Source organism: Hordeum vulgare, chromosome 7H, assembly GCF_904849725.1.
Source record: "Hordeum vulgare subsp. vulgare chromosome 7H, MorexV3_pseudomolecules_assembly, whole genome shotgun sequence".
NCBI classification, from domain to species: domain Eukaryota; kingdom Viridiplantae; phylum Streptophyta; class Magnoliopsida; order Poales; family Poaceae; genus Hordeum; species Hordeum vulgare.
Window position 1 is genome coordinate 230,872,671 of NC_058524.1, and position 72,089 is coordinate 230,944,759.

General features: G+C 46.4%; 1 pseudogene; it reads right to left on the minus strand.

Annotated features, from left to right (window-relative positions):
* Positions 1-22,437: 22,437 nt before the first annotated feature.
* LOC123408671 lies at positions 22,438-39,277 on the minus strand (annotated as a pseudogene).
* Between the last annotated feature and the right edge of the window lie 32,812 nt (positions 39,278-72,089).

Genomic DNA, 72,089 nt, shown 5'->3' on the forward strand with positions numbered 1-72,089 from the left:
GGCCATGTTCACCTCCCTGTTCACTAGCTTCAGTCGACTCTTGCTCTCAACGTCAGCAAAAATCATCAGTGTTGCATGGACTTGGGGGAACGGATCCTCCTTGTCCTCCTCATCCTGTTCATTGTCCTTTTCACTTGGTGCCCTTCACCGAACCCCTGGATCAGGAGGCGACATTGGCGAGTGGTATGCTTCGGATATATGGCGTTGCCCTCTTCATCCATCTTCGTGTGAATTGGACATGGCTGGTCCAGGATAGGGTTCCGGAACTCCTTCTTCTTGGGGGTGAACTGAGCCTTCCCTTTGCCCTTGAACTTGGCATTGGTAACGGCTGCGGCCTCTGCCTGCGGAGTGGACGGAGCTTTCTGCTTCTGCTTCCGAGTGCCGTTCCCATCTCCATCGGCGACTGTTTTGTGCTTGCCGCTACGAATGCGGTCCTCTTCTTCGCCATTTTCATAGCGTGCCGCTATCTCCATCATCTTACTCATGGAGATGTCGCCTGTCCGACCGAACTTCAGGTACAAATCTCTGTACCGCACGCCTGCCTTGAAGACGCAGACTGCTTGGTGCTCTGTGACGTTATCCACCGTGTGGTAAAGGGTCGTCCAACGCTGAATGAAATCGCGCAGGGGCTCATTCTGCTTCTGGACACAGTGCTGGAGCTCCACGAGGCCAGCAGGGCGTTTGCACGTCCCTTCGAAGGTCCTGATGAAGACTCGGGCCAGATCTGCCCAGCTGTAGTTGCTTGAGGGAGCCAACTGGTTCAGCCACGCTCATGCCGAGCTGTCGAGCATTAGAGGGAGGTGTTTCATGGCAACGTGGTCGTCCCCTCCTCCGATCTGGACTGCCACTCGGTAGTCGTCCAGCCACGTTTCTGGCTTGGATTCTCCTGTAAACTTGTTGATCCCCGTCGCCAATCGGAAGTTGGGAGGGATGTCAGCTGAACGGATGGCTCGACTGAAACACTCGAGGCCAGAGACGATGGTCCTGCTTCCACTCGGACGGTCCATATCGTGACCATCGCAGTGGGCTCGGCCCCTGTCGACCCTCCTCTGGGCGATATGCCCTCTCGCGTCGGGCCTTGGATCATAAGTATCACCGACTGAATGCCGATCATCATGGTGTCGGGGCCCATAGGGCCCACCCCGCAGAGGGGTGCGTGATCGGCGACGATCTTCGAGATTCATGGAACGGCTGCCTCCCCTATGTCGGTGATGAGAACCGGGGCTGTGAACGGACCGATGCGTGTTCACGTGAACAGAACTATTGTGAATCCTGTTGTGTGACTGGGAGACCGCTGAATTTTGCTGCTTCGCCATGTGCAGCAAGGCACGGATTTGCTCGATCCCTCTGCCAGCCTCTGAATCAGTCGGCTGGAGAGAATCGGCTATCTTGGCGGCGGCAACCAGGTTGAGGACGGGTGTGCGGTACACCTCCACGTTGCTCCGCCGAGTGTGCCGACTGGCAGAACGGCGGGCTGACGGCGAGCGCCGGATGTTTCGCCGACCTCGTGCTCGTTCCCGCTAGTTTGGCGGGGACTTTCATGGGAGTTGGCCATATGCTCCTCAGCTGCAGGCCCGCGACCCAAGTACTCGGAAGGAAACTCAGTCGGACCTGAGTCCGAGCGCTGGGACGGCGGTGCAACCACAACCGACTCTAGGACCGCCCCTTGTGAGGACGCGTTCTTGCGCGCATGGGCGTGTTGCACCCAACGCCGGAGCCGTGAACGACGGGACCGCTTGTTGCGGCGCGCGATGGCGGCGTAGGTCAACACCGGAGCCGACTGCTGGAGAAGAAGAATACCGCGGGCGCCGGCACGGAAGTGCGTATCCCCGCAACCGGGGAGCGCCTCGATGTCGAGAGGGGCATCCCGAAGCCATGCCGAATCGTCGACGATGAAGGAGAGAGTGCCGAAGAGGATCTCGCAACCCATGCTCAGACCTCCACCGGATGACATGATGAAAAGATGTAGTTGCAAACTCGCCGGAAGTCGCTTAGACGCCTGCCCCATGGTGGGCGCCAACTGTCGTGGGTATATGCCTGACAGTAGATGTGTAGGGTACGAAAGGATGGGCAGAGCCTTAGCTACGGCGAGGTTGTATATATGAGTTCAGGCCCCTCTATGGTGGAGGTAAAAGCCCTATGTCTCAGTGCTCTTGGGAGAATGTTGTCGAGTGGAATACGGATTACAGTGAATTGCTAACCCTTGCACCAGTGGGGAAGGGCGGCTTATATAGAGTGCGCTACCCTTCACAACGGTTCGGTGCACAGGGGTGGAGTAATGGTGAATAACTGCATACGTTACAGGTAACGTGTGTCTTAAAAGCTAATAAAGGTATATGGAAACGTATGACCGTTGCCCTCCACGGGGGTTACGATGTACAGAGTGGAATCCAGTCGGTAAGCTTGATACGCTCCGAATGCTCATCTCCGACTGGATGATAGAGGAATCGTCACCGATTGGATGATGGGAAGTCCTTAATTCATTCGGAACTGACTAAGGGTCTTATCCTTTATGAAGGGTAGTCCTTGGGTAGGCCCCACTGGGCAGGCCTATGACCCTACCCTAGGACTATAACCCCATCAGTAATTCTTTTTGCCACTTAAGGGAATAACTCTACGAGTCACCCTCCCATGATGCCCCGTTGAAGGGTAGCTTAATCCTCGCAACTTTGAACCCTCGTCTCCATCTAATTTAAGCGTGGGATTGTTGCCTACCAATTGAACCTTTGTCATATGTCTCATTTCCTCATCCGTGTTATGTGTGCTGTATCTCAGCTCAAAGGACGTTTCTACGTCTCATTCTATAAGTTGATCTTGAGTCGCTCGATCTTGAGGAGATCGAATCTTGTAGAGTCCTCCTGTTGTTGTCATCGCGTTAGATGAAGATCTCAAAGACAAAGATGCCAAGATCAACCTGATGCAATGAATCAACACCTTCAAGAAGGGCAATTGGATCATGAAGATTGCTATAGTTTAGTGTTCCCTCTTCCTCTTCCCGACTACGCCTGAATTTCGAGACGAGATTCTTGTTTAGTAGGGGTGAGTTGTCACAGCCCTAGATTATAACTTGTAGTTAGTTGCATCAGTGAGCATTCATGCATGCATTCAAATAAATTTGATTCAAATGTGGATGATCTACAAATGGGGATGACCAAACCCTAGCACCAAATAACATCCAAATAGGTTCAATAAGGATTATTTTTATTGAACTCAATTGGTCTTCAAAAATGTTCACCCTTTTTGGTAAATGTTGGAAGCAACATACCAGAGGTGATAAACTTTTTAACAACTCATTTGTCATCTTAACTTAATCTTAATGCCTCTGAAATTGATAACTAAATTGCTATAAATATTTTTTAGTCTTTTGAAAAATAATGATTCTTTTTGTGGAGCCAGGAAATAACCTAAAACAAACCCTAAAAATGATTTCAATGTTTTGACTTAGGCCTGAAGCCAAAACAAAATAAAAGAAATGTCAAAAAACAAATAAAAGCAGAAAATAAATAAAAAAAGGGAAAATAGCTAACATGCGCTCTCGTGGTCGGCCCAGCCCACCACGGGCACGGCTGTCTTCTTCCTCCTGTCAGGAGGAGAAGCAGTTGCATGCCGATGCGCCGGCGAGCGAGGCCACGCCCCGCGACCACCTCCTGCTTGCCCGAGCCACGGAGATGATGGGGATGAGTACCCCGTGCACGTCTCCTTGTCCGTCCCCGATCTCATCCTCCCCCTCGCTCTCTTCTCGCCGTGCCGAAGCCGCCGCCGTCCATGTAGCCTCGAGCCTCCCCTCGCCTCTCCAACAAGCCCAGAAGGACTGCATCGACGCCCTGCTTCTCGTCGCCGACGGAATCAAGCCCGGAGGCCCCCTATCGCCGCCACCGCCGCCGTTTTCTTCTCCGACCGCCGGAGCTTCCCGGCATCGATTCGCCGGCTAGAGGACGACCCCAACCTCCCCTTTGCTGCAAATGGGTTCTCCGTGAGCTCCTACTCCCTCCCTCATGTTTTCCCCCTCTGTTCCTGCCCCCTAGCGCCAACCCCCACCATGGCCGACTCTGACCACCGCCCGAGGTCATCGCCGACCTTGTTCCGGCCACCTCCTGGCCCGTGGCTCAGTCGAAACGGGTGCGGCGCACTTCCAGCTTCCTGTAGAGCCTCTCCGCGCGCCGTTTGGTCAACGGAAGAAGTTTTCCGGTGAGCTCCGCCGTGCCTGGCAGCGCCGGTGGCTCAACGCCGTTGAGGCCGACCCCTTTGACCATGGGTTGACACCCCTGGGTCACCTATAGGTGGGCCCTAGCCCATGTTAAGTTTTAGTTAATCACAAAAATTAAATAAATAGATTAACTAACCTAATGACTCAGTGACAGTGGGCCCATACCCTAATTAGGAATAAAAGATGAAAATTAAACTCTTTTTAACACTTGTGTCACTGACTGGTGGGCCTTCGCTGTCAGGTTTGACCTGGCCGGCCAGTTGACCTGCTGACGTTAGTGCTGATGCAATAATAGTATTTTCTGATTATAAAATAATTCCAGAAAATGCCTAAAACTTCGAAAAATATTATAAAATAAAATATAACTCAGATGAAAATAATTTATATATGAAAATGATCAGAAAAATCCAAAGAATCTGATTATGGAATTTTAATGCATGTTTGAGAAAGTTAACATCACCAAATAGGCAAAATGATGATTAGGATAAATTTAATAAATAGTTTGGAGTTGGAATTTGATACCTATTTCAATTCCACTTCAACTAACAAGACCAAACATTAAGCTAGGAAAACTAGTACCTCAAAATGCCATCTTCATGCATGCTAAAACAAGTTATACCTGAGCATCATGTCGAATCAATTAAAAGGGTATCCGGAAAATACCTTGCTTGAAGTGATATTTGAATTCTAACTCAAATCCAGCTTCAACCTAAGAAATGGTAGCTATATTGGCCCTGCCACTTCTCATCTTCATTTCATGATCATGCATCATAGTGTTGCATTTCTATGAAGTAATTATTGTTCATTCTTGTTTGCCGGTATTGTTCCCTCTCGGTAGACGATGGTTCTGACGATGTGATCGTTGACATTGATGAAGACACATTGCTATCTTCACACGGGTCAGGCAAGCAAAACCCCTTGAGCATACTGATATAAATCCACTTTCTCGCTCCTGATCTCTTTTATTGCATTAGGACAAACACGATTCAACTGTTACATGTTCTCGGTATTTGAACCCATTCCTCTACATGACCTAATTTTGCCATAGTAAATAGTTGAAACCACTTAGCATGAGTAGCAACTGCTTGAGCCTTCTTGTGCTTACTCATCCATGCTTGTTTACTGTGCCTGCTATGCTTAGAGTTGTGTCGGGTCTGATCCATCTGGGTGATCAATCGTAATGGTGGTGTTCATGTTCTACCGTGTGAGAGTAAAGGTGTGAATCCGATTTGGTAAAGGTAGCGATGAGAGCCATGTAGGAGTACATGGTGGGTTGTCTCATTGAGACCGTCCTTAAGAACTGAGTTATGTGTATGTTATCCAAGACCATATACTACCACACATTGGGATACTTAATTGACCTTCTTGGCTTATTAATCGCCTAGATCTCTGTCCAGGAGTTGCAATTAGTTTCTGGTGTTTGTAGGAAAAGTGTTGGCGGACGTCTTTAGCTCTACCCGATGGGGTAGGCTTCTCTGCGGTAGATACACAGTGGCACGGTGTACCAAGTGGCACCCGGATGGCGGTCTTGGGAACCCTGCGCACATCGTTTGGGGCCGTAGAGGAAACCTCAGCCGGTCTTCCTTGCTGGTTCAGTCTCAAATAGGCGATAAACCTGTACTAGGGTCTTGTGTGGTTAATGGTCGTGGCCGACACCCACGCCAGTGCTTCCGCTTGAAGGTTGCCGAGATGCATGACGTGCACATGGTGATAAGTGGTGGGAGCGTGTGTGAAGAAGTATACCCCTGCAGGGTGATTTAATCTGTTCGAATAGCCGCGTCCTCGGATATGGACTACTTGGAAACATTACGTGGTACATAGACAATTTAAATGGATACTCTAAAACATGCAAGATAAGTGTGAGTTCTATGGATGGCCTTCTCGTAGGGAGACGAGAGTAGATCCATGGTGGTGTATTGATTGGTGTACATGTGGACTCGTGTGCGCTATCCCACCTGAAAGAAATAACTTGTAGTCGTAGTACAGGTTAGCCAAGAGTCAAAGCTGGCTTGCTGCAATCAAACCCCACAATCCTTTCATTGAAACATGATGCATACGTAGATAGTTCTGATGTAGGTATTGCTAAGTACCTTTGTACTCACGGTTGCTTTATTTATGTTTTGTAGAGAAGTTTTAGTCTCTTTAAAAGGTTCTATGTGACGTGTTCGATGTGGACCAGACTAGCTTGGGAATCCCAGACAGAGGTCTGGCTCCTTTGGTAGGGTCGTGGTAGTTTTTCAGGCTCCTCCAGCCATTTTTAGTAGATGTATGTACCCAGACATGTTTGTCTTCCGCTTGATGTTTGTATGACTTTTGTGACGGGTCACGAGACCCCTGTTTGTAATATCATACTATGTTGACTTTTATGAGTCTTTAATAAAAGCTTGAGTCGTAGAGTTATGTTGTGATGCCATGTTGTATCTACACATATAGTGCATATTGTGTGTATGTTATGAAATACATTATATGTGTGGGATTCGACACCTAGTTGTGTGCCTTTAGTAGTACTCTTTACGGGGAAATGCCTCTTTGTGCTTCCACCAAGCCTTGGTAGCTTCCTACTGCTCCGGACACATTGATTGACCGACATGTATCCTTCTTTGCTGCTATGTCCGTCCCTTCGGGGAAATGTCACGCGGTGTAATGGTGTCCTTGTAGCCTGCAATGACTCGTCTACACACGCTAATGACCGACACCTGCCTTGCTGGGTTATGTATGCCTGTCCCTATACGGATGTACCACTTGGGTTTATAACTATCCATGTCGACCCGGGTTCTTTGTTGTTTGAATGCTAGCGAAACATTCATATACCTGATCCAAAATATGCAAACGGTCCCGGCCAAGGTAAGGTGGCAGCCGTGGGGGTTACCGTGCGTGAGGTCGCAAAGTGATGTGATGTGTTACAGGCTGGGTTCTTATGATTCAGGATTGGGGTCCCGACATTGGTAGTTTTGGAACCTGAAGCGATCACCCTTGATTTCTCTTCCCTAGTGACTTGCCAACCTCCAAACCATCCCAAGACCTTGTCATTTCCATCTTGAACCTATCCCAATAATCTTTTCCCTCGGAATATTCATTTTTCTATTAAAGGAATAACCCTGTTGCTGTGGGTTGTGAAGCAACCCACATTTCTATCATTCCAAAAATTCCCAAATAAATCTTATAAATTTCTTGGGCCATATCTTCCTCAGATATGACAAAATCCTTCCTTTCCATGTTCAAAAATATTCCTCAAATATTCCTTTTCTGATTCTGCCCTAGCTGTTAAGTTGTGAAGCAAGTACCCTTTATATCTGCTTGCTTGCTCTCAAACTTTTTGGGCACTCTTTCCTGTCCATACCATTTCCTCATGACAAAATTCAACTCAATTTGGCTAGTAAATATTTCTTGGCAAGTTTCCAAAGTTTCTGATCCACAGGAAGCTTTGTGAAGCAAGTTCTAGCTAAGAGTATTCAAATGAGTTGAAATTTTGCCATCATCTCAATATGCTCAAATAATGACTCTCCAACAAATTTGAGCATCACCCCATCAACTATGTTAGCACAACATCAAATCTTTGTCTCTGGTCATTATTTTGGATTGTGAAGCAACTGTACTTTATGTTGCTCCGTAATTTCTGAAATGTTTCCAGGACATTCTCCTGTCAATAAAACATCTTTCCACCAAATTTGAGCTCATTTATCTAGCCAGTTCTCCTTAGTAATTTTCCTAAGATTCTGATCAATAGGATGTTGTGTGAAGGAAGTACGACTTTGGTTTATCCAGATGGTATGAAATTTATACAGTATCTTCATATGCCTAAATAATTCATCTCCTCCAAATTTCAGCTCCATCTCAGTTGTTAGGTGAGTGCCATATCAACATTTGTATTCTGGACCAGATTGGTCAGTTGCAAAGCAACCCTATTAAATCTTGGTCCTTTTCTTCTCAAACTTCATAGGATAATAGTCCTTCTTACCCCAAACCTTCCAGACATCATAATTGGTTCTTATCACCTTCCTGTTGATCAAGTGATGTGGCCAAGTTTGCTGCAGAAAACTTCTAGTGAATCCTCCCATCCATTCTTAGATCCTTTTGGTGATTTATCTCCTGGGAGGGAACCTTCCCTATAAGAACTTGCTGCTAGACATCATGTTACATGCAAGGGTGCACCGAGTGCGACAGTTCACGCGGTGACCATGCGTTTGTCATGCCGTGCGCGCGCTCTAGAAGTCGGGACCCTCGGTTCCGACCTTTTCCTCGCCCCTTCGACGCCCAATCATGTCCAGGGGCTTCCCCTTGTCGTCTTGTTCCTCCTGGACCCCTCTCCCCCTCAAGATTCTTCCTCGCCCTGTTCTACCCATAACCGACATTGTCGTCTTCTTCCCCGAGCTCTCTCGAAGCCTCCCCGAGCTCCTCCATCCACCCGAGACTCTTCCCAATGTTGCAAGCAGCTAGCCACGTCCTCCCCAAGCGCCAGGACGATGATAAGCTTGCCACGGTGGCCGTGGTTATCTGCTCGTCATCGGGCACCTATAAATAGGCCACCCCGAGCCCTTTCCGAACATCGAGAGCAACCGCACCTCTTTCCTTCTCTCCCAAAGCCCTCCACGGCCTCTTAATCTAGCTCGAGGAGCTCCGGTTCCCTCCCATGGCCGCCATAGCCACCGCCCCTCCTCTGCTAAATTCGCCTAGTGTGAGCCCCCTCTCTCCCGCCTGACGTCACCATCACTCTTCCCTCTCCGCCGTAGGCCTCCGAAATCCCTCGCCTCATCCTCCGGCGGCCGGTAGCCACCGCGCCCTTCGGCACCCGAGCCGCCATCCGCCATGGCCGGGGGCGCCCGTGTTGTGGTCCTTCCCAAGCTCCGCCACCTACGGGATGGATGCGGCCCGTCGTGCTGGTCATCCTAGCAGGCTGAGCGCCACCAGAGGTGGCCCGTGTCGCTGGTGGTCGCCGTCGGGGCTGGCACCTGCCTCGGCCAAGCGGGGGGCGACATGGGGAAGACGACCCCGTGCCCGTGCACGTGGATCCCGCACGGCAGTGATAGAGGAGGTCAACCACTGGACCCGCACGGCGTTAAGTGGAAGTGTATTTATGAGAATACACTCCCTAGCTGCAGACGCATATTTCGGTTAAAGTACACCGTAGAATACGTTTACCTTTTCAGAAAACGTAATCTGGCCAGTGCGCCTTCGGTTTTAATGCCAGGGGCTTGTCTGCGAATAAAGTTTTTACAGATTGGTCACTAGACTTCAAATGGCTATGACTTTGCAACCGTGACTCCGATCGAGGTGATTCCAAAGCCCACTTCTTCGCCTCGTTGAGCCCATCATGTTGGTATCATTTTCACTATGTATTCACACAGTGGAAATGGCCATTTTACCCTTGACTCTAATCACCCCCCTTCGAGAGAGAGAACCTTTTCCGGCGATCTATTCCGCGGACTCTCCGCACTTCTTCCCGATGGTTCCTTCACCCCGAGGCCAGCCACAACCCTCATTTGTGTCATTGCTTCGCAATATCATAGTTTAACTTATTACTTTAATCGCAAGTATATTTATTTGTAGTGTAGATTAGATTATGCAATGTTTGAATAAATTCTTGAATAGGTGACTACCATGTTGAGTACGAGACTATTAGTAACTAGTATTTTACCCACTAGTTAATGCCATGCCGATGAAGATTACTGTCTATGATTATTTCGGGTTTCATCCGACAGTCTAGGGATATGAATCAATAGCAGTGGCTTGAGCTTATTGGTTATTGCATTACGATGATATCGGAGGGTCAGCTATGACAAAAATATTATCCGGGGATAAGATACTTAGTCGGTTGATCGAGAGTCACCTGTCCGGGCTTATCCGTGTAGCCACATTTGCCGGTGTGGGACGGCCTTGACTTGGTCTGATTGCGCGTTGTTTCATCGGTACCTCCAAAGAGGGAGGGTTATGCTCACGCGCTACCCTGATCAGGTTGGCGGTGATAACCCTGTGAGCCAGTTGATTGTTTGTCCCGGGAGTCCCCGTTTGGGACAGTTTAGTTTGGCCACGACAGTGGCAGGTGTCATGAGCACACAGGGCCACCCAAGGCAGGACGCCATGGGAGGATGAATGCCGGAGGTACGTTGGGAGAGTCACGGGTCATGCGGGTTTCATTAGAGCAATGCTGGTCCACCCGAATGGGATCACGAGGTTAGTGCTCCATGATGTGGGTAAAGTGTGCAACCTCTACAAAGTGAAAAATCTATTCGAATAGACGCGTCCACGATATTGGATAGCCCGTCCAGACCTCAGTAGGTGGTCAACCATAACCATGATAGTGATGATAATGATGGAAGAACTCGTCTGAGTATGGTAGAAGTTGGGCATCATGCCGGTGACAAGTCTTGGTGTCCGTCTTGAGGATATTTGCTGATGGTTCTTGGTGAGATCATGAGTTGGTCATCAGAGTATAGTGAGAGTAGTCTGGTATAGTTATTTTCAACTATCCCTTCGCTGATGATAAATCTTTACCTAATCTTGATTGCTATGATGTTGTCTTGCCTTAATGATGGTGTTTGTTGTGAGCTTGCGAGTACATTCAAAGTACTCATCTAGCGTGTCATGCCAGTTTGCAGGTCATGCCATGATTTCTTGCTTGTCGAGGATCCCGAGTTGCCAGCTAGGATATGTGTTCCAGCCAGAGTCCTTACGGAGTGGAGTCCATCACTTCCGTCGTTGTTCTGCTGCTAGCGTAGAATTTACGTAGGCATGTGTAGTATTGTTGTAATCCATGTACCCTTGTAACCTTTTTCATAGTAATAAAGAGCTGATTTGTTCTATGCCAACGGTGCCGTATTCCAGAAGCCTTGTGCCTGGGCTGGAATACGGGGCATTCCGGTTTCCTCTGAGCCGGGGTGCCACAAGTCTCCATGAAGTTTTCAAATTGAAGTTTCTTTGTGTTGGCCACTTGGAGAGCCTTCAGATTGTCCTCCTTGGCCTCCTTGCAATGGACACGAACGAGTGAAAGCGCCACGTCAGCTCCACAGTGAGTAGTAGATTTTTTCCATGCCTGTACTCGACTGGGAATCTCATTGAGGCGGATCATCATCGACTCGAGGTCGGTCTCGAGGGTGTCTTCTGGCCATAGTTCTTTGTCGATCTTCACCAGCACAGCTTCCAGTCGAGTGACATACCCTTGAACACTTCTGAGACGGGCGTCAAGGCGGAACATGTTCATGGCCACAACGTCTCAGACGGGTGACTTAGTGGGGTCCAGATTTGGCTCGATCTCTTCAGTTTCCTTATCAAAGTCTTGGAAGAATTCTACACGAAGGGGAAATGAAAGGTTGGTCATGCCACTGTTTAGAGGAAATTAAGGAAATTCACTCAACGAAGATAAGTTACCATCAAGCATGCCGAACATCTTCTTCGCAAATTCCCCTAGGTAGTTCTCCAGTCTGCTCCCTCTCTTGGTCAGCTGTTCAGCCCTTTTCATCCAATTGGCTCGTTCTTGCTTGAGTTTGGTGTTTTGTTCTTCCAACTTACTCGTTGCGGCAAGCTTCTTATCAGCAGCCTCCGTTTTCTCCCTCACCACCTTCTGCGCTTCAGCGAGTTCCTCGACTTTATGTTCAAGCGCCTTCTTCATGGTATCTAAAGAAATAACATTATTGAGTCGCACTTGGATTCGGTGGTTCTCATCACACACAGCTGTTCGAGTGTGGACACTCGGTTCAAAGGATAAAATACGAAAGTGATAGTGCAACGAGTCGACAAGGATTACCTCCCACGGTCTTCAGCTCGGTCTGCGCGCGGGCCAGGTCGTTCTTGGTCACCTCCAGATCCAGCTGAAGCTGGTTTTTCTCCTTCTCCACGTCGACGTACTTAGTCCCGAGCTCGCAAGCTTTCTGAAATAAGCAAAGAAATAGTTCAGTCGGCACGAATATTTCTCCACTCCTGAGTGGAATAGAGCAAGTTTAGTCGGCTGGAGGGCGGCTCGCCGCCCCATCCCACACCCCTACAAAGCGTCATATCATGGTTGATGGAAATGATGTCCATGAAACCTGCAAGATAAGTCTGACCATTTCGGACCTTTTCATACCTATGACAAGCATTCAGAATTGGAGACACTAAGAAAAAGAACTCACTGCCACACCGAGTGACAAGCGTACTCCAAGTACGAAAAAGTTCCCCAAGTCCAAGTTCTTAAGACGAGTGCTAATCATAAACGATCGACAGTAGTCTCGGGGATTACATCCAGTGGGTGCACTCAGCATGCCCCCACTGGATACAACACCACTCGACCAGGTCCGACGTGCCTGAGTAACAAAACGAGAGAGAGAGAGAGAGCAAACATGCAAAATTGTCTCTATCAGACCCCCGTCAATGCAAGCACTCGATGATGGTCTCGGGGACTACACCAAGTGGGTGCACTCAGCGTGCCCCCACTGGACCTACTATCACTCGAGCTTGTCCGACCTATTGAGTGCCAAGCAACTATCAAAACAAATCTAAGACCCATATCGACGTCATCGCCATTCGACAACAATCTCGGGGACTACACCAGAGGGTGCACTCAGCGTGCCCCCACTGGACTAGAAACCACTCGACTAAGACATGATCTTACTCGAGGGGAAATCAAGCAAGTATACACCAAAAGAAAACACCAAGTGGGTGTAGAGTCAAGATGGACAAGAATTCAATCGGAAATGAACATACAATCGCACTTACTCGGACATTGGCATGAAGCACTGAGCTGGCATCATAAGCCAACTTGATGGCCTCGTAGGCCTCCTTCACTCGCAGCATCATTTTCTTAGCCTGCATCATGGCCTCTTTACCAGCTCCAGTATGGTCCTGTGGGACACGGTGCAGAGAGAACGTGGGTGTCGAATGAGTTGGTGCTGCAGCTGAGGTCACAAGAGTGGCCTGAAGTTGCCCAATTGGCGCTGAGACCACAAGAGTTGAAGTTGCTGGTGGGGCACTCGACAGCGGAACCTCAATTCTAGATGTGGCTCATGAAGAGTCACCAATTTCTTGAGACAATGCATCCGTGGACCTGCGAGGCTCCTCATCGTCGTCCACGTGGATGACGTGTGTAGCTGCCAATTGACAACACTAAGAAATTCAATCGATGAATCATTTCCAAAAAACAAAGTAGGGTGAAGATTTGTTATACCGCGTTGACAGGTGGCTGCGTCAGTAGTGTCCACTTCCATGTGCTCCTGTTCATCTCGTGGAGGCGACGTCGCCGATGTAGCAACTCTAGCAAGCAAATTCCACTCGGTCAGTAAAGACATGAAGTTCCACAACAGCAGAAGAAGGAAAATGAACACTCACGTTGAGGCGACACGCACATCGATCTTCATATGGGGCAGAGCCTTCCGAGGTTTTGGCGGGGAAGACTTAGGATGCTTCACAGCCTTTTCAGTCGACTCAGATGTTGTGGCCCGGTCGCGCTTCAGATTCCTGGTGCGTGACGCTAAGGTTCTACTTGGGATAGCCGCTGGGTCTTGGCGCTGCTTCGATCGAAGCTCGATGCACGAAGGAGACTGAGCATCTTCCTTGTTGTCTTCTGAGTCGTTGTCACAACATTCACTGTCCTTGGCATAATTAGTGTCTACACTGCCGCCTACGCTCTCCTCTCCATCATCAGGCTGTCCTCCGTTTGGCACGGGCGAATACATGTTCGTTAACTCCTGCAAGATACAAACAATAAAGTCAGTCGGCTGAAGTCCCGATTACTCGATGAAATATGAAAGCATTCGACAAAGATATAACTCACCAGGTTCGGTGGCGGGTTCTCGGCAGAGAAGGGCAGGATTCGCTTGCCTCCGAGAGGGTTGTCACAGGCTCGAGTGATGCTTCTCAGACATTGCGCAACAATCTCCTCAGAGACTTTCTCTGGACGTGTCCGAGTGGTGTCTTCGACGCCCGAATAATTCCACATAGTGTGGTCCCTCACTTGAAGTGGCTGGATTCGCCGGCTGAGAAATGCCTCTAGTAGGTCCATACGAGTCACTCCGCCACAGACCAAATTTACTACTGCATTCACTAAAATTCCTACCTGGACTTTCTCTCCCTCTGTCATGTTCAACATTTTGGGAGTAGTGGGTCAATCTAAGGTGAAGGGAGGAAGGCCAGTCGACATATTGGGAGATGCAACATCCTTACAATAAAACCAAGTCGACTGCCAGCCCCGAACAGATTCAGGAAGGGTCATCGCCGGAAACACACTATTGCTCCTCTTTTGGTGTCCCAAGCCACCGCATAGCTAGGTGACATGGGTCTTACCATCACTAGATTTGGCCTTTTTGACTAACTGAGACCAAATGGTGAAGATGTGTTTGAAAAAACCCTAGTGAGGTGAACAACCCATGAAGCATTCACACAATGTTATGAACGCAGAGAGGTATGCAATGACATTCGGAGGGAAATGATGAAGTTGTGCGCAAAATAAATTCAAGAACCTACGGAAGAACGGAAGGGAGGCAAAGAAAAACCTCGCTCGACGTGGGAGAGGAGGATCACGCTCTCACCTTCGCATGGCTTCAGCTCGGTCTCTCCCTCCGGCAATATCCACGACCTGTCGGCTATCAGCCCGTTAGCGATGAGGTTCTTGACGTCCTCCGCCGTGATGGCCAACTGAAGGAAATCCCCTTGGATCCACCCCGCCGGCGCTGAAGACCTGGCGCCCAACGGCTTCTTCCCCTTAGCTCCCTTCTTGGCGCGCTCGAGCTTCTCCGTCTTCCCCTTCGTCATCGCGACGGCGGGCGTCGAGGCAGAGCTGAGTGACGTGCGTGGAGCAGAGATGGGCGGAGGGAAAGAGGGGAATGGAGGAGGAGTACTATTCCAGCCCTAGCACCGTCCCGTTTTATAACTGCCCGAGTGGGTCACTAACCTATGGACATGTTGGATCTCTGTGTATCCAGATTTCAGAGGAAGTGCAGTACGTGGTGTTAAATACAGTGCGAAGATCGAGGTTTCATACCCGCACTTGCCCCAGTTGTTGCGTTATTATTGCACGGCGTGTGCTTACTAAGATTTTGAATCCCGTGAAGTCCGGGCGTAACAAAGAAACCCGTTGCATCAAGAAATTTAGCTGACCACTCAAACCTGATTCTGCACTCAAGTTCACTCGGACGCATTTCAAGACGGAATCAATTAGGGTGAATGACAAAGAGTCCAATCGACGCATACTTGTGTGAATCCCTAAAATGCATTCGGGATCCGTGTGTCCCGTCAGAATCTGCATCGGCCTTTTTCACTCGAACCCCAATCCATTCGGGGGCTAATGATTGGGATATGTACCTAGGGTATGGTCTTTGGCCTGACCAACATGCCCTACCTAAGGACACTACATTGGAAGACTTAAAGACTACAAGGAAGACTCCGACTAGAATCACCATGGCGCATGATTCACTCAAGAGAGCATGCACTCGAAGGTTTCTCCCTCCATTAGATAGTTGCCTTCCACTTGGAAGAACCAGAAGTCAGTCGACCGCAGAAGATCAGAAGCCACTCCATGGAGGCCGATGGGCAGGCATTCGACCGATCGCCATAAGTAGCGCTTATTACCTACGTTATCAGTAACGTTCACCTTTATTACGATGATTGAACCCTTGCTTGCCGGGGATTGATGAGGGGCAACACGCTCTAAATAAGCCACCCATCCCCTCTGCCACAAGGGTTCGCACCCCTTGTAACTCACACATTCCACGGGACAAAAGCTCCCAAGCACTGAGACGTAGGGCTGTTACCTCCATGAGAGGTGCCTGAACTCATACATTCGTGTGTACAAGCTCGTCGTAGCTAGGAGTCTGCCCTCTCCCTACATACCCCTAACCTCTATTGTTAGGCTCGTTCTTATGACAGACTAAGGAAATGTTTCTTGATTATGGAGGTGATAAAGAGTTCGTCGTAAAGAATACATTGATGCAAGCTTTGACACCAACCCAGATGACTCTGAGTAGAAAACCGGATTCATATAGTGGATCAGTCAGTTGGAATGTTTCCAAGTGGAACTGGTAGTAGCATCTATAGTATGACATAGAGATTTGCAAAGTACACATGGATCTGAATGTTGCAGATGTGTTGACTAAAACCTCTCTCACAAGCAAAACGTGATCAAACCCTAGAACTCGTTGGGTGTTAATCACATGGTGATGTGAACTAGATTATTGACTCTAGTGCAAGTGGGAGACTATTGGAAATATGCCCTAGAGGCAATAATAAATGGTTTTTTACCATATTTTCTTGTTCATGATAATCGTTTATGTCACACCCTGTTTTTGCTATCACTTGTCTGTGTTGTAAAATTCTGAGCTTGTTAAAACTTTTTCAAAACTAATGTTGTGAGTGCCATGATTGACATTGTATGCTTGTATGCTTGATCATTTGAGGATTTAAAACCCTAAATTCCTTGGTATTATTCTGATTTCCAAAAACCTTTGCTTATTGCTCACCAAAGTAAAACCACCTTGAGTTGCACTACATGTCCTTGATAGCAAGCACTGCTTCTACTCATATTTGGTAGTCTGATTTTTACCTATCTTTATATTTCAAAACCACAAAAATAATTATTTTTGTGATTATTTTCGAAAATTAAACAACCTGTCCATTTCTAAGGTCAGAATTGGTATTCCAACATGGAAAAAATACTTTGCTGCTTTGGAAAAATCTGATTAAATTTAGAGATGATCAAAATGACATATATTTTCCATACATAGGATTATAAACCCCATTTTATATTATATTTATTGATTAAAACTATAAAAACTATTTCTGTGTGTTTTGGCATTTTGAAATATCTACAAAGGAAATATTCTCAATAAATTCCTAGAAAATTCGAGTGGTATCCCTAAGCCTTGTTTGGTGTCCACATAAAGTTTCACCTTGATCAAAGGTGGATAAGGACCCCAAATAACCCGAAAACCTTGTGTGTCCAGAATCAAGTTAGAGCAACTCTACATAGCAAAGTTTGTCCAATGAAGCTAAAACTTTGCAGGAGTGCCTAATACCTCAAATGAGGGTTCCACACCAAAAAAGGGATTTATGGGAGTTAGTTTGCCCACACTCCCTTTGGAAGGAACAGATCTGGTCATATGGCAGTGTTTTCAAGTTTACAAAGCTAAACTTGTCCTTTGGAGCTTAAATTTGGTTGAACTCCATGGTTTACCACCAAAACCAAACATGTTAAGTCTCAGCACCAGTGGTGGGGTGCAACCCCCTAAACCCACTATCGAACACCTTCTGACAGATAGGAAAAAGGCACCTTAGCCACAGCTAAACCAAACTCCTTTGCTTCAAACTCTTAGATTAAGTGGTCAGCACCTGTATCTAACCCGAGTCAACTGGCCCCTCACTGGTTCAAAGTCGAAAGGATAAAAACCCCAATTTAGACCTCACTTCATGACTGACAGCACCAATATTTCTTGCATCCTTTGACCAGCCAAAGCTCCCACTAAAACCAAACGGCTAGCCACACCCCCAGCAAGTGCCAGGACATACTAGACACGTCCAAAGTGCCTCAGAGCGCACCAACATGCCGTGGCATGCCAAAACTGTGCTCTGGGCGCGCTACAGGGAGTCACCGAGGTGGGGGCGACGCTCTCGGCCAGTTCCAGCCTCCCCCGAGATGTCCAACCTCTTCCCCAGCAACCCCTCTGCGTCGGGAAAGCCTCAGGGCCCCTCCTCTCTCGCGCTAGAGTTCGCGCGACGCGTGCCCGCGTGCTCCAGAACCGGCCAAGGTTGCGCGGCCACGAATGCTCGACTCTCCTCTCTCTCTCTCTCTCTCTCTCTCTCTCTCTGCAGCAGATGGTTCGGGCGGTCCAATACCACGTCCTGAGACCGTGCTTTCAACCCCAATCTCGCTCTGCACCCCCATGCGCGCCACAGTGAGTCACCGGCGCTCCAAATCTGCTCATCGTCGCGGGCCTATAAATAGCCCTCCCCCTCGCTCCACCACCCCTCAGATAGCTTCGCCACGATCACTAGTACCTCCCTAGCCACCCCAGCAAACTAGCAGAGCCCCGGTGCTCGAGATCGACCGAGGCCCCTCCACCTCGGAGCTCCGGTCGATCTCCGGCTACACGACGGCTCCTGCGCCACTTGACCCACCAAACTGACCCCCTTCATCCCATGAAGCTTCCCCCAACTCGCCCGAGATTTTCTGTGTCTCTAGCCACCCCCTCGACCACCTCCCGAAACTCCTTCGCCACGACCTCCTCGTCACCGACGAACCCCTGCCTCCCCGTCGTTGTTTCAACCACCAGCAGGTAGGCGACAGCCAGGCAAACCCATTCCCGTGTTCGTTGGAGCATGAGCACGTCGGCAACCTCGTCGGCGTCCTCCTCTTCCTCTCTGGCCGGAGGTAGGAGACGACCCCGACAGATGTGCCCCACCTATCGGTGGCCCAGCCTCCTCCCCCGCGCTGGCCTCGGCCACTAACCGCAGGGCCCCACACGTCAGTTTAACTTGAAACGCGCGCGCCTGGGCAGGCTGTCGGCTGGCCATGGGCCAGCCCAGCTCTGGGTCGAGCCAGGCCAGGAGCTAGCCTGTTTTTCTTTTTATTTTAAACCCTGGTTTCTAAGATTTTTATAAAAACATTTAACAAGTGTAAAAATATAACTATTCCACTGTTATTCTTGTGAAAATGTGTAGTATTTAATGATGTGCTTAAGTGGGATTTTCCAGCAACTGTTCTATTTTATATTAATAAAAAGGACTAAAATGGAATAGTTTTGCTTCGGCTTGGTTGTTTGCAAAAATATTCCTTCAAACAAAACTAAGGAAAATATTTTTTAAATTATATCTTAGATTTATTAGAAATAGGGAACATTTTTAAAATGGCTTTGTGGACTGTTTCTGTGTGAGCCATTTCTTATTTATTGTTTTATCGACGATAGAAAATCCGTGTGACGAGGGAATCAGAGCGGTATACCTCGAAGACCCCGGATACTTAGCTGACCAAGGCAAGCAACCCTTTGACCATGACTGAGCATATGTTACTTTGCATGTTAAATAGCAAGTATTCCCGTTGCATATGATCATAAGTTCCGGTAATCATATGATATGATTTTACCGAAGGCTCCCCCGGAGCACATGCATTGAGCTTCACTCTACCCCTTAGGGTCATGCGAATACCATGTTGACAAGTAAAGATAGCAGTAGTACTATCATGAGCATGATGTTGTCAAAAAGCAAGAGTTTATGAAAATCTCGTCGGGTGCCGCTAATGCCCGAGGGTGATGATGAGTTAGGTGGTCACTTTTGGTGAAGTGATGCACCCGGTATTTGTGTGTGTAAGGTTTTGAAAATGGGATTAGCTTTATGATGTGTCGACCGTCCCAACCTTACCAGTACGACCACGTTAGCCCTTATGGGACGGGTCTATGTTAATTACTCTGGTCGGTGCTAGCAAAGAGCCACATTACTAGTGGCGGGAGTGATATGTGGTCACTCTCGTGATGGGGTCATGCCGGGTAAGACGACTATGCCATTTTTATGAGTTCCAGTCACACCGTTGGTCCCCGCATGGTTGGTACTGTCCAGAGTTGGTGCTCGTAAGACGTACAACATGTGGGCCGGGTACCAATCGAGTGGATCTCTTTGTCTAGTATCGTCACGGGAAAGGCATTGATCGGGAACTTACCTCGGGTATGTAATGTACCGCGAGTCGTGGATGACACAGAAGTTTCCCGGATCTCGTGGGTCCAGCATACTACCTCTGCAGAGTGTAAACTATTCGAATAGCCGTGTCCACGGTCAAGGACAGTTGGGTAATCCTGCTTAAACTTTGTCCTGATATTTCCGCATAAACCAAGTGTGCATGAGTGTGTGTGTGTGTATGTGATGAGAAAGGTGTTGCTATGATAGCAATAATATGACCAAGTTTGGAGACATGGCATATAGGGTGAACCCGGATGGTTCAGCCCTCGGCAGATATGTTGATATCTGTAACCTGTTCTTCAAGAGTAATTCTTTAACTTGATGCATATTCATGATCATCCACCCAGATGAGTTACACTAGAAATGCATGATAGTGTTATCCTTCACTTTCGTTGATTAAATCATGGGCTGTTTGCGAGTACATTCAAAGTACTGATTGGCTTGCCACTGGTTATGTTATTGACCAGACATGGAAGGACTGGAGTTTGGAGATGAGTACGTCTTCGGAGACACCCCTGCGAACTAGGACGCTTCCGAGTCAGAATGCATGTCGGTGTATGATCGATGGCATGGGCACCCGCTTAGCCCCTTTGTTTTCCGCTATTAGTGTACTCGTGTGATTTGGCCTTAGGCCCTGTCTTGTGAACTTCACCCTTCGGTCACGTGTTGTAATAATTGGTACTTGGATGTAAGACTCTTTATTCAGTATCTGTGTTCGATGAGCATTGATCTCTGGGATCACTGAGCACGGCGATTCTCGACTAGTAAGTCGGGATCCCCACAGTTTATTATCCATGCTACAATTGTATTGATTGGAAACTCAGATACATGTGTGGACACATAGACAACACAGTATCCTAGTGAGCCTCTATGACACTAGATCGTTGATCAAATATGGCTAAGGTTTCCTAACCATAGATATGAGTTGTCATTTCATAACGGGGTCACATCAATAGCATTTGATAGTATCACTAAGTTTATTGCTATTGCTTTCAACATGTCAAGTATATGTTCCTAAGACCATGATATCATGCAACTCCCTGACATCGGAGGAAAGCCTTATGTGTATCAAACGTCAAAAATGTAACTGGGCAATCATAAAGATTCTCTGCAGGTATCTATGAGGGTGTTTGTTGGGTTGGCGTGGATCGAGACTGGGATTTGTTACTCTGTATGACGTAGAGGTATATCTGGGCCCACTCGGTAATACAACATCACAAGAAGCTTGCAAGAAATGTGACTAAGGAGGTAGTCATGGGATGTTGTATTACTAAACGAGTAAAGAGACTTTGTTGGCAACGAGATTGAACTAGGTATGGAGGTACCGACGAGCGAATCTCGGGCAAGTAACATATCGTTGGACAAAGGGAACTGCATACGGGATTGATCGAATCCTTGGCATTGTGGTTCGACAGATAAAGATCATCGTGGAATATGTAGGAACCGATATGGGCATCAAGGTCCCGCTATTGGTTATTAATTGTAGAGGTGTCTCAGTCATGTCTGCATAGTTCTCAAACCCGCAAGGTCTGCATGCTTAACGTTTGATGACAATACAGTATTGTTGAGTTATATATGTTGGTAAGTGAAGGTTGTTCGGAGTCCTGGATGAGATCTCAGACATGGCGAGGAGCTTCGAAATGGTCCAGAGGTAAATATTCATAAATAGAAAGTTTCGTTTTGGTCACCAGAAAGATTTTGGGCAGCACCGATAGTGTACCAATCGGAAGGGTTTTGGGGTCCACCAGAATGGGCCAACCTGCCCCGGAGGGACCAGATGGGCTGATAGGGGTGCGCAACAGCCCCTCGTGGGCTAGGTGCCCCTCCCACCTAGGCCCATGCGTCTCGATGGTGGAGGACCAAGCCCATAGGGGTGGCGCCACCCTAACTTGGGTGCCAAGCCACCTCCTTGGCCGTCGCCCCCACCCTAGGGGAAAACCCTGGCCGACCCTCCTCCACACCTCCTCCTATATATATGAGAAGAGAGGGAGGCACCAACACCCCAAGCCTTGGTGGCGCACTCCCTCTCTCTAGATCAGTTTTCTTCTCCCATCGCATCTGCGACAACGCTTGGCGAAGCCCTACTGAGATCGCACAACCACCACCATCTGAGGGAGTCCGGGATTAATGGGTCCTCGAGCGGACGACTTACTATGAAGAGGTCGGCCTCACGGACTTTGCCTATGATGGGTCGGGATGTGCTATTGTCCCGTATTTGAGAAGGAGAACCCCGAAGATTGGCATGGCGACCAAGTAAAATAGACTAGGTCGGTTTCATGTAACTCTAGGCTCCCCCGGTTACTTTATAAACCAGTAGGGTTGTCCATGTAGACGGATATTTCCAAGTAGGGTTTAGTATACATGATCTCGAGGTACACTCCGTAATCATCATCCACATCAATAAAATTGAGCAGAACGTAGGGTTTTACCTCCTGAAGAGGGCCAGAACCTGGGTAAACATTGTTTGCCCCTCTCTCGTTCAACCCATTGATATAAGGTCCACAGTTCGGGCCCCCTACCCGAGATCTGCCGGTTTTGACGCTGACATTGGTGCTTTGATTGAGAGTTCCACTAATTGGATCACCAAAGGATCGATGGTGCGCCTAGTCATCAGCGAAGAGATCATTAATAGGGATGTCTTCGTCCCCGGACAAATCTTCACCGTCGGAGGCATGGTTCTCCACGCCGATCCAGCCGGCCACCTCGGTCTGGTCAAGAACTTTCCCTCAGTCAGGAAGTTAGGTTCGGGAACCTAGAGTTCACCACTAACCCCCGAGGAGATCTTGCATTAACAAGACTCTTCACTCCACTCAAGGAACTCGCGGCCCCCGACACTCTGGCGTTGGGAGCTGCAGACCTCACCATCGGGACAACCTTCATCCCCACCTCGGCCTTAGAGCCCGGCGCGGTGAACACATCGGAGCGCATATTGACCGAGAACACTCTGGAAGCGACCTCGAGCGACACCAGGGGATCAGCAACATGGGTTGAACTCGAACAATCAAGCGGTGCCAGCCCCACTGAAATCCCCATGTTACACAAGCTACTCCATCAGATGCAAGTCATGGGGATGACGAACGACCAAATTACGGTCTGTGACTAGATCGGACTTAGACCCGACAATAGGGAAATCTATATCCCACCCAATACGCACCTGACAAAGATCGTCGAGTGCCTAGGCACGGGCTCCCCGCATCGATCACCTAAGCAGAGGACAGTCTATGTCCCGGACATCGGTCTTTCGGACTTATCCAGCAGTCCGGAAAATCCATCTCACCCTGACAACGCGTCAGGGGCAGCGGCAGGCCCAGCATGCAACCTAGTCGGGAATGCAACCATCGAGGTTTCCCTGCCCGCAAATCACAGGAATCCAAAATATTTCCCCACCCACCACACTGAGCATAATACGGAAGAGTATAGCTCTCCGGGCATGTTTGAAGTCACGCAGAAGCCAGGGGAATCAGTAGACCACTTTTGGGACAGATTCCTCTTCGGCAATAAGACCAGAGGCCGCGACAAGTGGGAGCTTATTCACACTTTCCAACAGCATTGCCACGATGAGGGCATCCTCAACGCCCTCTCCCATCGCTGGATTAAATCCTTCACCAAGCTGTCGAGCATAGTGCTCAAATAGTGCGCTAGGGAAAGTACATTGCAAATTCAGCAAATGTGCAACGACCCTAGCCTCGCCAGACCAATTCGGACAAGATGCACACCCTCTATTATAGGGTCGTTGCAACCGGAAACTCGGCAAAAATAACTTGGACGTGGGCTAAATCAGTCCTCAACGTACTACTAGATAAGCCATGCCCCATACATCATGCCCCGCCTGAATCAAGCTCCACCGATAGCCTTAGAGCACGTTGGGTCCTTAGGTAGGTCGCAAAAAGCAGAGAGACTATCCTCATCATGACACCCTCGAAGCACCAGACAATGGCACCGCCTGGTACAACCAAAGAGATCTTAACGATCGATGAGATGTTCACCTCAAAAAATCAAAGAAAGAGAGCCTTTCGGGAGCTCCATCAAATCCATCGTGTAGCAGCGGCAAACCCATGGTCAAACACACCTATCACGTTCGACCAGGGCGATGAGCCGATGGCCAGTACAGGTTGGGTACCTGTCGCCCTAGTCCTAAACCCCATAGTCGATGGATTCAGACTCAACAAAGTACTGATGGAGGGGGGAAGCGGCCTCAACCTCATTTATGAGGACACACTTGAAAAAATGAAGTTCGGCCGATCTAGAATCAAGCCGAGCACAACCACCTTCCTGTCGGGGAACGTCGCATGGGAAACAAAAAATTTCCTACGCGCACGAAGACCTATCATGGTGATGTCCATCTACGAGAGGGGATGGGTGATCTACGTACCCTTGTAAACCGTACAGCAGAAGCATTAGTGAATGCGGTTGATGTAGTGGAACGTCCTCACGTCCCTCGATCCGCCCCACGAACTATCCCGCGATCAGTCCCACGATCTAGTGCGGAACGGACGGCACCTCCGCGTTCAGCACACGTACAGCTCGACGATGATCTCGGCCTTCTTGATCCAGCAAGAGAGACAGAGAGGTAGAAGAGTTCTCCGGCAGCGTGACGGCGCTCCGGAGGTTGGTGATGATCTTGTCTGAGCAGGGCTCCGCCCGAGCTCCGCAGAAACGCAATCTAGAGGAAAACCGTGGAGGTATGTGGTCGGGCTGCCATGGAAAAGTCGTCTCAAATCAGCCCTAAAACCTCCGTATATATAGGTGGGAGAGGGGGGACCTTGCCTTGGGGTCGCCCGAGCCAAAGGGGGGAAGGACTCCGCCCCAAACCGAGTCCTACTTGGTTTGGTGGGTGGAGTCCTTCTTTCCTTTCCCACCTCCTCCTTTTTTTTCTTTTCACTTTGATTTTTCTTCCGATGCGCATAGGGCCCTTTTGGGCTGTCCCACCAGCCCACTAAGGGCTGGTGCGCCACCCTCAAGGCCTATGGGCTTTCCCGGGGTGGGTTGCCCCCCCCCCCGGTGAACTCCCGGAACCATTCGTCATTCCCGGTACATTCCCGGTAACTCCGAAAACCTTCCGGTAATCAAATGAGGTCATCCTATATATCAATCTTCGTTTCCGGACCATTCCGGAAACCCTCGTGACGTCCGTGATCTCATCCGGGACTCCGTAGAACATTCGGTAACCAACCATATAACTCAAATACGCATAAAACAACGTCAAACCTTAAGTGTGCAGACCCTGCGGGTTCGAGAACTATGTAGACATGACCCGAGAGACTCCTCGGTCAATATCCAATAGAGGGACCTGGATGCCCATATTGGATCCTACATATTCTATGAAGATCTTATCGTTTGAACCTCAGTGTCAAGGATTCATATAATTCCGTATGTCATTCCCTTTGTCCTTCGGTATGTTACTTGCCCGAGATTCGATCGTCAGTATCCGCATACCTATTTCAATCTCGTTTACCGGCAAGTCTCTTTACTCGTTCCGTAATACAAGATCCCGCAACTTACACTAAGTCACATTGCTTGCAAGGCTTGTGTGTGATGTTGTATTACCGAGTGGGCCCCGAGATACCTCTCCGTCACACGGAGTGACAAATCCCAGTCTTGATCCATACTAACTCAACGAACACCTTCGGAGATACCTATAGAGCATCTTTATAGTCACCCAATTACGTTAAGACGTTTGATACACACAAAGTATTCCTCCGGTGTTAGTGAGTTATATGATCTCATGGTCATAGGAACAAATACTTCACACGCAGAAAACAGTAGCAACAAAATGACATGATCAACATGCTACGTCTATTAGTTTGGGTCTAGTCCATCACGTGATTCTCCTAATGACGTGATCCAGTTATCAAGAAACAACACCTTGTTCATAATCAGAAGACACTGACTATCTTTGATCAACTGGCTAGCCAACTAGAGGCTTGCTAGGGACAGTGTTTTGTCTATGTATCCACACTTGTAAATGAGTCTTCATTCAATACAATTATAGCATGGATAATAAACAATCATCTTGATACAGGAATTATAATAATAACTATATTTATTATTGCCTCTAGGGCATAATTCCAACAGTCTCCCACTTGCACTAGAGTCAATAATCTAGCCCTCACATCATCATGCGAATTACATTGTAATAAATCTAACACCCATACAGTTCTGGTGTTGATCATGCTTTGGACGTGGAAGAGGTTTAGTCAGCGGGTCTGCTACATTTAGATCCGTGTGCACTTTGCATATATTTACGTCCTCTCCTTCGACGTAGTCGCGGATGAGGTTGAAGCGTCGTTTGATGTGTCTGGACTTTTTGTGAAACTGTGGTTCCTTTGCTAAGGCAATGGCACCCGTGTTGTCATAGAACAAGGTTATTGAATTCAGTGCGCTTGGCACCACTCCAAGATCCGTCATGAACTGCTTCATCCAGACACCCTCCTTAGCCGCCTCCGAGGCAGCCATGTACTCCGCTTCACATGTAGAATCTGCTACGACGCTTTGCTTGGAACTTCACCAGCTTACCGCACCCCCATTAAGAATAAATACGTATCCGGTTTGCGACTTAGAGTCGTCCGGATCTGTGTCAAAGCTTGCATCGACGTAACCTTTTATGGCGAGCTCTTCGATACCTCCATACACGATAAACATCTCCTTAGTCCTTTTCAGGTACTTCAGGATATTCTTGACCGCCGTCCAGTGATCCATTCCTGGATTACTCTAGAACCTACCTGCCATACTTATGGCCAGGCTAACGTCCGGTCTAGTGCACAACATTGCATACAAGATAGAGCCTATGGCTGAAGCATAGGGGACGGAGCGCATATGCTCTCTATCCTCATCAGTTGCTAGGCACTGAGTCTTACTCAATCTCGTACCTTGTAAAACTGGCAAGAACCCCTTCTTGGACTGTTCCATTTTGAACCTCTTCAAAACTTTATCAAGGTATGTGCTTTGTGAAAGTCCTATCAGGAGTTTTGATCTATCCCTATAGATCTTAATGCCTAGAATGTAAGAAGCTTCTCCTAGGTCCTTCATAGAGAAACTTTTATTCAAGTAATCCTTTATGCTCCCCAAAAACTCTATGTTGTTTCCAATCAACAATATGCCATCCACATATAATATTAGAAACGCCACAGAGCTCCCACTCACTTTCTTGTAAATACAAGATTCTCCAACCACTTGTATAAACCCAAATGCTTTGATCACCTCATCAAAGCGTTTGTTCCAACTCCGAGATGCTTGCACCAGTCCATAAATGTATCGCTGGAGCTTGCACACCTTGTTAGCATTCTTAGGATCGACAAAACCTTCGGGTTGCATCATATACAATTCTTCCTTAAGGAACGCCGTTTTGACATCCATCTGCCAGATTTCATAATCGAAAAATGCAGCTATTGCTAACATGATTCTGACGGACTTAAGCATCACTACGGGTGAGAATGTCTCATCGTAGTCAACTCCTTGAACTTGTGAAAAAGCCTTTGCCACAAGTCGAGCTTTATAAACGGTCACATTGCCGTCAGCGTCCGTCTTCCTCTTAAAGATCCATTTGTTCTGAATAGCCTTGCGGCCCTCAGGCAGTACCTCCAAAGTCCACACTTTGTTCTCATACATGGATCCTATCTTGGACTTCATGGCTTCTAGCCATTTGTTGGAATCTGGGCCCACCATTGCTTCTTCATAATTTGCAGGTTCATTGTTGTCCAGCAACATGATTTGACAAGACGGGATTACCGTACCACTCTGGAGCAGCACGTGATCTCGTCGACCTACGTGGTTCGACGGAAACTTGAACCGGAGTTTCATGATCATTATCATTAACTTCCTCCTCAACCGGCGTCGCAATGACAGAGGTTTCCCCTTGCCCTGCGCCACCATCCAGAGGGATGAGAGGTTCGACAACCTCGTCAAGTTCTATCTTCCTCCCACTCAATTCTCTCGAGTGAAACTCCTTCTCGAGAAAAGCTCCGTTTTTAGCAACAAACACTTTGCCCTCGGATTTGAGATAGAAGGTGTACCCAACTGTCTCTTTTGGGTAACCTATGAAGACGCACTTTTCCGCTTTGGGTTCCAGCTTTTCAGGCTGAAGCTTTTTGACATAAGCATCACATCCCCAAACTTTAAGAAACGACAACTTTGGCCATCTGCCATACCACAGTTCGTATGGTGTCGTCTCAACGGATTTTGATGGTGCCCTATTTAAAGTGAATGCAGCTGTTTCTAATACATAACCCCAAAACGATAACGGCAAATTGGTAAGAGACATCATAGACCGCACCATCTCTAATAAAGTACGATTACGACGTTCGAACACACCATTACGCTGTGGTGTTCCAGGCGGTGTTAACTGTGAAACAATTCCACGTTGTCTTAAGTGAGCACCAAACTTGAAACTCAGATATTCACCCCCACGATCAGACCGTAGGAACTTGATCTTCTTGTTACGATGATTTTCAACTTCACTCTGAAATTGCTTGAACTTTTCAAATTTTCAGACTTGTGCTTCATTAAGTAGACATAACCATATCTACTTAAATCGTCAGTGAAGGTGAGAAAATAACGATATCCGCCGCGTGCCTCTACGCTCATCGGACCACACACATCGGTATGTATGATTTCCAACAAGTCACTTGCACGCTCCATTGTTCCGGAGAACGGAGTTTTAGTCATCTTGCCCATGGGGCATGGTTCGCACGTGTCAAGTGAATCAAAGTCAAGTGACTCCAAAAGTCCATCGGCATGGAGTTTCTTCATGCGCTTTACACCAATATGACCTAAGCGGCAGTGCCATAAAAATATGGCGCTATCATTGTTAACTCTAACTCTTTTGGTCTCAATGTTATGTATTTGTGTATCGCTATCAAGATTCAATATGAACAATCCTCTCACATTGGGTGCATGACCATAAAAGATGTTACTCATAGAAATAGAACAACCATTATTCTCTGACTTAAAAGAGTAACCGTCTCGCAATAAACAAGATCCAGATATAATGTTCATGCTCAACGCAGGCACTAAATAACAATGATTCAAGTTCATAACTAATCCTGATGGTAACTGAAGTGAAACTGTGCCGACGGCGATTGCATCAACCTTGGAACCATTTCCTACGCGCATCGTCACTTCATCTTTCGCCAGCCTTCGTCTATTCCGCAGTTCCTGTTTCGAGTTGCAAATATGAGCAACAGAACTGGTATCGAATACCCAGGCACTACTACGAGAGCTGGTTAAGTACACATCAATAACAGGTATATCAAATATACCTGATTTTTCTTTGGCCGCCTTCTTATCTGCCAGATCATGGGGCAATTGCGCTTCCAGTGACCCATACCCTTGCAATAGTAACACTCTGTTTCAGGCTTAGGTCCAGCTTTGGGTTTCTTCGTCGGATTGGCAATAGGCTTGCTGCTCTTCTTTGAATTACCCTTCTTGCCTTTGCCGTTTCTCTTAAAACTAGTGGTCTTATTCACCATCGACACTTGATTCTCTTTACGGAGTTCAGACTCTCCGACTTTCAACATCGCAAACAACTCGCCGGGAGACTTGTTCATCCCTTGCATTTTGTAGTTCAACACAAAGCCTTTATAGCTTGGCGGCAGTGATTGAAGGATTCTGTCAGTGATAGCTTCTTGCGGGAGTTCAATCCCCAGCTCAGCTAGACGGTTTCAGTACCCAGACATTTTGAGCACATGTTCACTGACAGACGAGTTCTCCTCCATCTTTCAAGCATAGAATTTATCGGAGGTCTCATACCTCTTGATCCGGGCGTTCTTCTGAAAGATAAACTTCAACTCCTGGAACATCTCAAATGCTCCATGACGCTCAAAGCGACGTTGAAGTCCCGGTTCTAAGCCATACAAGACTGCACATTGAACTACTGAGTAGTCCTCCTTACGTGCTAACCAAGCGTTCTTAACATCCTGACCAGCCGTAGCGGGTGGTTCATCTCCTAGCGCAGCATTAAGGACATAATCCTTCTTCCCAGCTTGTAAGATTAGCTTAAGATTACGAGCCCAGTCTACAAAGTTGCTTCCATCATCTTTCAACTTAGCTTTCTCTTGGAACGTATTAAAATTCAGGGTGACTGTCGCGTGAGCCATGATCTACAACACAAATATATTCAAAGTGGACTTAGACTATGTTCAAGATAATTAGAGTTTAACTTAATCAAATTATTCGCTAAACTCCCACTCAAAAAGTACATCTCTCTAGTTATTTGAGTGGTTCATGATCCACTGACACTAGCTCAAGTCCGATCATCACATGAGTTGAGTATAGTTTCAGTGGTAAGCATCCCTATGCTAATCATATCATCTATATGATTCATGATCAACCTTTCGGTCTCATGTGTTCTGAGGCCATGTCTGCACATGCTAGGCTCGTCAAGCTTAACCCGAGTGTTCCGCGTGCGCAACTGTTTTGCACCCGTTGTATGTGAACGTTGAGTCTATCACACCCGATCATCACGTGGTGTCTCGAAACGACGAACTGTAGCAACGGTGCACAGTCGGGGAGAACACAATTTCGTCTTGAAATTTTAGTGAGAGATCACTTCATAATGCTACCGTCGTTCTAAGCAAAATAAGGTGCATAAAAGGATTAACATCACATGCAATTCATAAGTGACATGATATGGCCATCATCACGTGCTCCTTGATCTCCATCACCAAAGCACCGGCACGATCTTCTTGTCACCGGCGCCACACCAAGATCTCCATCAACGTGTCGCCATCGGGGTTGTCGTGCTACTCATGCTATTACTACTAAAGCTACATCCTAGCAAAAATAGTAAACGCATCTGCAAGCACAAACATTAGTATAAAGACAACCCTATGGCTCCTGCCGGTTGCCGTACCATCGACGTGCAAGTCGATATTATCTATTACAACATGATCATCTCATACATCCAATATATCAAATCACATAGTTGGCCATATCACATCACAAGCATACCCTACAAAAACAAGTTAGACGTCCTCTAATTTTGTTGTTGCCGGTTTTGCGTGGTGACCATGGGTATCTAGTAGGATCGCATCTTACTTACGCAAACACCACAACGGAGATATATGAGTTTCTATTTAACCTCATCCAAGGACCTCCTCGGTCAAATCTGATTCAACTAAAGTTGGAGAAACCGACACTTGCCAGTCATCTTTGAGCAACGGGGTTACTCGTAGCAATGAAACCAGTCTCTCGTAAGCGTACGAGTAATGTCGGTCCAAGCCGCTTCAATCCAACAATACCGCGGAATCAAGAAAAGACTGAGGAGGGGAGCAAAACGCACATCACCGCCCACAAAAAATTTTGTGTTCTACTCGAGAAGACATCTACGCATGAACCTAGCTCATGATGCCACTGTCGGGGAACGTCGCATGGGAAACAAAAAATTTCCTACGCGCACGAAGACCTATCATGGTGATGTCCATCTATGAGAGGGGATGAGTGATCTACGTACCCTTGTAGACCGTATAGCAGAAGCCTTAGTGAACGCGGTTATTGTAGTGGAACGTCCTCACGTCCCTCGATCCGCCCCGCGAACTATCCCGCGATCAGTCCCACGATCTAGTGCCGAACGGATGGCACCTCCGCGTTCAGCACACGTACAACTCGACGATGATCTCGGCCTTCTTGATCCAGCAAGAGAGACGGAGAGGTAGAAGAGTTCTCCGGCAGCGTGACGGCACTCCGGTTGTTGGTGATGATCTTGTCTCAGCAGGGCTCCGCCCGAGCTCTGCAGAAACGCAATCTAGAGGAAAAACCGTGGAGGTATGTGGTCGGGCTGCCGTGGAAAAGTCGTCTCAAATCAGCCCTAAAACCTCCGTATATATAGGTGGGAGAGGGGGGATCTTTCCTCGGGGCTCAAGGAGCAACAAGGGGGTCGGCCGAGCCAAAGGGGGGAAGGACTCCCCCCCAAACCGAGTCCTACTTGGTTTGGTGGGTGGAGTCCTTCTTTCCATTCCCACCTCCTCCTTTTTTTCTTTTCTCTTTGATTTTTCTTCCAATGCGCATAGGGCCCTTTTGGGCTGTCCCACCAGCCCACTAAGGGCTGGTGCGCCACCCTCAAGGCCTATGGGCTTCCCCGGGGTGGGTTGCCCCCCCGGTGAACTCCTGGAACCATTCGTCATTCCCGGTACATTCCCGGTAACTCCGAAAACCTTCCGGTAATCAAATGAGGTAATCCTATATATCAATCTTCGTTTCCGGACCATTTCGGAAACCTTCGTGACGTCCGTGATCTCATTCGGGACTCCGAACAACATTCGGTAACCAACCATATAACTCAAATACGCATAAAACAACGTCGAACCTTAAGTGTGCAGACCCTGCGGGTTCGAGAACTATGTAGACATGACCCGAGAGACTCCTCGGTCAATATCCAATAGCGGGACCTGGATGCCCATATTGGATCCTACATATTCTACGAAGATCTTATTGTTTGAACCTCAGTGCCAAGGATTCAGATAATCTCGTAGGTCATTCCCTTTGTCCTTCGGTATGTTACTTGCTCGAGATTCGATCGTCGGTATCCGCATACCTATTTCAATCTCGTTTACCGGCAAGTCTCATTACTCGTTCCGTAATACAAGATCCCGCAACTTACACTAAGTCACATTGCTTGCAAGGCTTGTGTGTGATGTTGTATTACCGAGTGGGCCCCGAGATACCTCTCCGTCACACGGAGTGACAAATCCCAGTCTTGATCCATACTAACTCAACGAACACCTTCGGAGATACCTGTAGAGCATCTTTATAGTCACCCAGTTACGTTGCGACGTTTGATACACACAAAGTATTCCTCCGATGTTAGTGAGTTATATGATCTCATGGTCATAGGAACAAATACTTGACACGCAGAAAACAGTAGCAACAAAATGACACGATCAACATGCTACGTCTATTAGTTTGGGTCTAGTCCATCACGCGATTCTCCTAATGACGTGATCCAGTTATCAAGCAACAACACCTTGTTCATAATCAGAAGACACTGACTATCTTTGATCAACTGGCTAGCCAACTAGAGGCTTGCTAGGGACAGTGTTTTGTCTATGTATCCACACATGTAAATGAGTCTTCATTCAATACAATTATAGCATGCATAATAAACAATCATCTTGATACAGGAATTATAATAATAACTATATTTATTATTGCCTCTAGGGCATAATTCCAACACTTCCGAGGTATTGTCGCCGGGAGAGAGGCCCGCTACACAGGACGAGTAGCGCTCGAAGTGGTATTCGGTATGCCTGATAATTACCAATCCGAAGAGCTACTCTTTCATATCGTCCCGTTCCACAACAATTATCACACACTCCTGGGACGTGATGCCTTCACACGGTTCCAGGCCATACCGCATTATGGGTACATGAGACACAAAATGTCAGGGCCAAACGGAGTGATCACAGTAAACAATGACCCCAAAAGAGCCCTCCGGGCCGAAAAAATGGCATCCCTTGCCCTGGAATTGCTGGCAGCGACCCTTGCCGCAGAAAAACTCAAAACACTACGTGTCGTGGTAGACAAAAACGACGTGATCCTCGACAAGCGGCCCAAGTCCACATCCTTTGAACCAGCCGACGAAATCAGCAAATTCCACGTACACCCGGCGGATCCCAATAAAACAGCGTCAATTGGGCCACAACTGGAGCCTAGAATCGACGAAGCACTACGCGCTTTTGTACGTGAAAATTGGGACATATTTTCTCGACACCCATCAGACATGCCAGGAATACCTCACGGGCTGGCACAGCACATCCTCAAGATAATCGCCGGTTTCAAACCTGTCAAACACGCCTTGCGCCAATTTTCCGAACCTAGACACCAAGTTATGGGTGAAGAGCTCACCAAGTTACTGGAAGCCGGTTTCATCAGGGACATTAAACACCTTGACTGGTTGGCAAACCTGGTCATGGTACCAAAGAAGGATAAATCCTGGCCGCTATGTGTCATTTTAAAGACCTAAACAAACCCTGCCCCAAGGACCCCTTTTTGTTGCCCCGAATAGATCAAATTATCGACGGCACCGCCGACCATGATTCCCTATGCTTCCTCGACGCCTACTCTGGATGCCATCAGATCAAAATGAGGGAATCCAATCATGCAACAACCACATTTATAACACCCTACATGCCATTCTGTTTTAACACAATGCATTCGGGCTAAAAAACGCGGGCGCCACTTATCAACGCATGATTCAGACTTGCTTGGGGAACAAATCAGAAAAATAGTAGAAGCATATGTATACGATGCGGTCGTCAAGACCACACACGTCAACCAGCTGGTGGACGACCTCAGGGAGACCATTGCCAACTTATAGGAGTATGACATTTGGCTTAATCCGGTTAAATGCGTCTTCGGCGTCGCCATCGGCAAACTCCTTGGATTTATAATATCGCAAAGTGGAATCGAAGCTAATCTGGCCAAAATACGAGCATTGTCATAGCTCAGGATACCAACAGAGCTACAACACGTCCAAAAGCTGTAACGGTGTGTGGCGGCCCTAAGTTGATTTATACCTCGTCGAGGCGAGAAGGCCCTCACTATATGGGTTGCTAAAGAAAACCAAATATTTCAAGTGGACCGATGAGGCCACATCGGCTCTGGAGGACATCAAGGCCATATTAGCCAGCAACCCCATACTAGCAGCACCCTTCACAGGGGAGCCGATGCTGCTATACATCTCGGCCACCAATCAAGTCGTCAGCGCGGTGCTCGTCTTAGAACAATAAGGTGAGGGCCAACAACTATGGATTCAAAGGCCGGTCTACTATGTATCCGAAGTTCTCACCCCATGCAAAACCAGGTACCCACATCACCAAAATATCGCCTATACAACGTTCATGGCATCAAGGAAGCTTCGATACTATATCCAGGAGTGCAGACACTTTGACTTTTTAAGTTCCGCTGAACGATATTATCAACAATAAGGATGCCACTAGCCAAATAGAAAAATGGGTCATCGAGCTCCTGCCTTCTGAGATCACCTACAAACCACGATGGGCTATCAAATCTCAGGACCTGGCCGACTTCATGGCTGAATGGACCGAGGCCAAACTTCCCACAGAGTATAACACTTATGCTCATTGGACCATGTATTTCGACGGGTCCAAAACTCTCGCCTGACTGGGGGTTGTAGTGATTATCACATCCCCCATCGGGGATAATGTTCGTTACGTCCAACAGATGATGTACGCTGATTGAAACAACGCAGCCGAAAAAGAAGCCATGCTACACAATCTTCGCATGGCAGCCTCAATGGGCATTCAAGGGCTCGAAGTATGAGGAGACTCTAATCTTGCCATTTCCCAAATCAATGGCAAATTCGACGCAGAAAATCCAGAAAGGTGGCTTATAGGAATGTTGTCCTCAAAATATCGGCACAATTCAAAGGATTAGAGTCCATCATGTCTCAAAAGACAACGGCCAAGCAGCGGACGTTCTCACCCGCTTAGATGCAAAGCGTGACCCCATCCCTAGCAACATCTTTCTGGAGCAGTTGTTCAAGACATCCGTAGCATGGCAAGACGAGACGGTCCGCACAGGGGTTGACAACGAAGTGCAGGTGGTAACCCCAGCGACAAAGCGTGACGATCAAGTCATCGGCAGGTCTCCAAGCGAAGAAACACCCTAACCCCATGAGGTCATGGCCATAATTGCGCTATGGACCGAACCACTCCTTGCTTATCTATTATGCAAGGAGCGGCTTGACGACAAAACCGAGGCGCGACGTATCATTCGTTGATCAAAGGCTTATAAGGTCCACGAAGGCGAGCTATATAAGAAGAGCACCACAGGAGTACTCCAGTGGTGCATATATGAGGACGAAGGTAGACAGATTTTGGCCGAGGTACACGCCGGCATGGTCGATCACCACACAGTAGCACGGGACCTGGTCAGCAAGGCTTTTCGAGCTGGCTTCTTCTGGCCGACGGCCCGAGAGGATGCCCACGCACTCGTTCAACATTGTACATGGTGTCAACTCTTTGCAAACCAAATCCACATGCCCCCAACAGCTCTTCGCACAATTCGGATCACTTGGCCCTTCGCGGTCTGGGGTGTGGATATGGTCGGCCCACTTAAATGGGGGACCAAGAGAAAGAAATACCTCCTGGTTATGGTTGACAAATTCACCAAATGGATCGAAGCAAAGCCGGTCACCTCGGCAAAGGCTAAACCAGTAATCAAATTCATCTCAAGTGTCGTACACCATTATGGTGTTCCGCGGAGCATAATAAAGACAACGGATCCAATTTCACTACCCAAGAGGTAAAGATTGGTGCGCAAACTTGGGCATAAACCTCGATTATGCTTCCGTATACCACCCGCACACCAATGGACAAGTCGAAAGAGTCAACGGGCACATTATGAGCAGTACTAAACCCAGGTTGGTCCACTCCCTTCAATATAACGATTGCCAATGGGTGGAGGAGCTCGACTCTGTGCTATGGGGCTTGCGCACCACCCCGAATCGATCCACAGGATACACCCCCTTTTTATGCTGTACAGGGCTAAAGCAGTCCTCCCGTGTGACATTATACACGACGCACCTCGTGTGCATATGTATGAGGAAAATGAAGTCGAGCTAGATCGGCAAGACAACCTAGATGCATTGGAAGGCAAGCGTGACATAGCTCTGGCCCGATCAACTTTTTTATCAACAACAAGCTCGGCGCTATGAGAATAGGGAAGTCCGGGCAAAGGCATATAACATGGGAGCACTCGTCCTACGCCTCCCCGAGAAGCAGAAGCATAAACTTCACCCTAAGTGGCAGGGTCCTTTTATAATCGATGAAATCCTAACAGGAGGAGCGTATCGCGTGCGCAAATCCAAAGACAACTGTCTCGAGCCGAACCCGTGGAATGTAGCTCGCCTTCGGCGTTTTCACGGCTAGACCATTATCATCCTCCCTTTTTCGTCACTTTGTTTTTCCCGTATCGCCCACATATTTTATTTTTTCCTATAGGGATAATTAGTTATTCTCGCGGCATGTTCGGCTTAACTAAACACCCTCGTACATTTACCAAATTATTTGTGTTAAATGGAATGAACAAGTAGAACCTGGGTGCTTCCTAAAGAAGATGTTCAAAATATTTTTCATACCTATTTGTTCATGTATACATCTTGAAATAAAAACATCATTTCTTGCCATTGTATGCATCAATTGTACTTAAGATTTTAGCAATGCTGGGTTGCCTCGCTCCTATGCTTACTCTCTACGTTCCGGATGTATTCGGCTAGATGGTAAAGGTAGCAGCGCTGCGATTTTTACGACCGGTTCACTCAGACACATACCTCACATGGGTAAAGCCAAAAGCTAGCGCTTCTAGAGATACAACTTGATCGGCTAGGACGATGCCCACCTATTCGGCAAATTTTGCATCATGAAACCGATGGCCGTATTGAGCGGATAAAACAACCATACCAACTACAACCTTTGTAGCACTCTCGAAAAAAGAAACCCGTTAAGGAACTATTTTTTCCGGAAGATGTTTCTTACGTCTAGTCGTAATATAACATAATCCACCTGTATACTTTTGTTTGTTAGTACCACATGGCCAGATTGCCTAGTTATTGGAAATTTGATTCCTACCTTTGCAGCATACAAAGTATGAAACAATGCCTAGTTTATAACAGGGGAGGTAGAAGCCGATGGCTAGTTAATGACATAATTTTCAAAATATTGAGGGAGGTGCTTTGACACACAAATATCATTACAGGTAATTACACGCTTGGTGATTTATCTAGTTGCTCTATTATAGCATCTAATGCGCAGTCCTCGTACGGCAAGCGTGCGGCGGGCATCACTTGATCGTACGCGAGATGTGGACGAATCTCCTTCCCATCTGGTCCTAGTGGTCCAACTCGGGTCATGTGCTTAGGATCTAGGCAGGTAAAGCGCGTCTTCACTATAGCCCATGCCTCCCGAGCTCATTCTTGGTAGGCCGAGGTCTTCCACAATTCGAAATGATTGTGTGCTCGGGTAAATTGTTCGGCAAGAACGGCCATCCCTCGTGGAGATTTTTGGTTCGGCCATAAAGCTCGGACCATACTACGCATAGCCTTCCACGCACGCTCATGAACAATAGACATTTCCTTCATCAGGTACCCCCAAAGGAAGTGGCCTCCTCCTCAGAACGCCCAATCAAAAGACCTAATCCAAAGGAGGAACAAATTTTCATGATCAACACCATAAAAGTTGAACCAGTTCCAGGTCAGAGCTTTACTTATAGAACATGACGCCTTTCAATTTTTGGTTCTCTTCTCGACTCAGCACAAATTGAGTTTTCAAACTCTCAACTTCCTCGGCTTGTTTTTGTTCTCTTCCTTGAGAATGTTGTTTTCTTCATGGCATCGCCTCACTCCGCGCTAGTCGGCTTCAAGCTGCGATTTGGCATATCGCTAAGCTTCTCGAGAGGATATCCACATGTTTTTTGCATTTGGCCTATTGATTCACCTTCTATAACAAATTTTTTGGCTATGAACATATATTTTAAGAAAATTCAGCATACTACAAGTCAACTCCCTTACCATGGGCTTCTGTAGTAAATTTCTTCACATCTTCCAGCTCGGCCCTACTGGCCTTTAAATCGGCCTGGCTCAGATGGAGATCTTTGGATAAACTCTCATTTTCCTCCTTCAAAGCCCGTAGATTGAAAAAGTACTTGTTGTTGACCCTTAATTTAGATGTCCCGACCAAATTAACGCTTGGGAGCTACAGGGTCCGAACTTTTGTTCGGATATTATGAAGTCGATAACTTACCTGTAGGTGGGCAGACACTTGCCCGACAACATCTTTAAGGCCAGCTCGCGCGGCTTCGAGGTACGCATCGGCCAAATTAAGAGCATTAAACTCTTGTCCAAAAAATACAGGATGACGTAGAGCCTCCTTCCAATGCTGATGATTCATGGCACTCTCGTATTCGGAGTTCGTTGACGACGGTCCGCCCGAACACTCTAGGGGCGGACCCGTGTTCGGTACTCCGGCGTCCACCGATGCTCTAGGGTTTGGTTGACTACCCAATACCTCGACATTGTCGACGGGCGGGGAATGTTGCGCATGTCTCCTACATTGGTCGGTCAAGGGTCATGAAATTACGGAAGGATAGATATCTCGTAAGGAATATAAGTAGGTACGTGTACCTTTTTGCCGATGGAGCAGTAGATGGGTTATCTCCCGCCACCTTTTGTTCAGGAAGTTCGTCCTCATTTGGCAAAAAACCCCGATCTTGTCCGGGGAGTGGTACGGCGAGCGCACCGACGACCCCTAGGTGCAGCCCCTCGTTGGGCTGTCATTTTGTTCTTACTCCCTGAAGAGGGAAGGGTACTAGGGTTGTCGGCTACAAGAGCTACCCTCTATTCATCAACTCCTACCTAGTAAAATACCCTATCCTCGAAAGAGATCGAAAGCTACGGGTCTTCATGAAACAGAGGAATGTCGTCACGGGCATAGTCCTCGGGTTGCGACGCAAGACATTTTACCGTCTCGATCCAGTGCTTCCAGGGCTACAAGGAAAGTTATAAGTTATAAATCAAATAATAAAGGGTGTGAACACGTGAAACTTTGCACATTAGAACACTTACGTATTTGAGGGGGTTGTATGCCGAATAACCTTCCTTGGTGAAGGGGTGGTTAAAATCTTCTCTTCCCCCTTTAAAGAGATCGGCTAGGATGGCCACTAAGGCTAGCTTGTCTTTTGGTCCTAGCCTTATGGATCGAGTGGAATCACTCATCCCGCTATAACACTGTGGCACCCCGATAGAGGGACGAAACACGCCTGACCCAAGGATTAGACCGGACGCACGCCAAAGACATGATACAACAAATCCAGGTAAAAATGGCTTTATTGATTATAATGGAGTATTACAATAATGTTGATTACAACAATATTACACAACTCCAATGCTAACTAAAGGGGGATAACAGTTGTCTTGATTCGGCGGTCTCGACGTCTCTGGCTGGGCTCCATAACGCACAAGACTGCCTAGGTTACGATCTAGCACGATGAGTCTTCTATTGCAACTGGCCACGTGAAGTCCAGGTGAGTACTTTGAATGTACTCGCAATACAGCCAAATACATAGCATCCAAACAAGCAGATGACAAAGCTAGCCCTATGTTTATAACTAATTATTCTAAGCATGGCATGGAATTAACAGGAAAACAGGGATCACGCATAGCATAACATGGATCAAGCATATAATCTACATAGTATGGCAAAGATCACGACAAGTGCTTCAATTATTTATGGTTACCAAGTGTCAACTTACTCTCTTCTGGGTTATCCCACAACCCTCGACATACTCGTAATCCAACCTGAACGGATCCAAACCCCATCCAAATCATATGGTCATCCGACCACTCATCATATAGCCATCTCCTGGCTAACATATCATACTCCCGACATCCTCTAATGTCCACACAAGATGAGTTCTTCCATCATTGTTATCATTGTTATGGTTGACCACCTAGTGAGGTCTGGACGGGCTGTCCAAAATACCGTGGACTCGGCTATTGGAATACATTCTTACACTCTACAGAGGTTGCGCACTTTACCCACACCATGGAGCACTGACCTCCTCATCCCATTTGGGTGGACCAGTATTGCTCCAACGAAACTTGTCTAACCCGTGACTTTTCCATCGTTCCACCGGCAATCATCCTACCCCGGAGACCTGCCCTGGGTGGCCCATGTGTCCTCATGACACCTGCTACCATCGTGGCCAAACTAAACTGTCCCAAACGGGGACGCCTATACAATACTCAACTGGCTCACAGAGTTATCACCGCCTACCTGATCAGGGTAGCGCGCGTGCATAACCCTCCCTCTTTGGAGGTACAGGTGTGTCGGGGATGCGAGGTCGACACCTATCGGAATCAATGTGAAACCTTGTGATCGTAGGGCGGGGAGAGGTGACGTGAAGAGCAGAGCAATCAGCACCCGACAAGCCTTTTTACCCAAGTTCGGGCTGCTTACGCGCAAAACCCTACGTCCTGCTTGTGTGGTTGTATTAAGCGTTTTTTTGTCGAATGTTACGGTGACCGTTGATGACCGTCTTATGGGTCGATGTCCAAATAGTCTAACCCTTTCGAAATGAGCTAAGGGCCTCTTTTTATAGGCAAAGGGGCCGCCTACAATGCTCGGTGGTAGGTTCATGAGGAGTTATAGTGAACCTAGGGCGGTTCTTATCCATCTACCGCTGTCACATGCATTTAATGTACGTCTTATCCTTGACAGCGATGTGATGGTGAAGACACGTATCCAGGTGTTTCGACACCTGGACGTTGCGCTGGCGCATGCGGAATGCGCTCGCACTTGGGGGCGGTGGCACTGTGGCAAGGGCGGTTTCCCACAAGTGGCCAGGCTCGTCATCCCGGCAAGGAGCTTGTCGGGGCCTTGAGTCTTCCTCCCGGCAAGGGAGCTTGCCGGGGGCTTCAGTCATCATCCCAGCAAGGGAGCTTTCGGGGTCTTGTACTTGGTGAATTCATCACACACACCAAATGGGCGCGGCTTAGGTCATTTTCCCAGCAAGGCAGGCTTGCCGAGGCCTTGATAATCTTGGGGGTTGCATCTTGACTGGATCGTGCCATGCTCTGCCAGCAGGGGCTCCTCGCGTCCGTGCACAAGTCTGGGGCACTAGGGACCCCAGTCTTTAGTGCACCGACATGAGCCCCCACGCCTGGGCCACACACGCATGCGAGGCGTTGTTGGGCCCTAAAGAGGTGCACGGGCTTTCGTGGCTGTATTCGATGGCAGTTGATTTTCCCCACATCGCGCATTGGACGCGCGAAGTTGGGGGGTTGTGCATGGAGTGTCCTTTTAACATTCTGAAACGCCTCTGCCACACGCCTGGAATGCGCAGTTATGGATGGACAGATGGTAGACGTGGCCTTAAAAGGCGCAGTAGTGGCTGGGGCCGCCCATACTTGCATTGGTGCGGTAGGGCGGTTCCCTGTTCGCCCGTGAGGACGAGCGATTGGGCGAGAGGGGTGGTGGCTTCTGGAGCAAGGGAGGCTAGCCCCCGCGCCCTGTCCTATAAATTAGGAGGGTTTGTGAGGGTTTTTGCTCACCCAACTCCTTCTGAATCCACCAACTCCTCATCCTTGGTCTTCCGAGTCTTCTTTTGTCTGTAGGTGGCGCTCGCCCCTAAGCATGGTTAGGGGATGGGGTCGGCCACCTTGGCCGCTAGGGTGGCGAGAGGATGTCGTTCGGATCATGCCACAGCTTCTGGGGGCGCAGCGGCAGAAGACGGCCCGAGTGCCCCTAGCGGAGGAAGGGCAAGGGGTCGCCGTCGTCGTGGAGGTCGAGGTCAGGGGAGGCGGAGCGCTACTCCAGTGTCTCCGCCTTCCCCAAGGCTTGCTCCTGTGGCGGTCCTCCATGCTGCTCAGGCGAGGCTGGAAGGCCTTCGCCCGTGCCCATCACCTCGAGGACGGGAATGTCCTCCGCTCTAAGCTGGGGGAGGCGGACATGGTGTCTATCAAGTTCTAGGGGTGCCCACGTGTGCTTCTCGGCTGCTGCAAAGATCGCTCGAGCGGCGGCGAGCGTCCCTCCCCGAGCGACCGCGACGAGGGGGACGACGGCGACAGTGGCGCTCTTAGCAGGTCGGGATCCCGGGGGGTCAAGTCGGAGTACGGCTCCCCGATCTCCGACTGACTACTGGCCCTGCCGCCGGCGCCCGCTCATGCCTCTCCCCCTCCTTGCCAGAGCCGACATGAATGCCTCGTCTTCGAGGCGATGTGACCATTGGCTCCGACCCCATCATCTCCTCTAGCTGTCTTGTCCTTCGGTGCTGCTCTCCATTGCGCAATGCTGGTCCGGGAGGGGCCAGCCTGGGTTATACCGGGGGCTGGCCCGCTTTTTGTCTTTTTGAACTTCACTCCTCCGCGTAGGTCGATCCTCGTCAAAAGATGGAGTCTTTAGGTTAGGATAACAATGCTTTGTAAGTGGAGTCAAATGTATCCATTCAAATGAATGAAAAGACTATTTTCCTTTTTCCTGATTCTATTCTTTGTATGATTCATCTTTGCATTTTCTGGGAGCTCGCCGGCAACTACCAGCAAGGCTTCTTTCCGCGTTTAGTGCAACCATAGAAATTGCCAAGCGATCGTTGAGACGAAATCAGGCGCTACGTACCCGCTTGCTCTGTTGATCAGGTTCGAAACAGTTTGAAGGCGCTCTGTGGCCGTTCAGGTAGCTTGAATGAGTTCGAAACAAAGACAAGGTGTACTGATTTTTGGAAAGGTCCCAGTATGCGCAGACTCCACACACAAAGATTGGAAACTTTTAAAGGGAAAATAGAGAATCTGTCTACTTCACATCTGAATCTTAAACTTAGAAACTTATCGGCTCACGCCGTGGTTGCATGGCGCTTGAATCTTTTGTCGGGGCGTCGGGGTCCCCGGCAAGCAGGAAATTACCGCTCCCGGCAGCTTTTTCTCCGGCAAAGACTTTTTGCCGACAGTCCGCGACCGTCGTTTGGAGAAAAAGTTGGCCAGGGTGTAACCCCTTTACTTTTCTCTTGCTAGGTTGTGCTTGCAGAGCCCACGAGCACATCTCGGGCGACGATACAACGCTCTCAAGGGCACAACACTTACGCTGGAGTGCGCGCCGGGGCTTCGGGACCGTTTGGCGCATCTTCAACGACTATGCATCACTCCGCAGAGGTGCGTCTGCTAGAGTATGCACCGAGGCCTCTGTGAAGCTCCCAGGTACGCACTCGACAGCTGCACGTTGGCCCTGAGCGACGCATTGACCTAACGGCGCCGCCTATGGAGCCTCCGCCTCCCTGCCTCGCGCTCACGCAGCAACGCGCTCGAGCATGGCTTGGGAAGCCATAGCAGAACAGAGCGTCCGCAGCGGTACGCCGTTTCCGGGGGAACTGCGGCGCAACGTTGTAAGTGCATCTAGTGCCCCTTAATGATTTTGGTGGTTTGAAGACTTATAGATTAAGTATCTAATGTGTTCATGAGTGTACACAGGATCTATATGTCGCTGAGGAGTTTGAAATATTCAATGAATATCGACCCCTGAAAATGTATGTCTTCGGCTGAAGAAAATGGTCTGAAGCTGAAGAATTGAATCGCGAAGAAATTGCGATGAAAGTAATACTCCTCATGAAGATATTGAAGATGAGGAATTCGGTGTGTTCTGAAGAAAACCAATCTGAAGACTTTGAAGCATGAAGATTTATTCTGTCTGTTTTATTTTCTTCACTTTTGAGTCATAGGAACACCGTACTGTTAAAGGGGGTCAAAGTACCACGTTAGAATGAATTTGCTCATGATGCTCAACCCAAGCCTAATCCTACCAAAAGCCTCAAGTGAGGAATATGAGGGACATGAGGACTCTCACAGTTGAGGGACCCGACCGTTACCGCAATTCACGCCACATCATTGGTCTTATCCACACCAACGGTCGTATTATTTAAGGGCATTAATGTCAAATCATGTCGGGATGCTCCCAGGCTATAAATAGCCGACCCCACAACCATTTTCCGGTTGGCTGCTCTGTTAGAAACTGACACTTGTCATAAGAGCAACCCAAATTCCTGAGAGTCTTTGAGAGTAATTCATCAGTGAGGAAATACCCAAAACACCAAACCACAAACCAAAACCAAGTGATTGAGCATCACTGAAGAAGTTGTTCCTGGGTGGGACTGAAGCCTTTTACCTTTGAGGACTGTGCATCCTCCATACGGTTAGGCGTCATGATCTAGAGCAATCCAGCAGTCAATTGTGGATCGCTAGGTGACCAAGTTTGTGAGGGTTTGGAAGTCTGCCCTGAAGACTTACCACGAGTGTTGGGCGAGGACTGTGCGTTCTTAGCCCAGGGAGAATACGGCAGGGACTGTGTGTCCCGGGACTGTGTGTCCCGGGACTGTGTGTCTTTTGGTTTCAATACCAAGCCGTTCCAAACCAGATGTACAACTGTCACAGCAGTTGGAACTGGGTCATCAACCAATGTCTTCACTGTGAAACGGGTTCTATTTCTTCAACTCATGCAATTCCTCATATTTTATGTTGAAGATTTTCATTGTCACTGTTTGAAGAATTAGCTAAAGACTTTCTCTGAAATTCCTCAACCCCAAATTCTTCACGCGAGTTATTCTTCACCTGTTTTCTTTGTGCGTGCATACTGCGCAAACTGAGTTTCATAGTCGTCACCTTGAAAACTGTTGTATTGAAACTTTCCACTCCTCATCCTTTGCTTTTTCCGCTGCAAGTTAGTCATCTGTGAGGAATTTCCTCAGTGATGGGATTCTAAAAATCTCCTATTCATCCCCCTCTAGTCGATATAACACACTTTCAATTGGTATCAGAGCAAGGTACTCCCTTGTTCTGTGTGATTTTGGTTTAACCACGTGAAGTCTTAGTTATGTCAAATGCAGGCATGATCAAGGTTACTGCAGGATGTCCTACTTTCGAAGGAAAGGACTTTCCCTTCTGGAAGACCAAGATGCAGATCCATCTACAAGCTATTGACAATGATCTCTGGTTAATTAAGGAACATGGTGTCCCTATCGTCACTGCTACTGTCTCTGCCGCTGATGTGAAGAAATTCAAGCAACTTGATTCTCAAGCAAATAATATCATCTGTGGCCATCTGAGCAAAGGTCAATATGGCAGAGTGAGTGCTTCGAGCTCAGCAAAAATTATCTGGGAAAGGCTGTCCAAAGTTAATGAAGGAGTATCAACCCAGCGTGATTCACGTGTTGATGTTCTGTGCAATCATTTCAATCCCTTCAAGAGGCTTGACAATGACAGCTGCCAAGATACCTTTGATCGCCTCACTAACATATCAAATGAACTGCAAGCATTGGGAGCTCGAGACATTACTGAGCATGAAGTTGTGAAGAAACTGCTAAGATCTTTGGATTCTTCATTTGATACTTTAGCTCTGATGATCCAAGAAAGACCAGACTACAAAATGCTTGATCCTGCTGATATACTTGAAAGACTCAATACTCAAGAATTCCAACAAGAAGAAAAGAGAGATCTATATGGACCAAGCTATTCTCGACCTCGTGCACTGAAAGCCAAAGTAATTTCCTCATCTGAAGAAGAAGACACAGATAGTAGCATTGGTGATCCTGAAGAATTTGGACAGGAGCTTGCAATGCTCGTGAGGAAATTCCAGAAGTTTACGAGACGTGGCCAGTTTGGTAAATCTTCAGGACGAGATATGAGGAAATCAGAATCTTCATCTGAGGACTACAAGAAAAGAACCTGCCACAAATGCAAGAAATCATGTCACTACATTGCCGATTGTCCTCGTTGGGGAAGGAATCAAAGAAGAAGAAATACAAAGATGAAAGTTCTGATGACTCGAAGAAAAATAAGAAATCTTCAAAATCCTCATCCTCAAAGTCCTCATCGCACAAGAAGACTAGTTTCACAAAGGCTCGAGCACTTATCGGCAAGGAAATGGATTCTGAGGCAGAATCCGAGGAATGTGATGAAGAGGAGGGTTCTGATGAAGACTCAGAATCTGGATAGGCTAGCCTTGCACTTGCAACCACATTCGTCAGCAAGTCAATCTTCAACCTTGAAGAAAATGATAACACCATCCACACTGATGACTATGCTGATGACTTCGCTCCAACCTATTGCTTCATGGCAAAAAGTTCAAAGGTACCGAATGATGCTTCCTCTTCTGATTCAAGTGACTGTGAACCTTATGATTATAAAAGACCCAGTTACAGTAAACTTGCTATCATTGCTACTAAACAACAAACTGCCCTAGAAAAGCTTCAGAAACTCCTAGACAGAAGCGATGATCTGTTGAATGATGAAATGAATCTTACCCAAATCCTCACTGAAGATATGAAAAGTCTTCAGTCCAGATTTGATCATCTTCAAGATCGTCATGTTACACTCCTCGTTGATCATGAGAAACCTTCCTATGAATTTCTTCAAAGGAAACTTGATCTTGAGAAGCTGAGGATTTCTCATGATGATCTTTGTATGGAAAATGATTCATTACTATCTCAACAGATCAGTGCTGCCCAGGCTGAATTCATTCCTCCATGTCTTAAATGCATCGAACGTGAATCTGCTAATTCTTCACCAGAATCATCAAATGCTTCTATTGCTGCAAATTCTTCAACTGCTCCTGTAGTGTCAAATTCCTCACTTGAGGAAACCACAAATCTCACTGATGAAAATGCAGGGCTGAAGGAATTGTATGTGACACGCATATACAAAAGTCTCAAATGACACCAAACCCTTTGTGATGTGCTCAAAAAGAAGATCTTGAACAGGAACCCGAGGAAAGAAGGAATTGCCTTTGAGAGGAATCTGAATGCTGATGGATCATACTGGATACCTAAGCAGTATCCCAAAACCTCATGGGTTGCTGCTAAAGGGCCTCCTTTTGACCCATCCAATCTAACAGGCTTTGCATGTGAATTATCCTATTCCTCAGATGAGTCTTTTGACTCCAACTATAAAATGTTCAAAAATCAATCTGGTGAAGTATTTTCTCGATATGTTGGAACTAACTGCAGGAATGGGCCTCCCCTGAGGAAAATCTGGGTTCCCAAAAGTTGCCTTGAAAATCTTCAGGTGAATGTCCTCATGACACCACCTATGAAGAATTTGAACCCCACATCAAATTCCTCGGGAGGACCAAAGTCTTCAAGAGGATCAAAATCCTCAACTGGTCAAAACTATGCACATACCCGTGCTAATGCTTCTAACACGCACAGAAATTACAAGGAACATGAATATGAGTGTTATTCTTCAAATCATTATGTTCATAAATCCTCAAAGAAATTCTTTGCATATTCATTTGAATACTTTAACCCCCCGACTGTTAAGTGAAGTGCATTAGCTTCAATGCCCCCTTTCTCATATGGTGCTCGCAGGATGACGAATGCTTTACCACCCCTTCAGATGTGGGTGGTGAAGAAACTGAACTAATCACTTCTGCAGGTCAGGCCTCCAGATGAAAATCATCATCTGAAGAATTTGCTGGAGACCTGAGGAACATGCTTGATGGGACGCAAGCTATCATTGATGAAATGAAAAATATTTCACATGTCTTCATAATTACTGTTTATGATATAATTCCTATCTAATGAAATTGATATCATATTCTTCAATTGTGAAGCATATGAGGTGGTAAGTTGTACTAATTCATCTGTAGGATGACAACCTCAAGAGCACTGAGTGGGTTCTTGATAGTGGCTGCACAAATCACATGACTAGTGACAAAAGCTTGCTGATGAATATGCCACTAACTCCATCACCCATGAAGCAAATCACTTATGCTGACAAAGGTAAAAGCAAGGTATTGGGACTTGGCAAAGTGGGTATTTCCAAGGACAGGCACATGGACAAAGTGATGGTTGTTGAATCCCTTGGGTTTATACTCATGTGAGTCTCAATGATTTGTGATCTTTATATGATTGTTATCTTTGGAAGATATAGATGTGTTGTCATCATGGAATCTGACAGATCCAAGTTCTTCGAAGGTGTTAGAAGAGGGGATTTGTACATTGTTGATTTCTCTACAGGTCCTCAACCAGCCACTTTCTTACTAGTGAAAACCTCAGAAGGGTGGCTGTGGCATGGAAGACTTGGTCATGCAGGCATGAGGAATTTGCACACGCTCGCAAAGAAGAAGCATGTCATCGGCATCGAATCAGTCAAATGCCTCAGGGACCACCTCTGCGGTGCTTCTGAGTCTGGGAAAATGACCAGATCCAAGCACCCCTCGAAGACAATCATGACCACTACTCGTCCATTTGAATTGCTTCACATGGATCTATTTGGACCTACTCATTATGCCACTCTAACAAATGCAGCATCTTTATATGGCTTTGTCATAGTTGATCATTATTCCAGATACACTTGGGTGCATATCATTTTGTATAAAACTAAAGTGGAGGAAGTCTTCAAACGATTTTCCTCAAGGGCCTCGACGAACTTGGCGTCAAGATCAAACACATCAGGAGTGATAATGGAACAGAATTCAAACACACTAGTCTTGATAATTATCTTGATGAACTTTGTATTACTCATGAATTGTTTGCTCCTTATACTCCTCAACAGAATGGTGTCGCCGAAAGAAAGAACAGGACTCTGGTTGAGATGGCATGAACCATGCTTGAAGAATATCACACTCCTCATCGCTTCTGGCCTGAAGCAATCAACACTGCCTGCCATATCATCAACAGGGTATATCTTCAGAAATTCCTCAAGAAATCCTCATATGAACTCCTCACTGACAAAAACCCAATGAAGTTATTTCAAAGTCTTCGGTGCAAAATGCTGGATTAGAGATCCTCACTATAGCTCAAAGTTTGCACCTAAGGCACATGAGGGTTTTATGTTCGGTTATGGAAAGGGCTCGCACACCTACAGAGTCTTCAACACCTATCACAACAAGGTTGTTCAAACTGTAGATGTGCGGTTCGATGAAACTAGTGGCTCGCAAAGAGAGAAATTGCCTCCTGATCCAGATAGGTTGTCTCCTGAGGAAGCAATAAAGCTCAAATCAATTGAAGACATTGTTCCCACTGAGGAAATTGATGAAGAAATCATTCTCAACACTGATGAAAATCAAGAAGATGCTCCTGAGGAAATTGCACCAGAACCATTCCTCAGCCCAAACGAAATCCTCAACCAGCTCATCCGACGATTACAAATGAAGTAGAACTTGACAAAATCCTCGATGACATCAACGTGCCAGGTCCTCTCACTCGCTCAAAAGCTTCACACTTAGTTAACTTTTGTGGGCATTTTTCCTTTGTGTCTATCGCAGAACCTTCAAAAGTTGTTGAGGCTTTCATGGAACCGGAGTGGATCCAAGCCATGCAAGACGAACTTCTTCAATTCAAGCTGAATAACGTATGGGAGCTCGTCAAACGACCAGATCCTCACAAGCACAATATCATCGGCACCAAGTGGATTTTCCAAAACAAGCAAGATGAGGATGGTCAAGTGGTGAGGAATAAGGCATGACTTGTAGCCCAAGGCTACACACAGGTTGAAGGAATTGATTTTGATGAAACTTTTGCACCTGTTGCTAGACTTGAAGCTATTTGAACACTACTTGCTTATGCTAATCATCATAATATTACCTTATATCAAATGTGTGTGAAAAGTGCATTCCTCAATGGTAAGCTTGAGGAAGAAGTATATGTTGCTCAGCCCCCAGGTTTTGAGGATCCAAAGAATCCACACAAAGTCTTCAGACTCAAAAAGGCGCTATATGGTCTCAAGCAAGCCCCTCGGGCATGGTACGATACATTGAAGGAATTCCTCATGAGGAAAGGCTTCAAACCTGGTTCACTCGATCCAACTCTTTTCAATAAATCCTATGATAATGAACTATTTGTGTGCCAGATATATGTCGATGACATCATCTTTGGTTGTACTGACAAACTATACAGTGATGAATTTGCTTACATGATGAGTGAAGAATATCATATGGCTATGATGGGGGAGCTGAAATTCTTCATAGGTCTTCAAATTCGTCAACAAAGCAATGGGATCTTCATTTCACAGGAGAAATACCTCAAGGATGTTCTGAGGAAATTCGACATGCACGAAAGCAAAGGTACCAAGACTCCAATGCCTACCAACGGCCATCTCTGCACCGACGAAAATGCTAAAGAATTCGATCAGCAGGTATATCGCTCCATGATTGGCTCTTTAATGTATTTGTGTGCATCTAGGCCATATCTAATGCTTAGTGTTTGCATGTGTGCACGTTTTCAAGCAAAACTGAAGGAAGCACACCATAAGGCTGTGAAGCATATTCTTCGATGCTTAGCTCACACACCAACACTAGGATCATGGTACCCCAAGGGCTCAAATCTTCATCTTGTGGGATATTCTGACTCTGATTATGCTGGTGACTGTGTGGATCGCAAGTCAACCTCTGGCACATGTCATTTCCCTGAAAGATCATTAGTCTGCTGGTCCTCAAAGAAGTAGAACTACGTTTCACTCTCCACTGCCGAAGCTGAGTACATTGCTACTGGTTCATGCTGTGCTCAATTGCTATGGATGAAGCAAACCCTCAAGGACTACGACATCAACATGAAGAATGTGCCTCTCTACTGCGACAATGAGAGTGCAATCAAGATTGCATACAACCCAGTACAACACTTGAAGACTAAGCACATCCAGATTCGTCATCATTTTCTTCGGGACCATGTCCTCAAGGGCAATATCCTCATCGACCATGTGAAGACTGACGATCAACTAGGAGATATCTTCACTAAGCCCTTGGATGAGAAAAGGTTTTGCAAGTTGCGGTGTGAGCTAAATTATCTTAGAATCTTCAAATGTTTTGTAAAAACATGCACACATCCTAACACTTATGCAAAATTGATGACTTAGATGTGCAACACACGAAGAATCGATTTTCTTCAACCAATGAAGAATAACACTCTTAGTGTGAAGAAATTAACAAAGAAATTGATTCTCAGGGCCCTACGACAATTGTACGCGGTGTCTGAAATCCGCCACCACCCAACTTGAAATTCCTCAAGTTGAATTTCTTCAAAGCTGTTCTTCAAAATTGGTTTTCTTCAAAGATGAAATTCATCAACATGATGCTTTGTCACAAAATCCTCAAGTTTACTAAAATCTTCAAAAATACTTGATGATTTTCATTTTCCTATGATTTCGAAGTCCTCAATAGCATTCACTTATAGTTATTTCATCAACTTGATATTTCATCGAAGTGAATGTGATCGGATCCTACTTCCCCTCTGTGCTATACTCACCCAGTCTATTCAATTCTTCATATCCGTTCTACTTGAAACTTTGTTCAAAATGCTCACTGCGTCCTTGTCAGCTAATGATTTTGTAACAAAATCCTCAAATCCTCAAAAATGTTTTTTATATTGTTACACAGTAACTGAACCCCACTTCCCACGATCAGATAAGCACGATCTCCACCGCTTTAAACGGTTGCCACACATGTCCTGCGGAGATGAAAGGGCAGGGGTAGTTCGGTCCAAAAGAATAGGCCGGACAGTTTTCACCTGGGCTATAAATATGTCTTTACCCCCTCTGGTCAAAACTCGTCGTTCTCTCTCTCGACCTCCTCTCCGCTATAGCAAAGCCCTAGCGCCACTGCTAGAAGTTTCGTCGCCGACGAGGAAAAGCTTTACTGCCTCGACCTCTCCGTCGCCGAAATCACGCCGGAACAGGAACGTCTTTGGCCACCGCCGCCGTAGCTGTCCTCTGTTGCCAAGTTAGGGCCTAGTGGACTCGCACCGAAGAACATCTATTGCAACTACTTTCTCTGTTCCTCGCTGCGCTATATAGGGTAAATAAAACCCTATTTTTACAGTCCCTTTCAATCTACTATTTTTCCTTAGATTCGTGAAATCTGTTTTTCCTCAAGTGTCTATCAGTCTCTATTCCTCAAACACTGCTTATTCCTCAACTGTTGATGAATTTCACTAAGCATCTAAAAGTCTTCACAATATTCCTCAATTCTGCAAATTTTCGAATGTGTACAACTCTGGAACCCAAGATCAGAGTGCTTAGACTAATTCCTCAACCCACTGGTCAAATTCCTCAACTTTAAAATTTTCAATTTCTTCAAATCTGAGAACGCATATGACCTCTCCAAATTCCTCGCAACTATACTATGTGCACAGGTACAAAAATGTCAACTGATGAATCTCTAGGTTCTCATCAACTTAACTCATTTGCAGCGTTTCTTGAAGAAAATCTGCAAGTGTCATCGGAATCCTCAAGAGTTCAATTTCCTCAGCAAAACCCTCAGCTGAAGAAAATGGAAGATGAAAGGAAGCAAAAGGGTGGCAAGAAGCTCGAACAGAACACTAACATCGATATCCCTTATGATATATACTTGGAATAGTGCACACCTGATGAGCAAGAAACAATGCCCAAGAGGAAAATAAGGCTTCAAAAGATAGAACGCCGGTGGGCTAAGGAGTGGAAAGAATACAGATTCGTCACTCCAAAGTACGCGAAGAAATTCGCTCTTAAGCCACCTGGCAAACGGCCTCCTCTTGAAGATTATCAGGATGCCCATCCTTCAAGCCTCAAGACGATTGATGACTATCCTGAGGAAAATACAAAACACTTGTCAAAGCTTCAGAAGCAAGCAGAAGCTGCTGTGAGGAAATTTAATGAAGAATCTGCTGATGCTGCTGCTACCGCAGCCACCTCCTCTTGCGCTGAAACTTCTGGCACGACCATTCCTCAAGTGAAGCATGTGCCACAGAAACCAAAGGCTTCAAAGCCTGAGGAGAAATTGCTTTAGAAGGCTGCACCTGCATCTGCACGAAAACCCTCAGCAACACCAAAGGCTTCAAAGCCTGAACCCAAGCAGATTGTGAAGCAACTGCCTACTCTCTCTAGCTCCTCTATTCCTTCTGCAACGAGCTCAGAGACAAAGTCTTCACCAACACCGATGAAGACTAAGGTGACTGCTGGAAGAGGAACCAGACCAAGCCCAGGCAAAATCATCAAAGTCCCTTCTGCATCAGAAGGTAGTGATGAATATGTTCATGAGACAGTGAAGGCAATCATCAGAAACAAGCAGGACAGGGTTGCTCAAGCTTCAGGAAGCACCATTCCTCTAGCCATGGACCCAGAAGTCCTTTTGGACTACATCAATGTTTGGTACGATGACCCCAACACACCTATTGATGACTTGAAGCTTCCCCCAGGCATCAACCACATGGTGGCCACATTCATCAACGAGGCCAAGTGGAAGGAGACGCAAGCCAAACAACAAAGGCTGCGAAGCTGAAAAAGGAGAAATTCCTCAGACAAAATCTCGTCAGCCTGACGCCTGATGCTCTTGTGTCAACCCAGGCAGAATTGAAGACTTTGACAGACAAGTAAACCAAGCTATCTGATCGTCAAAGTCTCAAGAACAATTTCATCAAGTTTGCTACCAATGCAGTTGATGATTACAACAAGAAGGCTGCCCCTCCAGCAACAACACAGCAGCCTGAGATAGAGGAAGAACAACCCACCCATGCTGAGGAAATGCCTCAAGAAAGCCGTTCTGATGCACCGGCTATTGAAGAAATAGCCAAGGAAATTCTAGCTGATGCATCTAAGCTAGCTGATGAATCTGCTCCAGCTGATGCATGTGAGCCAGCTGATGAATCTGCTCCAACTGATGCGTCTAAGCCAGCTGATGAATCTACACCAGGTGAAGAAAATGCTTCAGCTGAAGAAACTACCAGGACAGATACGACTCCGACTCCAGGACAGAAAATACCTTCACCAAAATCTTCAAAGGTGAAGAAAATGACTCCGTCTGCATCAGACGTGAAGAAAACTAGGGCTGCAGAAAAGGAAGCTAAGAAAAGAAAAGCTTCCTCAACAAAAGAATCAACTGAGGCCAAGCGCCTCAAATCTCTTAATGAAAATGCTCCGTTGGATCCTGTGCCTCTCAAGATTGCTCCATCCTATGAAATGATTCCCTTAGAAAGCGAAGACAAGGAGCATATGAGTGATGAGGAAATGAAGAATGTTGAGTCTGAGGAACACACTGATGAGGAAATTCAAATTGATGACTGTCTTCAGACATTCATTCCTCCTGAAGAACCTGCTCAAGGATCAGCTGCACCAGCTGAAGAATTTGGCTCCTCCACCAAGCAAACTCCTCAAGCTAAGGAAAACCAAGGAGAAGATCCTCAACCTGAGGCACAGGCAGATGAAGTTCCTCATCCTGAGGAACATGCTAAAGATAATGCCCCTGCGCCAAATACAGAGACTGCTCTTGTAGTTGTTAATCTGGAGACTGCAATGATTGTCTCTCCTCAAGGGAAGAAGCAAAACCTTCAGCCCATACAACGTCAGCCCTTATCCAAGCGGCCAAAGTTTCAGAAGGAAGCGTTCTCTGAAGAACGCATGTATTTCATCGGAGAAAATCCTTATGACAAGCCTCGCATTAGGCACATGAAGTTTTGGACAAGGACTCAACTCAACTATTATGCATCTGTGCTTTGTGGAAGAAACAAAAAATTTCAGCACAGGCATATTCCTCATATTGAGCTTGAAGAAAGTCCTTGCTTTGCCCCAGTCCTCAACGTCCTTCATGAAGCAGGACTTCTCCCCCTGTCCTCTGATATCTGTGATTGGAACAGTGACATTGTTCTTCAATTCTATGCCACTCTGCATATCTCAGGAGATCCAACAGATATCAATACTTGGGTGCTGGATTGGATGACACAGCACACACACTTTAAGTCCCCTGCAAATGAGTTGTTGCTAGAACTTCCTGTGTCAATTCCTTCAGAATAGGCCGTGAAGATGTATGATGAAAGGGAGCTGTCCAATAAGCTGATGGAAGTCCTCATGAAGCCTTTGGCCAAGGACCAACCACCAAGAACAACTTTCCTGGTCCATGAACTGAAGTATGAACCCAGGACTGTTTACAAAATCCTCTGCACTATTCTTGCGCCAATCAAGGGCCATGATGATGAAGAAGATGTCGTAGTTATCATGAAGAATATCCTCTTCAACATCATCCATGGCATTCCCATAAACATTCACGATTTCTTCTTGAGGACTCTGGCGGAAAATGCTATGTCACCTTTTGACCTGAAGATTTATGCTCCATGGATCATGAGATTCATCAGACGCAGGTCTGGCATCAACTATCATGTTGATTTCAATAATCACATTGGATTTATGCCACCGATCAGGGTCAACAAGAAGACTTTCGAGCCAGTTGAAGGAAAAGGCAAGTCTGTGATCAATGAAGGAAGTCGGCCCCTTGATAGCCAGTTTCGTGAGCCAGATGCATATTCTTCATGGGATGATACTGAAACCTAGCCGCCAAGTCCTGTTTCTCCAAGAGTGATGAATACCACAGAGCTTCTCCTTAGTCTTCATCAAAAGGTAGATCGAAATCACAAGTGGGTCAAATGCCAGTTCGGCGCCATTGTGAAAACCCTCAATGAGACTCACAATGCAGTGAAGCTTAATCATCATTATCTTCATGAGGTTTTTGATCGCACCTGGGCCACACTGGCTCATTTGAAGACTCCAGCAGAACTTGAAGAATTGGAGTTTACACAGGACTTCGACTGGTCATGGCCACCAAAGAAGAAATTCAGGACAATTCCAGTTCCAAACCTTGAGGACAGTTCTTTTTCTTCATTCCGCACTGTAGAATCAGATGAAGACCAACAAGACACAACCACTGGTCCAAGGAGGAAGCCTGCTCCCAAGAATCCTCACACGTCTTCATCAACTGCCAAGAAGTGAAAGTCTTCACGGGGCGTTAGTCCTCAGTTTTGTCCATTTTCGTCACGTGATGACAAAGGGGGAGAAATCTGAGAGTTTGTCTTCACGTGGGATACATTTTGGGGCTTATGAACTTTATTTAAGTTACAAACTCTTGGCTCTTCTGAAGTGTTTTATGTAATGAGTTGTAACTTAAGCCCGATGGTACTCTGACACTTTTGAACATTTTTCTTCGCATGCTTATTCCTCAAAATATTATTGCACGCATGCTGGAATTCGTCAGATACCATTTCTCATCATGCATTCTCAATTTCTTCATACTATATGTCATATGTATGCATGCTTTACAAGACTCAGGGGGAGATCTCCATGATATAAATCATCAATGTGCATTTCCTGTGAAAAGAAAAATCCTCAAGATATGCACATCTTCAGGGGGAGTCACTCTGAATGTTGATTTAAAATTCTTCAAATGAGTATTTACACTTCATATTTTTATCCATGTTGAAGACTTAACCTGATTGTCATCAACCACCAAAAAGGGGGGAGATTGTAAGTGCATCTAGTGCCCCTTTATGATTTATGTGGTTTGAAGACTTATAGGTTAAGTATCAAATGTGTTCATGAGTGTACACAGGATCTATATGTCGCTGAGGGGTTTGAAATATTCGATGAATATCGACCCCTAAAAATGTATATCTTCGGCTGAAGAAACTGGTCTGAAGCTGAAGAATTGAATCGCGAAGAAATTGCGATGAAAGTGATATTCCTCATGAAGATATTGAAGATGAGGAATTCGGTGCGTTCTGAAGAAAATCAATCTGAAGACTTTGAAGCATGAAGATTTATTCTGTCTGTTTTATTTTCTTCACTCTTGAGTCATAGGAACACCGTACTGTTAAAGCGGGTCAAAGTAACACGTCGGAATGAATTTCCTCATGATGCTCAACCCAAGCCTAATCCTACCAAAAGCCTCAAGTGAGGAATATGAGAGACATGAGGACTCTCACAGTTGAGGGTCCCGACCGTTACCGCAATTCGCGCCACATCATTGATCTTATCCACACCAACGGTCATATTATTTCAGGGCATTAATGTCAAATCATGTCGGGATACTCCCAGGCTATAAATAGCCGCCCCCACAACCATTTGCCGGTTGGCTGCTCCGTTAGAAACTAACACTTTTCATAAGAGCAACCCAAATTCCTCAGAGTCTTCGAGAGTAATTCATCAGTGAGGAAATACGCAAAACACCAAACCACAAACCAAAACCAAGTGATTGAGCATGACTGAAGAAGTTGTTCCTGGGTGGGACTGAAACCTTTTACCTTTGAGGACTGTGCATCCTCCAGACGGTTAGGCGTCGTGGTCTAGAGCAATCCAGCAGTCAATTGTGGATCGCTAGGTGACCTAGTTTGTGAGGGTTTGGAAGTCTGCCCTGAAGACTTACCACGAGTGTTGGGCGAGGACTGTGTGTTCATAGCCCAAGGAGAATACAGTAGGTACTGTGTGTCTTTTGGTTTCAATACCAAGCCGTTCCAAACCAGATGTACAACTGTCACAGCAGTTTGAACTGGGTCATCAACAACTGTCTATACTATGAAACGGGTTCTATTTCTTCAACTCTTTCAATTCCTCATATTGTATGTTGAATATTTTCATTATCACTGTTTGAAGAATTTGCTAAAGACTTTCTCTAATATTCCTCAACCCCAAATACTTCACGCGAGTCATTCTTCACCTGTTTTCTCTATGCCTGCATACTGTGCAAACTGCTTTTCATATTCGTCACCTTGAAAACTGTTGTAGTGAAACTTTGCACTCCTGATCCTTTGTTGTTTCCGCTGCAAGTTAGTCATCAGTGAGGAATTTGCACAAAAGGAATTTCCTCAGTGATGAAATTCTAGAAATCTTCTATTCACCCCCTAGTCGATATAACGCACTTTCAAGCACCCAAATTTCAAAGAATTGATACGTCTCCAACGTATCTATAATATTTGATGGTTTCATGCTATTATCTTGTCAAACTTTGGATGTTTTGCTTGCCTTTTATATATTATTTGGGAATAACTTATTTAACTCAGTGCCAAGTGCCAGTTCCTATTTTTTTCCATGTTTTTGACCCCTTTCAGAGGAGATTTTGAAACGGAGTCCAAACGGAAGAAAATCCCCGAAAAGATTTTTTTTGTAAGGGAAGAAGATCGGGGAGCTTGGGAGCCAAGGCAGGGGAGCCCCAGGGGCCCCACAAGCCCCCACCCCGCGGCCAGGGGGTAGGCCATCTAGGCTTGGGGGCCCCCTGGACGCCCTTTGCCCTAGGACTTCGCCTATATATTCCCATAAATTCCAGAAAAAATCAAGAGATCATCGAAAGTACTTTTCCGCCGCCGCAAGGTTCTGTTTCCACAAGATCCCATCTGGGGCATGTTCTGGTGCCCTGTTGGAGGTGGAATTCGGACATGGAGGGCTTCTATATCAACACCATGACCTCTCCGATGATGCTTGAGTAGTTCACCATAGACCTACGGGTCCATAGCTAGTAACTAGATGGCTTCTTCTCTCTCTTGGATCTTCAATACAAAGTGCTCCATGATCTTCATGGAGATCTATCCGATGTAATTTTCTTTTGCGGTGTGTTTGTCGAGATCCGATGAATTGTGGATTTATGATCAGATTATCTATGAATCTTATTTGAGTTTCTTCTGATCTCTCTTATGCATGATTTCATATCCTTGTAATTCTCTTCGAGTTGTGGGTTTTGTTTGGCCAACTAGATCTATGATTCGCAATGGGAGAAGTGCTTGGTTTTGGGTTCATACCGTGCGGTGACCTCACCCAGTGACAGAAGGGGTACCGAGGCACACATCGTGTTGTTGCCATCAAGGGTAAAAAGATGGGGTTTTCATCATGGTTTGAGATTATCCCTCTACATCATGTCATCTTGCTTAAAGAGTTACTCTGTTTGTCACGAACTCAATACACTAGATGCATGCTGGATAGCCGTCGATGTGCGGAGTAATAGTAGTAGGTGCAGAAAGTATCGGTCTACTTGTCTCGACCGTGATGTCTATATGTTTGATCATTGCCTTAGATATCGTCATGACTTTGTGTGGTTCTATCAATTGCTCGGCAGTAATTTGTTCAGCCACCGTAATACTTGCTATTTTGAGAGAAGCCTCTAGTGAACACTATGGCCCCCAGGGTGTAGCAAACTCATCTCTTGCATTTACTTTGTTTGCCAGTTGCCTCTCGTTTTCCTCTCCCCCACTTCACCAATTTGCCTTTTTCGTTCGCCTTTTTGTTCGCCCTTTTTCTCGCCTGCTCTTTGTTTGCTTGTGTGCTTGCTTGCTTGCTGAAGTCACCATGAACGAAAACACCAAACTTTGTGACTTCTCGAATAATAATAATAATAATTTTATTAGTACTCCGATTGCTCCCGCCACTAGTGTGGAGTCATACGAAATCAATGACGTTTTGCTGAATCTTGTTATGAAAGAGCAATTCTCTGGCGTTCCTAGTGAAGATGCCGCATCCCATCTCAATACCTTCATTGAGCTTTGCGATATGCAAAAGAAAAAAGATGTGGATATTGACGTGATTAAATTGAAGGTTTTTCCTTTCTCGTTGCGAGATCGCACAAAAACTTGGTTTTCTTCTTTGCCCAAAAATAGTATCGATTCTTGGGATATGTGCAAAGATGCTTATATATCCAAGTATTTTTCGCCGGCTAAGATCATCTCTCTGTGTAATGATATCATGAATTTCAAGCAACTTTATCATGAACATATTGCACAAGCTTCGGAGAAAATGAAATTAATGATTAGAAATTGTCCCGATCATCGCTTGAGTCTTTGGATGATTATTCAAATCTTTTACGCTGGCTTGAATTTCGCTTCTAGAAATATCTTGGACTCCGCCTTAGGAGGAACGTTCCTGGAAATCACGTTAGGGGAAGCCACAAAGCTCTTAGACAACATCATGACAAACTACTCTCAATGGCACACTAAAAAGGTCACCTACTAGTAAGAAGGTACACGCTATAGAAGAAATTAACTCGTTGAGTGCTAAGATGGATGAGTTAATGAATTTGGTTGCTAGTAGAAGTGCTCCTTTGGATCCTAATGATATGCCTTTGTATTCTTTGATTGAGAGTAGCAACGCCAGTTTGGACGTTAATTTTGTTGGTAGGAATAACTTTGGCAACAACAATGCCTTTAGAGGAAACTATGTTCCTAGGCCTTTTCCTAGTAACTCCTCTAATAACTTTGGCAACTCCTACAACAATACTCATGGAAATTACAATAGATTACCCTCTGATCTAAAGAGTAATATCAAAGAGTTCATCAACTCTCAAAAGATTTTCAGTGCGTCCATAGAGGAAAAACTACTCAAAATTGACGATTTGGCTAAGAGCGTGGATAGAATTTCTTGTGATGTTGATGCTTTGAAAGTTAGATGTGCTCCTCCTAAAATCAACATGGATGAAACATTGAAATCTATGCGTGTTTCCATGATTGAGACCCAAGAAAGAACCGCCCAAATTCGTGCTAGAAATGAATGGCTTAAAAAGGCGTGTTCTCGTGATGAGAATCATGAAGATCTTAAAGTGCTTGGTGTGACTCCCATTGAATCTTTGTTTTCTTGTGTCAAACCTAATGATTATCGGGCTGGATATGAATCCACTTTGGTTGAAAAGTGCCCCAATGATTCGGAGTCCATCTATCTTGATGCTAAAAGCATTAAAAGTGGAGTAGAAGACGTTAAAACTTTGAGTAGTAATGAAATTACTACCGTGGATTTCAAGGAATTAAATTATGATAGTTCCTCCTTGATCGAATGTATTTCTTTGATGCAATCCATGTTGAACTCTCCACATGCTTATAGCCAAAACAAAGCCTTTACCGATCATATCGTCGAGGCTATGATAAAATCTCTTAAAGAGAAACTTGAATTGGAAGTCTCTATCCCTAGAAAGCTTCATGATGAGTGGGAACCTACCATCAAAATAAAAATCAAAAACTATGAGTGCAATGCTTCGTGTGATTTGGGTGCTAGTGTTTCTGCGATTCCAAAGTCTGTATGTGATGTTCTGGGTTTTAATGAGATTGAAGAGTGTTCTCTTAATTTGCATCTTGCTGATTCTACGGTCAAGAAACCCATGGGAAGGATCAATGATGTTCTTATTATTGCAAATAGGAACTATGTATCCATGGATTTCATTGTGCTTGACATTGATTGCAATCCTACATGCCCCATTATTCTTGGTAGGCCTTTCCTAAGGACTATCGGTGCTATCATCGATATGAAGGAAGGGCATGGAACACTTTCCTAGAAAGAAAATAAGATTGCCTTATGAATCCATGATGAGGGCCACTTATTGTTTGAGTACCAAAGACGAGGATACGTGATTCTATCGCTTCTATGCCTAGCTAAGGGCGTTAAACAATAGCGCTTGTTGGGAGGCAACCCAATGAATTTATATTTTTCTTTCTGTTTTGTTGCGTCCACACTTTCATAATTCTGTTGTGATTGTGTTTTTTGTGTTTCCTTTTGTTTGAGCCAAGCAAAGCCTTTATGACTAGTCTTGGTAATGGTTGTTTGATCCTGCTGGAAAAAGACAGAAACTTTTCGCTCACGAGATGATTTTTCATTTTTATTAAGAAAGAGCTTTTGAGTTGATTCGTTTTGCTTCTGATTGATATTCTTTTTTCCCAGACCGTCGTAAGTTTTCAGATTTTTTGAGGTACCACAAGTATACGAAGTATACAGATTGCTACAGATTGGTCTGTTTTTGACAGATTCTGTTTTTGTTGAGTTGGTTGCTTGTTTTGATGAAACTATGGTTAGTATCGGGGGGTACTAGCCATGGAAAAGTGAGAATAAAGTAGACCATCATCAATATATATGGAATTCAAGTTTTCTACACTACCAAAAGAAGTGGTAGTTTGTTTTCTTGTACTAATGTTATCACAAGTTTCTGTTTAAGTTTTGTGTTGTGAAGTTTTCAAGTTTTGGGTGATATTCTCATGGACAAAGAGATAAGGAGTGGAAAGAGCTCAAGCTTGGGGATGCCCAAGGCATCTCAAGCCAAATTCAAGGACACCAAAAAGCCTATGCTTGGGGATGCCCTGGGAAGGCATCCCCTCTTTCGTCTTCAATCCATCGGTAGCATTACTTGGAGCTATATTTTTATTCACTACATGATATGTGTTTTGCTTGGAGCGTCTTGTATCTTAGGAGTCTTTTCTTTTTGTTGTGTCACAATCATCCTTGATCCACACCTTTTTGAGAGAGAGAGACATGTACTCATCGTGATTTTTGCTAGAATGCTCATAGTGCTTCACTTATATCTTTTGAGCTAGATACTTTTGCTCTTGTGCTTCACTTATATCTTTAGAGCACGGCGGTGCGTGATTTGGTAGGTGGCTTATGCTATGAAAGTAGTCCCAAATGTTCTAGGTACCCAAAAAGGATGCAAAAAACCTCCATCTTCATGTGCATTGAGTAGAAAGAGAAGTTTCGGTTCCTCCCAATTAGTTTTGAGACGTGGATTCGGTAATATTGAGAGTTATATTAGTAGGGTGTTGTGAATCTAGAAATACTTGTGTTGAAGTTAGTGATTCCCGTAGCATGCACGTATGGTGAACCTCTATGTTAGGAAGTCGGAGCATAATTGATCTATTGATTGTCATCCTTTGTGTTGAGGTCGGGATCGCGCGATGGTTTACACCTACCAACCCTTCCCCTTGGAGTATGCGTTTAGCACTTTGTTTCGATTACTAATAAAAGCTTTCACAATAGGTATGTGAGTTCTTCATGACTAATGTGAGCCCATGGTATAGATGCACTTTCACCTTCCACCATTGCTAGCCTCTCTAGTGTCGCGCAATTCTCTGTGGTGCACAAACCCACCAAATTCCTTCCTCAAAACAGCCACCATATCTACCTACTATGGCATTTTCATAGCCATTCCGAGATATATTGCCATGCAACTCCCACCATTCTGTCTCATGACTTGTGCCGTCACTCTCATATTGCCATTGCATGATCGTAAGATAGCTAGCGAGATGTTTCCACGTCATACGCCATGCTAGATCGTTGCACATCCCGGTATACTGATGGAGGCATTTCCCATGAAGTCATCATCATTGTGATCTTTGAGCTGTGAGTAAATAAAAGTGTGATGATCATCATTATTAGAGCATTGTCCCATGTGAGGAAATAAAAAAAAGGCCAAAGAGACCAAAAAAAAGAGGCCTAAGATCCCAAATGAAAAGAAAGACAAAGAGAAAAGGGACAATGCTACTATCTTTTTCCACACCTGTGCTTCATAATAGCACCATGTTCTTCATGACTGAAAGCTTCTTGCTTGGTCACTACCATATGCTAGTGGGAATATTCATTATATAACTTGGCTTCTATATTCCAATGATGGGCTTCCTCAAAATTGCCCTAGGTCTTCGTGAGCAAGCAAGTTGGATGCACACCCACTAGTTCTACTTTTGAGCTTTCACATACTTATAGCTCTAGTGCATCCATTGTATGGCAATCCCTACTCATTCACATTGATATCTATTAATGGGCATCTCCATAGCCTTTTGATATGCCGAGTCAATGTGACCATCTCCTCCTTTTTGTCTCACAACCACCACCACACTCTATTCCACCTATAGTGCTATATCCATGGCTCGCGCTCATGTATTGCGTGATAGTTATAAAAATTTTGAGAAAGTAAGTGTGCGAAAACAATTACTTGATCAATTCCGGGGTTGTGCATGATTTACATTAGTTGTGTGAGGATGATGGAGCATAGCCATACTATATGATTGTGTAGGGATAACTTTCTTTGGCCTTGTTATTTTCAAAGTTCATGATTACTTTGCTAGTTTGCTTGAAGTATTACTGTTTTCATGTCAATAGAAAACTATTGTCTTGAATCTTACGGATCTGAACATTCATGTCACGTGAAAAAAGTTGCAAAGGATAACTATGCTAGGTATCATTCCACATCAAAAGTTCATTCTTTATCACTTCCCTACTCAAGGACGAGCAGGAGTTAAGCTTGGGGATGCTTGATACGTCTCCAACGTATCTATAATTTTTGATGGTTTGATGCTATTATCTTGTCAAACTTTGGATGTTTTGCTTGCCTTTTATATATTTTTTGGGACTAACTTATTAACTCGGTGCCAAGTGCCAGTTCCTGTTTTTCCATGTTTTTGACCCCTTTCAGAGGAGGTTTTGAAACGGAGTCCAAATGGAAGAAAATCCCAGAAAAGATTTTTTTTGGAATGGAAGAAGATCGGGGAGCTTAGGAGCCAAGGCAGGGGATCCCCAGGGGGCCCACAAGCGCCCACCCCGTGGCCAGGGGGGCCGCGCCATCCAGGCTTGTGGGCCCCCTGGACGCCCTTTGCCCTAGGACTTTCACCTATATATTCCCATAAATTCCAGAAAAAATCAGGAGATCAGCGAAATTAGTTTTCCACCACCGCAAGCTTGTATCTCCTCAAGATCCCATCTGGGGCACGTTCTGGTGCCCTGCCGTAGGGGGGATTCGGACACAGAGGCTTCTACATCAACACCATGACCTCTCCGATGATGCATGAGTAGTTCACCATAGACCTATGGTTCCATAGCTAGTAACTAGATGGCTTCTTCTCTCTCTTGGATCTTCAATACAAAGTTCTCCATGATCTTCATGGAGATCTATCTGATGTAATCTTCTTTTACGGTCTGTTTTGTCGAGATCCGATGAATTGTGGATTTATGAACAGATTATCTACGAATCTTATTTGAGTTTCTTCTGATCTCTCTTATGCATGATTTCATATCCTTGTAATTCTCTTCGAGTTGTGGGTTTTGTTTGGCCAACCAGATCTATGATTCTTGCAATAGGAGAAGTGCTTGGTTTTCGATTCATACCGTGCGGTGACCTCACCCAGTGACAGAAGGGGTAGCGAGGCACGCGTCGTGTTGTTGCCATCAAGGGTAAAAAGATGGGGTTTTCATCATGGTTTAAGATTATCCCTCTACATCATGTCATCTTGCTTAAAGAGTTACTCTGTTTGTCACGAACTCAATACACTAGATGCATGCTGGATAGCCGTCGATGTGCGGAGTAATAGTAGTAGGTGCAGAAAGTATCGGTCTACTTGTCTCGACCGTGATGTCTATATGTTTGATCATTGCCTTAGATATCGTCATGACTTTGTGTGGTTCTATCAATTGCTCGGCAGTAATTTGTTCACCCACCGTAATACTTGCTATTTTCAGCCTCTAGTGAACACTATGGCCCCGAGGGTCTACTCCACACCATATTTTCAGCATTACACTTTTTACTTCGTTGCACTTTCCGCCTTCAGATCTCACTTTGCAAACAATCTTGAAGGGATTGACAACCCCTTTGAAGCGTTGGGTGCAAGCTTGTTTGTGTTTGTGCAGGTACTCTGGACTTGACAAGACCCTGCTTCTGGATCAATACCTTGGTTCTCAAACTGAGGGAAATACTTACAGCTCCTGTGCTGCATCACCCTTTCCTCTTCAAGGGAAGAACCAATGCAAGCCCAGCCTCTGTCAACGTGTCAATTTCTGGCGCTGTTGTCAGTGGGATAGCAAGAATCTGGTGCTGAGTTTGCTCATATTTGCACAAAACTCCACACCCCCTACCTGGCGCGCCGAAGATGTCGGTGATGCGAGGTCGACACCTATGGGAATCAATGTGAAACCTTATGATCGTATGGCAGGGAGAGGTGATGTGAAGAGCAGAGCTAACAATCAGCACCCGGCAAGCCTACTTACCCAGGTTCGGGCCGCTTACGCGTAAAACCCTGCGTCCTGCTTGAGTGGTTGTATTAAGCATTTTGTTGACGATTGTTACAGTGACCGTTGATGGTCGTCTTATGGGTCGATGTCCAAAGAGTTTAACCCTTTCGAAATGAGCTAAGGGCCTCCTTTTATAGGCAATGGGGTCGCCTACAGTGCTCGGTGGTAGGTTCATGAGGAGTTATAGTGAACCTAGGGCGGTGCTTATCCATCTACCGCTGTCAGGTGCATTTAATGCACGTCTTGTCCTTGTCAGCGATGTGCTGGAGAATACACATATCTAGGTGTTTTGACACGTGGACGTTGCGCTGGCGCATGCGGAATGCGCTGGCACTTGGGGGGCGGTGCCACTGTGGCAAGGGCGGTTGCCCACCAGTGGCCAGGCCCGTCATCCCGGCAAGGAGCTTTCCGGAGCCTTGAGTCTTCGTCCCGGCAAGGGATCTTGCCGGGGGCTTCAGTCGTCATCCCGGCAATGGAGCTTGCCGGGGTCTTGTACTTGGTGAGTTCATCACGCCCACCAAATGGGCGCGGCCTTGGTCATCTTCCCGGCAAGGCAGGCTTAGCGAGGCCTTGATAATCTTGGGGGTTGCATCTTGACTGGGTCCTGCTATGCTCTGCCGGCACGGGCTCTTCGCGCCTGTGCACAAGTCTGGGCACTAGGGACCCCAGTCTTTAGTGCACCGACATGGTGGAAGAGCACACAATCAGACCAAGTCAGGGCCGTCCCATACCAGCAAATGTGGTTGCACGGGTAAGCCCGCACATGTGACTCAAGATCAACCAACTAGGTTGCATTTGTTAACTCAACTCAACCTAGCCATCCATTACCTCGATAAGTATAAGTGCTAAACAATAGCTTAGCAAAATCATAGTGCTGATAATCATGGCATGAGATCAAACCATAGTACTAACATGTCAATGTTATTAACAACATTATTATTAGTATGGTAATATGTAAACAAGACATGGCATTAGATGAAAAGTAATGCTAGCATCTAATACGGATGTCATAAAAAGTGTATGCAAGTGCAGACTAGCAGGTGATACAGATAAACACACAGGGTGCAAGCAAAGTCATCACGCTGATGATAAGAGGTTGGCTTGCCTGGGGGTCGATGAATATGCCGGGAAGAAGCACGGTAAAACGCCGGAAAGATTTGTCGGAGAAGTTTCCTTCTCGGAGGGCTCAACCGGAGGGCAAGCGCAAAATGGTCAATTTCCACTGTGTAAAAACTGTATGGAAATGGTACCAACATGACCGGCTTGAAGAGACGAAGGAGTGGGCGTTATTTTTACCTCAATCGGAGCTACGTCGTGAAGATATGGACGTTCATTCGTTAGGCAAAAATCAAATAAAAACTTATTCAGTTCTGCTTTAAACCAATGAACGTTTGCAATATAAAGGGTTCGGCTGGCTTTGCTAAAACAGAAGGTGTACTTTCAAAAATACGCTTTCGATAAACCAAAAGCGTACTTCACCGAATACGCTTCCACTTATTCAAATGGGCCCGGGCGCTATCTCACTTACAGGCGGGCCCGCCCCATCTCTCTCTCTTCCCTCCCTTGGCTCGTCTTCTTCCTCCCCTTGTGGAACAGGAGAGGCCCGCGCCTTGTGACCGCGGGAGGGCCGGCCGGTGAACGTGGGCGCTCCAGCGCTCCTCTACGCGCCCGAGGGTGGTCGCACAGGCTCTCGGGGATGCCTTGAGGGGAGGCGGCCACGGAGGCAGGGGAGACGACCGCGGGTGTTGAATGAGTCCCTCCGGCGAGGCTTCTCTGACCAGAGCGAGGGAGGTGGCGGCTTTCGGGGCTCCTAGGGCAGCTGCAGGTGTGTATTGAAGAGGGAGGGGGGTCGCTACGAGCCGAATTTGCCGCGGAGGTCCGGGGGACGCCTCCGGCCATGGAGGGGGAGAGAGCTTCCGAAGCTCGAGGGGAAGGGTGAGGAGGTTGCTGGTCGTCGGGAGGGGCTCACGGCACGCTTAAATAGCCTCGGGAGGAAGCTTCGCAACGATGGCGGAAGCTCCATGACGGCGGTCGGAGCTTCGGGATGCCGATAAAGGCTTCCACGTCTAGGGAACAAGGGGAGAGGGCTCTAGAGGTCGCACGAGTGTGGTGGGGAGCTTGTCGGTGCTCCAAAACAAACTAGAACCCGGTGGAGGCATGCTCCCCATGACTCCAAGGTACATGGCGCGGTTTTGGCACGTTCTCTACATGGTCACCGCGTGGCGATGGCGTTGCCACGCCCTGCTCGATGCCAAACCATGTCTGGGGTGTTCTACAAGATTCACTGAGATGACTTGACCCCTCAAGCAAGAAAGTTCATCTCTCGTGTGATCGACCCAAGGCCAAATAGTTTCCAACAGCAAGGTGTATGTGTTGTGCAGTGGCCATCACAGTGCGCCTCTTGGCCTGATCTTTGGCTGAGGATGACCACTCACTAGAGTGAGTATTTTTGCCAAAATGCAACACAAACAAATAAGTCTAGGGGTACTTCCTTTGTAACTTGGCAGTCCGACCAGAATTGGAAATGGAGATGCTGGGGTCAAATGGCTAAATGAAAATGGCTCAAATTGGGTGGAGACCAATGATTTAGGCATATGAAGACACTGTAAAAATTCCATACCATTTGCATAAGTAGAAATGGTACTTCCTTCACAGTGCTCTAATCTGGACAGAAACTTGGGTAACTTATTGATGGAGAATGGTCGGATGGAATGGGATAAATATTGGTGGACAAGGGTAGTTTATCATAATGAACTACCCTGCAAAATTTCAGCCCAAGGGGATCAAGGAATCAAGCACTTCCTTTGCAAATAGGAAATCTGGGCATAATTTGCAAAGGAATGTTGTGCTCAACTTTTGAATTGTGGAACTTTATATTTTGATGGAAATGGTGAATATATGGATATGAGAAGCTCCACAAATTATTTGGAACTTTTCCTAGCTACCAGAATGGTAGTTCCTCTAGAAACTACCCAAAATGCAATGTTGGCGTTAAATAGGAAAAAGGAAATTTCCCCATTTAATAATGGCCAATATTTTATGGGAGCTCAATATGATCACAAAGAATATCTCCACAAGTTTTCATGACCTTATGAGATGGATAGGTATTTTCCTGGATTTAATTCCTCGGAAAGGCAGAAAAAGGAATTAATTCTAGATGAGAAATGTTGCATAGGACTTGGCAGTATTTTTGCACATCTAGGGTTTATGAGGGAAGAAGGATCTCTGGAAATTTTGTGAGGACTAATAGAGCAAGCGAAATGATAGCTCCTTTGTAAACACAAATGCAGGATTCTGTAGCGACGTGTTTTTTTAGAAAATAATTTCCAAAATACATGTCTGTGTGTTTACCAGCCCCAGGATTGTTGTTAGCAGACACTTACTTGATACAGAATATCCAGGCAAATACAAAACCTGGGTTACAAGACCATGAAGGTCTACTGGGTTGAACAAAAGTCTGAGGTTGATGGCGGAAGCGACTCGAGGAATCTCGAGTGCCCATGGGACTCCATTCCCACGGGAACAGCTGACCTGGATAAATTCCTATATCCCAAGGCTGCTATCCTTGACTCCTAGGTTCCGGGGTTGACGACATCATGCTCCTCTCCGAATGCAATCTGGCCAAGACAATAGCGAGGGACAAGCCAGTGAGTACTTTGAATGTACTCGCAAACATCAAGAAAACGAACAAGTTAAAGCAGGTGAGATGCATGCAATTTTCCACTAACAATTATACCATGCCATTAGAGTTTAATTCATGGATGCATTCATGAAGATATGCAATGTTTCCACCAATGTTTTATAGACAAGCAAGGAAGGTATTACTGAATAAGTAATAATATGCATGCCACAGTCGGGCGTCTAAGCGACACCACATAAAGGGCTTACATGAAACAGTAAACATGCCACATTCGTTCGTCTGAGCAACACCACATAAAGGGCTTATATGAAACAATAAACATGCCATAGTCGGGCGTCTGAGCGACACCACATAAAGTGCTTATCAGAAATAATAAGCATACCACAGTCGGGCGTCTAAGCGACACCACTTAAAGGGCTTATAAGAAATAATAAGAATGCCACAGTCGGGCGTCTAAGCAACACCACATAAAGCGTTTATAAGAAATAATAAGCATGCCACGGTCGGGCGTCTAAGCGACACCACATAAAGGGCTATAAGAAATAATAGTAAATATTGAATAGCCAGGAGGTAGAACGATTCCAGGGATATCCAACAACAATATCATAGGGGTTAGTCCAGAGTAATAAAAATAATATGATTATCCACCACATCATCATATGATTTTCCACATTCATTATTATTAACACCATTTATACTCCAAAGACCGACTCTAGGACCGACACTTGACTCGTCAAACAATGTCCTTGACCGGGGACACGGCTACTCGAATAGTTTTGACTCTGTAGAGGGTGTACTCTTTACCCATAGCCCGCGATTTTCAATACTCAATATGACTAATCCCGCGTACGACATTTTAGAAGCGGAAACTCAAAATAAGCACACACCCACTTTACCTCCGCGAAGCCCGACTTCACCCGGACTACACTGCCAAGGTAAAACCATAAGACGGGGAGGCTCCGACCTCGACTAGCATGGGATCAAAAATGTATACCGCGCCCTCACTCGCAAGGGCCATTCCCTCCCGGTCCCAGACCGGGAACACCCATGCCCCCTGACCGGATGACTGGATTTATTCCAGGGCCATGGATACCTTCATACCGGCCCCTCTACTTGGTGTGTGACTGATAATAGGTCTACAGCTGACTTTACCGAATCCATTATCCAGGAAACTGTGGTAGCATGTTATAGAAGTATGACACGGACAAGACTCGATCTAGGTCGATACTGGAGTTTAACCAAGTTTTATCGGCATCATCGTGCACATGTGTCATGACCAGACCATAACCTATCACGTTCCGCGTGACTAGGTTATTCCACGACCTCTCACAACTAGTACATGCCATCATCATATTTCACCATTGTTATAATGTGAGTAGCAGCATGAATATGCCAAGTATTATTTAATGTGATACTATTATCAACATAACCTCGAATCACGCGATATAAGCACCACCGTAATCATCACACAACTTATGCAAATATGGATTCAAGATGCTTGCCTTAGGGGGTTTGAGGAGGGTGATGTTTACCCCATTCTTGGAGTAGGTATCTTCTCTTCAAATCCTATTTTTGCAAAATATTTGAATTAACACACGTATTCAAAACACCACACAAAAGTTGTTTGAATAATTTTGAAATAAATCTTAAAATAAACTAGATGAAATTCTAAACCAGTAGGAAAAAGAATCAATTGATTTGGAGTTTCTATAAAAAGTTAGAGCCAGTCAAACTTTCTGGTCAAATCTGTTTTTTAAAATCAAAACAAAAGAAAACGTTTCACTCTATTTACACTTTCTAACACAGAAAGCGCAATCACTGAAACAGCCGCGAGGAAATACGCTTTGGTAACTAGAAAATGCACCAGGGGGTTGTGCGCCACTCGGGCTGTGGGTGGCTCACCGACAGGTGGGACCCGCCAGTCGGGTTCTCCTTCTTCCTCCCCCGCGCGCAGGGACAGGAATAGAGCCAATCCCGACGGCGATTGCCGGCGGCACAGGGCACCTCCTGCAACGCTCTGACTATGCACATGCTCGGGGAGGAGTGTCGCATCCATTTTTGCCGGCTAGAGGCGCAAAGGAGCTCGGGTCTGAGCGGGGCTTCAACGATGGCAGAAGGAGCTTCAGCCAACCTGCGTCCTCGGTCTCGTGTGGCTTCCAGCTATGCCTGACGATGGGAACGAGTTCCCTGGGGTTTGGGTAGGCTAGAGGTGGTCCTGGGAGGAGGAGAGGGGCTTGGGGCTGCCGGAATCGAGCAGGGGGGGTCGACGGCGGTGCTTTTGTCACAGACGAGCACACAAGACAGCTCGGTCCAAATTGGGCGATGGGGAGGGGGCTGCTGATCTTGGGAGGCTTCTCAGGAGCTCGGAGGCCTCGGGAGGTCCTTAAATAGCTGGGTAAGGTCGGTTTCGCGGCGGCCTTCAGATAAGCTCGACGACAGCAGGCTCTGGCAAGGGCTCAGGCGCACAGGAGCAGCGACAGGGCGTAGCAGGGGCAGCAGGGCAGCGAGGAGCGGTAGGGGGAAGCGAGGCAGAGGAGGGACCGCGATCGGAGGGAGCTTGGGCGGCGCCGGCCACTGCAACAGCAGAGAAGAGGCCA